We start from the raw sequence: 62,619 nt of genomic DNA, 5'->3' as shown, positions 1-62,619 counted from the left end.
TCTTTTGTACCTGTTTCATTTCACATAATATCTTTCTTTACCCCTGTAGGATACCATGTGGTTCAACTATAAGCCTGTTGAGACTAAAATTGCATGCAAGTTTTTCACTAAAAAGTGAAAAATCTTTGTATCAGACCATACTGTCTGCTCAAAAAGTTGAATGTAAGAGGCTTTTTGTGCTCAGATTTATTGTATCATGTCACCTGAGTATAGAAATGATAGAAAAGACAATTTTTTTTATTTCTTATAGCTTCAATATGCATTTTTAAATGTAAATATGTGCTACGGCCTAAATTGACCCTAAATTATTTTTAGTCATACTTGGCCTAAGACCCTTTTAAAGTAATATGATATGTTATTTGTAAGTTTTCTTTCCATTTAAAGTACAATAAGTACATATGTAAGGATTATTTATAATCTAAAAGCTTCACAAATTTAAAATTACTGGAAAATATTACATCTTCATGTAAGGCTCCCCTTCATTGGAAAACCTCCATTTTTAGGCACAGGCTCATATAAATTTGACTTTTGAAAAATTATGCTAAGTCTGATATATCAAATGAGTACTCTTTTGCTTTAAATACATGATGTATTATATATGAAGGCATTTTAAAAGTATTTTTTTGCAATATTTTAATTTTAAAAGCCCCAAATGTTGATAGTTGAAATTTCTCAATTTTAACGTCCAAATTTAACACGTAAAGTTGAATATAGAATTAATCATAGTGTCTATAATATATATCCTATTGTTATGAAACTTTGTAAGCAGTCTTATAATATATAAAGCTTATGTCATACCAAGTTTTATAAAGATTGGTCAACTTTTTCTATCCTATTAGGTCCGAGTACACAGTTATCGTCCTTTGATTTTGGTTGTCCACAAATATAGTCCTTAATGTGGACAGTGTGTTACTTGCCAATTTTTGTTATACCCCTTCCAAATTTAATTCTCCATGTTTTATGCCTCATATAGCAAGTTGGGGGGTGAAATGACACTGTAAAAAAATTTGGGTCATAAATATTTAGGTAAAGTAGTGATTAGGTCCAGCTGAAAAAGGTCAAAAATTAGCACTTCGGAAGCTGTCAAAAGATTTCAAGACCCCCTTAACACAAAATTGTCCATATTATGAGTTAGAGCTGATGAAGTTTTCTATAAATTTGATATAATTTGTCCCAAAAGTAGTACAACATACTGTAAAAATGTTATTGAGAAAGCGCAGGTGGGATTTTTTTTATTTACATTTATTGTCTAAAAGAAATGCACTACGAAATAACTGTGTACTCGGACCACGTGTAATATGTTACAGATGCAAAGTAACATTCAGATTAATCCCCCTTGTTTGTAAAACATAGTAAATCGATCATATTTGGTATAAATCATAAATGATTCATTGAGATTAAATTGTGACTTCATGATGCTTCATTCATGTTAAATAGATTGTATTTTTTTCTTCTGGACTTAGTATAAGACTTAACGGTAAGAAATACATGTATATATATACATATATTATTAGACATCCTGTTTATGATTGAAATAGTGCTTTATGTTTTTTTTCCATTCCTGTGCCGGTATACAAAGCTCTAAGATGGAGTAATGAGAATAATTCATATATTAAGACAAGTATATATACTTAGTAATCCAGTCATAAATGTAAGAATGGCCTTACTAGATCAATAGGAAGACTAAATACAAATTTTGTGAAAAGGCTCTGAAACAGAACTAAAGATTCAGTAACGACGACCCTATTTTCGGCCCATGAAAAAGAGAGAAATCTAATATTCTTAATTGTTAAAATATCTTTGAATGATATAAAATCAAATCAAATTCTTTCCGATCCCTATTACCATGTGGAGTTTCTTGTTTCTATCCTTTATTCACAGATATAATATGTATCGCTTAAATGTCGGACAATATGGATTTATTAAATTTATACAGTTTGACTTGCACATTTTTTTTTTCGCGCCAGATTAAATTTCGATAGGGTTGTTTTAATTTATGGATTGGAAGCATGTTGTAAGTTAGAGATACTAGAAATCCTTACCCTACAGTGGTAGGTTAATATATACTCGACGATACACGGAGAAAGTTACACATTCTCATGAAACCTTTAACATTCAAAGAACGAAACTTTTTTTTAATTTTAATTAAATTTTATTCTCATGTCTGTGAGAGATGCCAATACTTTCATTTGAACCCCCTAACCTGTGTATTGTTCTCATTTTGTGAACTAGGGGGTTCAAATTTAAGACTTTCCCTCCGAGAGTCTTATGCATATTTTGCATACCTTTAATAAGGGGAGATAATAAATAACTGACTAAATACTTTCTTCACATACACTTGTGTGACAATACAATATAAAGCTAATTTAACCTTTTATATTGACTATTTGATTTGCATCGATTTGGTATGTTTGTTTTGACTCTATGAACTAGGCGTGGTTTGATTGTCAATTGAAACATATCGTCGTAAATAAACATTCAATTGATATTTATTGCGAATTTTTTATCCATTAGACAGATATGTATACGTAGGTAAGATAATAAATTTTCTTTAAGATTCGATGTTGCTCTGAGTGTTGTTGACAAGCAGTTGTCAAGTTTTAAGTCTCGATTCCAGTGCCTATGTCACATATATTGCATGTCTAATTTGTGGCCATAGGAAAGAAAAACTGCAGTTATCTTTTTTCCAGATATTACAATGGAAAATCGTGTAGAAGTCATTTTTAGATAATTTTTTTATTGAAAGAGACGAAACATGAATAAATCGAAGGCATTTACCATTTTTCTATTTTATTTTCTGCTATTACAGTAAACTTACTTCCTGTTAAGAAAAAGTTTAACAAGAACAAATTGGTTTTACAAGGGCGGTTAGCTTGCTTGTTTAACCACAACGTTCGACTTTTTTTCTCTCTATAAAATGCAATGTGACTAATGTGTCATCGTCTTTCAAATATGCCATTCTGTTAGAATAATAATTAAACCTTAATGTTTTGATAAACTAGAAAGAAGATTTGATGTCAGACTATTCATAGAATTTGTATTTCACCGACTGAAACTCATCATCAAAATTTTACTAACCATTTGAAATGTAACGGATGCCACTTGTGGAGCAGATTTGCTTATTTTTTCAAGGGCATCTCCATTCGCTAATGTATTTTTTCAAGGGTTCGTGCTTTTCATTAGTATTTGTGAACTAGCTTGTCTCTGGTCTTCCGCCTTCTTTTAAATAAATATTTTCTTGTGTGTTGTTTTTAATAGAGGAAAAAAAATCAAATTACATATATGACCTTGTGCAAATGACAAAATTGATATGAACTGCAAACAACCTGCTTCCTCGTTTCAGTTTAATTTAAGAATCGTAACAAAAACGTTTTTTTAGTAATACTCAGAAAATATAAAGTTAGAAATGTAAACAGATAGAAACTAAGGTTTCTTTTGTAGTGTTTTGTGAACTTCTTTGTTAGTTTCGTCCTCAAGATTTTTACCATAGCGCTGTCAGATTCTTTCTAATTTCTTTTTAAATAAACATTTTTTTTACGTCTTTATCTAAGGTGTTGATTGATAGAGGAAACAGGTTTCATTGCATTTCTGACCTTGTGCAAAATGACAAAAAATAATATGAAACGCAATAACCTGCTTCCTCGTTTCAGTTATATTAAGAATCATAATTCAAATATTTTTTGCAATACTCAGAAAATATAAAGTTTAAAATATAAACAGACAGGAAACTATAAAAATATAAATACAAATGATTACAAGTCATTCAAAAAATATAATAAATCAGAAACCGAAATCCGCAATAAAAACCACATAATTTTTCATAAAATGCATTCTTGTAAAGTTAACACTTTGGTCACAGGTAAAACTACAAAGACAACGTATTATAAATCTATATAAATTTGTCATTTTCCACTAAAATACCGACAATTGTACACACACCTATAGTTTTGATGGATATAAGTTTAACAGTCACTTGTCTTTTCTTGTTTAACATGTTAAAGTGACACCTATAGAGAGAAGGATTTGTATTGTTTACCTAGTAACATATTTGTAATCTTCGTGATGAAATATGGTTATATGCATCATAAAAATTAGTCATTTTCAAACTTGGGAAGTTCTTATTCTATCCTAGCGAGCGAAGGTAAATTCTTATTTCACATTTATGCATGCAGCCTTATATATCCGATCTTTAACAGGATATATTATGGGATTGATACTATTGTAGTTTTATCTACTTAAACTTGATACCACAAATATTTGTAATTTTCAAATTATTAGATCTGTCACAAAACTTTTGAACACGGAGGGGCGTAATTCTTCAAAGGGATCAAATATTGGCAAGCGTAGCGAAACGATTTTTTTTTTTGACGATTTTACAAAAAAAATCGTATTTTTCAATATAAAAAGGGGGGTCTCTGAACCCCACCCCTTGAATCCGCCACTGAGGAACGTAGTTTTATTATTTTCTATCGCTCAAGAGACATGGCTTCTTAAAGGTGTCAGAAAAATCATGGTCATAACTTTTACTTTCATACATTAGGAAATTTCCTTCGGTGATCTGTACATGTAAAAATGTCTTGGAACACGTGCCCGCACCTATTTTATCTGACATCTATAAACATTTTGGTGTGCCTGGTCTACTTAAGGTGCATAATAAAATTTCATAAAACAAAGTCCTTTCATTTTCACGTCGAAGATTTTATCTTGTAATTTTTATTGATAGTCCGGCCATATTTCATTAACATGTACATGTACTTGTTAAAAAGCCCATATTTCATATACATGTACTTGTTAAAAAAAGGCCATATTTCATATACATGTACTTGTTAATAATATGTAACTATGATCATTGCCTTGACCGGTAGTTTGAGTATTCATAATTCATTTGGACACACTATGTGTGAAAAGGACAGTTAAAATGTGATTGATCAGCGAAATAAAATAGTTCATAAGATTGAAATGACATTTGTAGTACAAAGCAAACGATATATAATAAAAGTTTTTTTCTATATATTATATAGTCAGTTCATTCATGATAATAAAAGAGTGACTCACTTTATTCATTCAATTGTTTTATGAATGTGTATCTAACCTATTTCCATAAATTATAGTATTGTCATGTTTGTATTTGTTTTGCCCCGCCCTACTCCATTCTGACTTTTTATAACACATTTTAATGACAATTGCAATGTCTGTCTTACTTAAATTAATGGCTAAACATTCATAAGAAATATTCGATTACAATGAAATATTTTATTTTTTGAAATACTAAGGCTTTTCTACCTCAGGCATTGATCACTTAAGCTGTATTTGGCAAAACTTTTAGGAATTTTGGTACTCAATGCTCTTCAACTTCGTACTGTATTTTAACTTTTTTGGATTCGAGAGTCACTGATGGGTCTTTTGTGGACGAAACGCGCGTCTGGCGTATATACTAATTTAGTCCTGGTAGATCTATGATGAGTTTATTCACATACACATTCCTTTCTATATAATAAAAACGTTAAATATTCCAATTGGCTCATCGGTTTATAACTATCAATGTTCTGAACAAATTTAGAAAAAGGTATTCTTTCAATTTTGTATTGGAGAATTGATAAGAAGTAGTGGCTTCGTAACCGATAATCAACGAGCGACTTTAGTCGCGAGTTGATTATCGTTTTCGAATCCACTACTTCTTATCAATTCTCTAACTTAACCCATTTCTTGTAAAACGACTATCTGTTTCATGATCTGACAATGAATCAACGAAATTTCATGAAAATAATTTCGTATTTTGTCTTTTTTATTCTCTAATATCTGGAAATGGTTAGATCCACACGGTTCACATTTATATTTAACTTAATATAAGTTTAATTTAACTTAAATCGGTTGTTATCTACCCTTATTAATTCCAGATTGTATACTTGTAAATAATTATTTCATTCAATGTTTAATCACAGACATTTCGCAAAAAGACGAGATCTGGGGCTTGACTTTATATAGTGACCTTGCAATCTCTTGATGTTTTTTTTTAAATTTTTCTCGTTGGTTTGCTGTCTCATCCTCGTATATACATACTTTATATTTACTCTTAAGTACACTAACATCAGTTTAGAAAGGGACGTAACTCAAAAATATATATACTGCTATACATAACAAACAACAAAACGCAAACATGCACAAGCTGAACATTATAGTAAATGATTAATTCTACCATGAAATCATGTCGTCCTGCTCTTTAATGTTTATTTATATTTCAATCAAAACAAGTAATCATTTTCCCGTTTGAATGTAATTATTTTTAGTTTCGTGATGTTGTTTAACATGTTTAACGCTAATGACAATGAAAAAGTCGTCAATAAAACGTACGCCGAATAAGGATATTTATTAGGAGTTAAATTATATTCGACTTCATCAAAAGGTAAGAATCAACGAATATTCGTCGAATCTCTTTAAATTGCTATAGAAGATTTAGAAAAGAGAATGGTAATGGAGAATGTGTCAAAGAGACTAAGATCAGAACACACGGGATAAGGCCACCCATGAGTATTCAACGCAACAGCGCGAGAAAAAGCCTGCACCCGGAAGCGTGCATCAGCTGGCACCTTAGCATACATGTATACAAGTTCAGAGAAACGCCACACTAAACTATAAAAACATACAAATGAAACAAAATTTAGAAAAAAATACAGACTAACAAAGTTCCTGACTTTGGAGTCGCAAACATGCAGCGTGGTCCGCACATGATTATTTGACATGTTTTATAGCATGTTTTTAATTTATTTTGGCCCTTGCTTGCATAGGGGTTCTTTTGGGGCTATTCATATAGTATAGCCAGTTACCAAAGACTTTTGAAATATGTGTATTTGTTTATAGTTTTTGCACTTTCCGACTATTGCCCAAAAGTTTTTTTGTCTGATTGTCTGAATTCGTTATAATAAATCATGATAAAATTGAGAAAGAAAATGGGGAATGTGTCAATGTACACAATATTTTGTACTATAATACACAAATATGTCAACCCAGATTGTACAAGTTGTTTATTTCTAAAATGATGTCTTTGTTTAATATATTTACATTATGTTTTGATATTCAAATGTAAACACCTTGCCGCAGGTTGATTTAATGGAAAATGAAGTTGATATTATGTATAGACTTATCTTCTATCGATATCAGTAACAGTTGGTCATATGCAGTGTTATGAAATTTATATTGTGCTGTTTTCATTTTTTTCATCACTGGGTCGATGCCGCTGCTAGTTGAATATCAGTCCCCGATGGTATCATAAGCTACAATGGTCGGTTCTTCGGTACTGACATGATTTATAACAAACCTTTCTAAAATTGTCAGTTAATAATAATACTAATTTTGAAATTGTTAGAAACTAAGGTATCAACTCCTTCAGGAAAAGTTGACCGTAGATGCATATTGCATTTGTTAAGGAACTTTTTTGATATACTTGAAACTCCTTATCTGTTTAGGCTTTTCCTTGGTTTTCAAACATTCGGCGTTGAACGTTCCCGATGAAGGTACTGACGCATGCAATATGACGTGTTTTGTTTCTCATTTCTCAACACGCGAGTTCAGATCCACGCTCTCTTTTCTTTCTATATATATTATAGGCTACACAAATTTGACCGGTTTTTAAAAGACTAAACAAATAGGGTTAATTAAAAAAAATATAAACACCAACAAATATAATGTTTGTAACCCCCAATATCTTCCAAAATATAGCTTGATCGTCTTTCATGCTTGTAGGAAGTTACTGCATTATGAGGAGTTTTGACGATTCATATAAAAAATTAAATATTTTCTGTTTATAAATAATTTCTATAAAATGCATGTAACATGTATATATTGCATGTTCATAATCCGATTAGAGTTGTAAAACTTGTTTTAATCAAATTTTGCATGCACCGATTTATATAACTGGTTTATTCAACTATAATTATTAGATAAATAATCAATTATTAATCAACAGTTGATAAAATTAGAAATTCCAAGAAACGAAGGTGCCAATTTCTTCAGGCAGCATTGACCTTTGAAGAATTTTCCTATTCCTATTTTGTCCTTTTTTGTCAAATATGTGCCCAAAAATGATGCTACATTTTAAAAATCTCGGACAGTTCGAATGTTAAAGTTTGAGCGTTTCCGACGCTACGAAGATTTAACAAGAAAATCACTTCGGACACAATCTATTTATAAAGCGTTGTTATCATTCATTCTTTTGAATCACTAGCATCGTTATCATAAAGTTTGACGTTCCATTTCTTTAACGGATAAGAAGCAAATTAAAACATCGGAGTCCTTTCATTGAATTAATCATTAAATCATCATGCCAAGTTAAAACATGCATTTTTTTTCATTACTAACTTTTTATGGGCTTCGTTCATATTCTCTAGAAGAATAAAATATGCATAATGCATTTCATTCAATTTTATGGATACACATAAAAGAAGCATCATAACAAAGCTATAAGAGAACTTGTTTATTGATCCAGCATCATCATATTCTACCCCTGCGATCAATGCTATGTCTGTTTTAAATGCTACAGTCCACGTCAATATTAACCTTTCGCCTATCTCGACACACCACACCTAGGTGCGATCAAGTTCATATGTGTTCTAGCATACTAAATTAAGTTATTCTTAGCAACAGTGGTAATAAATCTTTTATATCTTCATCTACTTCTCCTTTCAGATTTAAATCATGGCGAGACTGGACGTACCTTTAGTTTTTTGTGGCTATACATTTTATACAGGTAAGTTTTTTACAGGTGAACATTCAATTATTGTACAAGTGCATTTTATGTTTTCTACGCATCTGAATGAGAAAGCAATTGACTTGATAAATAGATCGATAACGTTTATCACCTTATAACAAGATTGTATTAATCTTCATTGATTTGTATTTAATTTTTCCTTACTGTTACAGTTTAACGTGTATTACATTTTTGATGTGAGAAAAAAGGGAGATGCATATGACATAGAGGTGTTTCATTTCCCAAATTTTTTTTTTCATGTTACGTCTTTCCTTTATCCCACTTTTTCGTTATTATCCCCAAATTCCATCTTATTACCCACTATATCCTTCATTTCCACTGTTTTGAACTCAAAATCGACCCCCCCCCCCCATTTCCATTTCTCAACTTCCTATATCCCACATTCACAGGTGTATCTCATTAGAATATTGCTATCATTATCAGCCCCAAAATAATGAATTCTCATTTGATTTAATCATCAAGGAATTCATAAAAACATAAAGGTTGATTCAACCTCGGTGAACGTGTCTTTTTTATATATATATATCTCCCTCTTTTCTGGCTATGAGTTCAGTAAAACTAGATAGAGAAAATAGGCCATTTCTTAGAGGAAACACTTACTTTTCTTATCGAACGAATGCACATAACACTTCTGAATCGCTTTTTGTGGATTAACTGTCACCAGGAAAGCTCAACGACCCCACCCCCGAAAACCATGATAGTAATTCGAATTAGAGAAGAATTAATGAATATATAAATGGTCTATTCGATCGAAACTTGGTTTCGTAAAGTCCAGTGACAAATATTTCATGCATATTAAAGACAAGAATAAATTAACAATACATATATAGGTAAGTCCAGTCAATTGAAGTCCGGTGGACGTGGCTGCGTACTTGTTCATCCGGCACAGCCAAACACACTGGCAAGTGTTTTACTGGCGGTCGGGGAAAACAACCTGTAGTGACCGGGATACTTTTGAGATTAAACATTAGCAAAAGAATGTAACTAATGAACGGAGCATATTGCTTTTTAAAGTTACATTACTTTGTAACAAACCTTTGTGTTAGTTGTATAAGGATCAGTGGCGGATCCAGGATTTTTCATAAGTGGGGGCCCACTGACTGACCTAAGAGGGGACCCGCTTCAGTCACGCTTCAGTGATTCCCTATATAAGCAACCAAATTTTTCCCCAAAAAGGGAAGGCCTGGGCCCCCGCCCCCCTAGATCCGCCTCTGAGGATGTTATGATATCGATCGCCTTCAAATATGATACTGTCATAATAAAACTGTCAATCGATAAGAATAAGTTGTGCATTACAATAGTATTTAACATTTATTTAGAAATTATATTATATTATAAATTCATAATTGATTAATCATGTTTGGTATATAAAAAAGATATATTCAAAACAGCATAAGTGAATATTAAAACGATGCATAGACACGAAAATACATGGACTATACACAGTCTGTAACAAAATAAATGTCTATAAAATGTTTTATGATAGGCATGTATAACGATAGGCAACATTGGAATTACCATTTCTCGAAACATATATCATTTCAATGTACAGCTTACAAAGTAAATGTATACTATGTGAATTTTGATTTTTGGAAAATAAAAACTATGTCAATCTTACTTTGGAAACCAGTAGCCAAGAAAATGTTATAGTTGTTTTGATCTTCAATACAAGTAAAACATTTTATGATATTGATGAAGCTATTTTTTCTTTTTATTCAGTGTTGCTTTTACTCCATCTCACTTCATTGACAGTATCTCAGTCTACCACAGACAGCAGTACCAACACTGCCATTGCGCCAACTACTGTGAACAATAATTTGTCTGTCACTGACACTGAAGCAACAGAACTATTTTCATCAAATTATCCATCATCTTCTATTTCATCTAACAACTCAGATGAATCGATTTCGCCATCTTCATCATCCATGTTCATCGATTCAACATCAAATTCAAGTATCGCTATATCGGTAAATTCAAGTATCGCTATATCGGTTAATTCAAGTATCGATATGTCGCCATACAAATCCTCTTCTAGTCCGGTGAATATGATGTCCTCCTCAAACTTAAGCAATCTACTTGAGACATCGGAAAATCCTATGACAGAAAGTATGCCTAACATGCAATCATCGAGTGACACTGTTACAGTAACAAGCACAAGTGTTTACAATTCGAATTCAAATAATCAAAATAGTTTAAGTCAAACTACTTCAGGTTTTCAACCTGAAATAACACAGACAACAGACATTTTAGAAACAAATAGCCCGATGATAACTACGGGACTTAATACAATGACAAGTATAGATCCATCACCATCGTCAATAGAAACTATCGAATCGTCTGAACCAATCGATTTAGAATCGTCAGTATCGGAATACCTCACATCATCCGACATTGAAGCAACATCGTCAATATTAGCCACAGAAAATCCTTCTTTGACATCAGTCGGTACTGAAATGACATCAACACCCATTGTAGATGCGTCATCGTCAGTATCAACTGATTCATTGAAATCGGACATGCCAAGCAGCTCGGAAACACCAATATCGTCAGAAATTCAAAGTGCTTCCAGTAGTGTTTCCTCTCTTGGTATCGTACCATCGTCGACCGTAATCGCAGCTGCCAGTAGTTCTAATATTCAAGTATCGAGTTCAGTTTTACCGATGACAACGACGACGTCAACAACAACACCTACACCGTCGACCACAACTATACCTCCTTCATCAACGTTAGCAGACGACATTCAATCATCAATAGGTATGTTCTTTTTGGCAATACGTAAGTAGCCTTTAATTTAGGTATTCAATGTATTATTTCAAAGTTAGTTTTACGTCTATTGTTTGACGAGCTATATGTTCAAACGACAAATTTCAGAAACAACTTTGTTTTATTATGACTGTTGTTATTGATCTCTTGCATGCATGCATGATGAATAGAAGACAGCCTTATTATAGTGTAAAAAATGCCCTTTTTTAATTGCTTTGTTTTACGAAAATGAATGTAACGATTATGACCTTAAACAGTATTGGCTGTTTTAATTTGCTTTATTCTGGTTTTCAATCTTTACCAAACTTAGCATTATTGTTGCAGCTAAAGTCAGAAAAGTCCGCTAAATGTGCGTTATTTTTTTTTATTACAAATACCATAAGAAAACACGGTGGTTGCCACTAGTAAAGCTGAATATGTTTTCCATTCCTGAACAAATCGTACATGAATAAATCCTTCCTGTTTTATGGATTTTTCATTGCTCAGTCTATAGTTTCTATATGGTGTTATCTGAACTTCTCTGTCTGTTCGACGTCATATATTGTTCGCTATGACAATGTGATTTTCTCTAGACTAATGAGTTTTAAATGTCCCCCTGATATGTCTGGCTCTTATTGTTAAAATTTTTGACTTTGTTTAATCGTCTATGGACTCTTTGACGCAGTTGATATTGGTAAATAAAGGCAACAGTAGGGTACCGCTTTTAAATAGTTATAAATCGATTACGCGAAAACAAATCCGGGTAACAAACTAAAACCGAGGTAAGCATATCAACTATATGATTAAAAACGGTACAACAGAATCAAACTCTAATATAGAAACCGACTTTCTGATAGGAACTGCTATATTCCTGACTTGGTAAAGGACATTAAGGATGCTGTAGCGATCAAAATCCTTTTCAAAATAAGTAAGTCAAATAGATAAAATTGATGATGGAAATGGAGAATGTGTCAATCAGACACAAACCGACCAAATAAAAAAAACAACAGCAGAAGGTCACCAACAGGTCTTCAATGTAGCGAGAAATTCACCGCACCCGGAGGTGTCCTTCAGCTGGCCCCTAAACAAATATATACTAGATCAGTGATAATGAACGCCATACCAATTTTCAAACTGTACACAAGAAACTAAAATTAAAATAATACAAGACTAAAATTAAAATAATACAAGACTAAAATTAAAATAATACAAGACAAGATGCCAAGAACAATAAGAATGAAACCTTAATAAGAATGTATGGAAAACTTTTCTGTTTCAGATGGAAATAGTTTATTTGAAGTTAATGCAGCATTAGATATCATATGTGGCAACATGACCAGCGATGAGGAACTAAGAGGATTTGTGAGTACCATTTCAATCACTAGCTTGATTTTGATTTGACCCGATACCATTTATTTACGCTACTTTTAGTGTGAACATATATTTATTCCGCATAATATTTGTTTCCCCTGGAAAAAAAACTATGGATATAAAAGTTTTAGAGTACAAACATTACATTATATTATTTCCACCTTCATAATATATTATAATGCTAGCTGTTAATTTTAAAATTGAATTCAATATGAACTACTGTGGATTCCTTATTTTCGTGGGTATCAATTTTCGTGGGTTGTCTTGAGGAAAACTTGCATTTTCGAGGACATTTGAGTTCGCCGATCTTTGTGTACAGAGTGGAAAATTCGTATTTTGTTGAACATTTGAATTCGTTGTTCGCCTGTTTCCACTAAACCCACGAAAATTGGTATCTAACGAATAATAAATGAATCCACAGTATACAAGCGTCAATTAAAAAAGAACACGAACACCTGATCGAAGCTATATTTAATGATGTGGAATTGGTTTGTAGGGGTACATTTCGTGTAAGGAGTAAGGACGTGAGCGATGGAATTGCACTATTGCACAAAGACTACTTTTTAAAAATGTAGATTTTGCGAACAATTTGCATGAGTAAAGTCAAATAAAAATTTGTATTCATAAATTATAAAAGGCCATGTTGGGTTACCACTATGGCATTCAAACATATGATATTTTCTTAAAAATGCAGTATGTTGCACGTTGTCTTTGGAATAAATAATTATTAATTTTTTAAAATAATAATATTTCACCTTAGTTTGTTGAAATAATTTTTCTTTATTTATCTCTGCCTTTTCGGGGCATTTGGTGTTTTATCTATCAATAGTTTGTTTATTGTTTTAGATGATTAAAACGTTAATGTATCGACCACCATTTAGGAAACATTAACCAAGAAAAATCATTTTTACGTGTTTAACTGGGAAAAAAATGTTACACCGAAATTGGTTGATTTCAAAAACAAATCTGTTGCTATATACTTTTCTTAGGAATGGAGGTTGACTGGTTTACCGTTATCCTAATTCTCTTTCGACCCGTCTATTTTTTAAATCGTTTTTAGCAACTATAAGTGATTCTTTCTTCATACAGTTTATATTACACATTGATTCTTAACATATGCCATACCGTGTTAACGTGTCAATTTCTTGAGAATTTTTTTTATACTCCGTGTAAGCAAGAAACTTCCATTTCAAGATAATGTCATTCATTTGTGTGTTCATTTTCATCGAAGTTCAGTATTTTTGTGATTTTACTTTTTTCTAAAACTTGTATCTCAAAAATGTCTTGCACATATATGTACATTGGCCGCTACATACTATTATATACATTAATCAACAGCATGTATTAATACAATTTAATATTATCGTTGTCGCTCTTTAGAATTTCATCATTATGCATTACCATAATTCATTTTGTCACCATTTTAGATACAAGGGGTATTGAAAACCGTGGAGGCAGTTAAAAAAGTTGTTGTTGTAAAGAATGGGTATGTGAAATTGATGATAATGCTTAGTTAAAACACATTAAAAAAATAATTTTAATGGTAGAGACAGTGTTACATATTTCCAGTTAAGCAATCTTTCAATCATATTTATTTTCAGTTTTATTGCAATTAAAAATTAATTTTTACAATGTTTGTGGTAATAAAAGTTTAAACAAACAATAAACAACAAAATAAAACAAACCAGTATATAAAAACCAAAAATAAAACAAAACAGTATATAAAAACCAAAAAATAAAACAAAACAGTATATAAAAACCAAAAATAAAACAAAACATTATATAAAAAACAACCTAAAAATCATAAGTGATAAATTTACAATGTTATAGTAAAATACGTGCTGCCACTCTCACTTTTATTTATCATGTCTGTTAAGTTCACGCATCATTGTTAATACTAAGTATAACGGAATTTGATGAGACTGTCATCAAAGTGAGAGGGTTAGCGCTATAAAACCAGTTTTAATCCACTTTTGAAAATGCCTGTACCAAGTCAGGAATATGACAGTTCTTGTCCATTCGTTTTTGATGTGTTTTGTTATTTGATTTTGCTATGTGATTATGAACTTTCCGACTAAATTTTCTTCGGAGTTCAGTATTTTTGTGATTTTACCTTCTTGAATACACAAAAAAGAAGGAAAAAAATATCAATACCCTAACCTGTTCATATCATACTAGTTTAGTGCTTCGTGTCTGTTATATATAAATGCTTGATTGTTTCTGGCAAACCAGACAATGAACACGACTTATGTTATTTTATAAATTTACATGTATCATTAATTTATTTGATGATTATGACGTTTGACGATTTTATGCTTTCAGGTGTCCAAACAAAACGAGGAGAAAACGGTATGTTTACATATTTTTGTATTGTTCTTACTGAAAACGTCCTTCAGTTAATGAATCAATTGATTTCAAAGACAAGAAATCTGACTTAATGTGATACACAACACAGTCATCATAAATAAGAAAACAGTTTTTACTGGATTCATATAATTTCAATGATGATACGAAGTTCACGACGAGTATAACTGGTTTAACGGGTAAAAGGCAAATTTAGAAATTTCTTGTTAATAAACTGATTGTTTCAAAAAATAAATATGATGGAGTTGAGTGGGTATAAATCTTTTTTCATGACAAACAAAATTAATTTTTATAAAATGTGTATCTTTGTCAGAGTTGTCATTTACAAAGTGTTTTTTCCTAATTTACAGTGCAGCCAGTGCATTAACATCAGAAGTTAAAATGTCTGTCGATGCCAATACGGCGGCAGAAAATCCAAAAGCAGTCGCAAATCAGATTACGGAGGCATTTAAAAACAATACCAAATTTAATTTAACTGACGCCGACAACTTTAGAGCCTCGGGTGAGTTTATCATTACAATACTCAAATTTGCTGATGGGCAAATTTTACATTAAAACTTACCTTATTCACTCATTATAAGAAATGCACCTGAAATGTCCAGTTTTTTCTGTGCCGAGTCTTGACGTTCTATATCGTCCAATCTAGATAAAAAATCACATAATTGAGGTCAAAGTTTTGAATAAGTTTGCTAAAATTTCTAATTCAAAACAAATGTATGTAAAATGCCGAATTGAAAATAATAAGTATAATTTTAATTGCATAACTTTGATTCATTAAAATATGCCATACCGTCTTAAAATGCTTTCAATGTTCTATATATTTCGTGAAAACTTGCATTTTAAGAAAAAAAATCATCCCCATATATGACATTTTTGTTACATGTTTTTCAATAACTGTGTGTTAGATAAGCTGATTTATAATCAGCAATTTGATAATTATTTTCAACAAGGTAGACCTTAAATTGGCTTTGAATAACAGTTGAACGATATCATTGCAATGTTCTAAAAAAAATCTGTACGTTTTCACTGTATCGTATTTACATGTGTGTGTAATGAAGTTCTTGCTTATTTTTAACATGTAACAATATACTCATCATATATCCCAGGATTAAAACAGTTTTGTATTCCGACAAACGCACGTTCCGTCTACAAAGGAGCATGAGGACCAATAATTTCTAAACGTTTTGCCAAAAAAACAGATCGTATTCTCAGCATCAATTATTCACTAACTATGTTTAAGACTCAGTATGGCTACATTACCATGACGTTGTCATTTTGCTCTGAACTTGTGATTTTGAATGTAGCTTTGGTATCTTTCCTATCTCTTTTGCTATAATAACATAAATAATGTTTATATGCAAACTTCACAAATCTTCCAAAAAATATTTTATTTTGCCTGTTTGAGATGAACGTACATCAAAATTTGCCGTGTTTCACATTTCTAGTAGTTTGTGAAAACCAAATAGCAATAAAAGGATATGATGTTGTGGTGTATTCATCCTGCACAAAATTCATACAACAAATGAATCAATCGAATTGCTTTTATCTTAATTTTTCTATAAAACTAATAATATAATTGTATCTTTTCAGCTCAAAAAACGTTTAATGATTCATGTAAAGCTGGTGTGTGTAATAATCTTTATGGATATATGTGTACTAGAATAAATTCAACACATGGTACGTGCACGAGTAGATGTAAAGGTGAAACTTGTTCTGACCATGGAACCTGCAGTACCATAGTAACAGATAGTAACGTTTTTGGACATCATTGTTCGTAAGTGTGTATATGCTAATCATGTACGCTGCTCATGTTTTCTTCAGAAAATGCCTGTTCAATCAAAATTATAGTTGTTTTCTATTCGCTATATTGGTTGATATAGTCTACCATTTGATTTTGTTAAGTTTTATAGACTTCCCTTCTTGAAATTGCCTTGCAATTCGGTATTTATTTAATACTGTTTTTAACGTTCCTTTATATTTTTCTGCTTTAACATTGTTCAAATTTACCACAAAAAATCTTCAGAACTGTTATTGTCCATATGTCACTTTGTATACATTTCATTGAATGTTTATCATATACCTCATCCATAATATTATTTCTTTTTGGTCGTCAGCTTATATATTTTATAATTTGTCTTTTCAATCAAAATGTTAGGGGACGAAAACCGATCTAACAAATTTGTGAAAAACCCAAAAATTGGTACCCACGAAATTAAATGAATTCACAGTACTGAAATTAATTAAATCCAGTAAACAAACATTTCCCCTTTAAAGATGGTAAGGCAGTATACATTAAAAAGGATAGAGTTTGTCCATACTCTGCCAAAATGTAGTATACATTGATATATTCTCAAAAATATAATAAAACTGACAGGTCATTACGCATATATGTATATGTGTTTTCAATTTTAGCTTTCAACATTCGATTACAGCTTTGAACATCTTTAAAAGAGAGAAAAGAGAGGCGAAAGATACAAGAGAGACATTCAAGTTCATAATTCGAAAATAAACAAGCAGTACCATGGCTAAAAAAGATAAAAAAAAAACCAACAACCAACCTATAGTTAACAAAATACAAGATAAACAACTAAAAACTTAGCAACATAAACCCCACAAAACGCATAGGGTGATCGCAAGTGGTCCATTATTCGTGTTGCTCATATTAATACAATGCCAAGTCTAATTTGGTATGTAAAATTCGTGAAAAGAGGACGGGATTGTGGTAACTACATTGAAAAATATCCGCTATCAATTGTGAAAATAATATTCCATAACGGTCAACCAACTCAGAATTTTAAACATTTCATTTGCTAGTTTTTATCTATATACAGATTGTGCTACAAACGAATGTCACGATAGCCTAAAATACTAAAGCCTTCATCAAGTAAACAAAAGACTAATATATAAAAATATTTAGAGCATCGAATCCGAATTACATAACAATCAGAAGAGAAGAGAGGAAACATCTTTAAAATTTTGTTATGTAAACTGCATTAAATTCGAATATCGTGTTTTGCTTTAAATTGCTATTTTTATCAATAATTTTTGTTCCTTTTTTATATAGGTGCCACAGTGAAGAATATTATAAATATGAAGGAGACAACTGCGAAGACAAAAGAATGAAATGGGAATTAGCTGTTGCCATAGCAGCCGGATCAGGGGGAGCAGTTATTTTAATCTTAGTTTTTGTTCTAATAATATGCTGTTGCTGTAAAAATAAAGGAGACAAGTATGGGTATGTTTAAATTTAGTTTTTTTAATTTATAGATCATTGATTTTTAGACTTTATATGAAAAAGAAGATGTGGTATGATTGCCAATGAGACAACTATCCACAAAATACCAAAATGACACAAACATTAACAAATATAGGTCACTGTACGGCCTTCAACAATGAGCAAAGCCCATACCGCATAGTCAGCTATAAAAGGCCCCGATAATACAATGTAAAATAATTCAAATGAGAAAACTAACGGCCTTATTTATGTAAAAAAATGAACGAAAAACAAATGTGTAACACATAAACAAACGACAACCACTGAATTACAGGCTCCTTACTTGGGACAGGCACATACATAAATAATGTAGCGGGTTTTATGTACATTTTTAAGATATTAGAGTATTTTACATAACCACATGAGAAATGCGACAGTAAAATATTGAATGTCTTTCAAAAAACCTTCATGCAAAATACGGCGTTATAGTTATTAGAGAATTTGAATAAGTGAAGCAAGGTTTATTATTTTCATGCTTGCAGTCTTTGAGGCAGAAACGTATAAAATGTCTTTAACAAATTGATACAAACTCATTGTCCATCAAATTATGTTTTTTTTTTCATTTGTCAGTCCGAGAGTGTGACATTTTCAAAAATTAATTATCTTGCTGAGCCATTGGAAAGAGTCTTCCTCATATTAACCAATCAAAATCAGACATTTAACGTGAAGTATAGATATAAATATTTGTATAAACATAGGTTTTGTTATATTTAGATATGATAGAAGACACAGTTATGAACCAATGTCAGATGTTATAGGAAGATCTGGACCTGCGTATTATAGAAATGACACTAAAAATCAACAACCGGTGAGTGTATGTGTCGTTATTAAGTAGACATTATAAATAAGTTGAAAACGCAAAGCTTTACCTCAAAATTGAATCTAACAATTAACCACTGAAACGCATTTCGAACAGTTGCAAATACAATGATTGTTAGCTTGGTTTATTGTTTGTTTGAATTACAGACTATATCGAATGGCTCTTTATTTTGATCATAGGTACTACTGATAAACATAAATACAAAATATCACTAAGCTTAATGTCCCTCAAGACTTGTTGCCGAAAAGAAATCAATGACTTTATAACTATTGATATCAACCTTTAAAAGCTTTTTATTTTTATCTAACTATTTGTTGAAGGTTTCCATTGGAGTTGATCTGATGTACATGATATATTGTCATGCATTTTGTTTTTTTATTTTTTAGGGGTTTACAAATTTAGGTTATGATGATGATAAATATAGTGACTATAGTGATCCAAGTCAAACAAGGCCCCCAAACGGACAATCATGGAATCCAGAGGATAGCAAAGACACATATGCAAAAATAACTGAACAGTTAGACCAAGAAAAACGTTTTGAGGTAGATTTTATTCTATTGAATTATATAAGTTTTTCGATTATGCCTAGATATAACATTGCATGAAAAACGAAAGCAGGCTTATTATTATAGATTTATGTGTCCATTTGATTAATCTGTCTGTTATTTTGGTCCAAGTATACATTACTGGTACAAAAGTGAAAAGAATCAATTAAAACTTTGTCGTATGAATTTGAGTGTTGTAATAACTAAAAATGAGTCTTTTTTCACCAAAAGTTACAAGTGTATCTATATTTTATATTTGTAACACAGAAGTGATGGCTTAATGTAATTTTAGAAAAAAAACCAAATTGCACTGTTTAATCTTAAATTAAGAGGAAGTTAGGGAGCTACCATTTGATTTTTTGGAGGGGGGGCTAGGATGACAAATTTTGTCCTGCCTTTTTATTTTTCAGTCTATTCGGTCCTGCCTTTTTTTTCTTAGCTTATCCTGACTTTTTTACAACAATTGTCATCCTGACTTTTACTCATTACTCATCCTGCCTTTTTTTCAAATTTCATCCTAGCCCCCCCCCCCCTCCCCCCATAAAAATCAAATGGTAGCTCCCTTAGTCTAATGAAGTACAAATCTCGCAAACCGATCAATAGACACAAACCAATGTAACCAACACAGTTTTATGGAATAGCATAAACTAAACAAGGATCAGGATCGGGTGCGTCGAAAGGTTATGAGCTTACGGCTATACATGCATCACAAATCAATTCACACCTATCAAAATGTCACAATCGGGAATTGAGAACAATCGTATAGATAACATATTAGACCCTATATTATCAATTTAAGATCGACGACCACGCAAGTATGTCGTTTGTGAGTTAAGACGTCGACGTATCTAGACGATGACCGTATAACATATCTTATATCGGGGTGAGAAAAAAAATCGCAAATAAGTTGTCTAAGAAATACTCAAATTTAAAATCTATTTGAATAAATAATTCTTCGGTACTATAGATAAGTCTTTGTGTTATAGATAAAAAGACCACAGGTATCTGGAAGTATACGACAGAATTCAAGCGCGGAGGTAAATATACATTTGATTAAATTAGGGTTGTATATTATAGATATAGATTTTAAACACAGACATATCAATATCATTAAAACAATACGTTTATTTATAGATAATTTTACTGATATTGCTGCAAAATTGAGCAAGTACCCCCAGATATTCTTTATTACTTATTAAAACATATATCTACAACGATAAATTGTTTATCAATCAATGAAATGCAAATGAGAAGAGCTTTCGTACCTAGTACAAACAAATATACATGTACTATATGAAATAAATTTTCAAAACCCATTGAAAAATTCTCTGCAAGCTGAAATTTTGCTTACTGTTATTTTTCAATTTAGTCATATCCAAAAGGACGGGTAATAATTGTTTAGTAAAATGCAGTGGTAGTATTTTTCTTGATTTGTTTTATCTAGTTTTCTTTTTGCCCATTTATGAGGATATAGATTTGGGGAGGGTTGGTCAATTCATTTTTTGTTTGATTATTGTTTTAAGACATTTTCAGTCTTTATTTCTAAAAAAAGTTCACTGGAAGATACCCGTCCAGAACTTGTTGATAAATATTCCGTATCAACTTCACAAATAATACAAGATGGTCTTGAAGTATAGATTTTGCGTACTGACGTTGGTTATCATCTTAATAACGTGTTATAGTATCTTTTTATTTGTCTTTATAAATATTACGTTAAGTCAGTTTTTTGAGATATTCTTTTGAAGTGACACTGTGGTTATGTAAAACATCATACTTTGAACGACAAAATTATTTCATTTATTAATATTGCTTTTACTTATGGATCTTGACATACTATGAATGACAAAACTATTTTATTCAATCATTCTACTTTTTCTGTTAAGTCTGCTTTTTATGATGTACATTTGTCGTGATACTTTACTTATGCATCCCGTCATACTTTGAACACATAATTATTTTATTTATTATTATTACTTTTGCTGTTAAGTCTGTTTTTTTTTGTTATATCAACTTTACGTGACTCTGCATTTATGTATGTACTTTGAACGACAAAATTATTTTTATGTCTTCCTGTGCGAATTTAAAACGCGCAATTTTACACCAGTACTGAAAACCTTCTATCCTTTACGGGTAGACTTTACATGGATAAATTAAGTCGTATAAGAAAAGCAATATGAGTATGTTAAATTTGATGTATGCCTTCTTGACAGTGTGCTTCTTCGTTACATTTGTTGTTTTTACAGTGATATTGAGATGATAACACAATATTGACTGCTGTACCCCTATTTTTGACATTTTTACTCTTTGAGTATGTTTGTTTTGTTCATGCATCGTTGACAATGTAATGTAATTTGATGCAACTGTCATACAAGTGAGAGATTTAGCTAGCTATAAAACCAGGTTCAATCCACCATTTTCTACATTAGAAAATGCCTGTACCAAGTCAGGAATATGACAGTTGTTATCCATTCGTTTAATGTGTTTGGACTTTTGATTTTCCTTTTTGAATTTTTCTCAGAGTTCAGTATTTTTGTGTTTTTTTGCTTTTTTCTATGGCCTATTTTTTATATTAGTTGTTATCCATTCGTTTGATGTGTTTTATAATTTGATTTTGCCCTTTGATTAGGAACTTTCTGTTTTGAATTTTCCTCAATATTTCTGTGATTTTACTTTTTGCTTACAATTCTCTGTAGTATTGGCCTATTGTTCTCTGTAATCTCAATTCTTCTGTAAACCCATCGAGGACATAAATGTTTGAATTTGAATTTGACCAAGTGCAGAAAGGTTAATATAAATACAGACAAGTTATAAGCAGTTAGCTTTAAGCGAGTCCACCTTAGATTTACTCAATATTTCCAGTGGAAACTATGGTTTAATTACAACTTCTGCCCTTTATAGCTAGTGTTCAAAGATATTTGGTTTTAAATTGTGATGTTGTGATATTGACAGATAGATGTAGTATAGCTATTCGCCGTATCAGAATCTAATGCATTCTGGGTAATGTTTTTCAAAAGTGTACACCAAAACGCCGTGATTGGTCGAAATCGTCCAGAACAATGTAAATTCAACCAATGAAGTGACGTTGTTTTCATTTTAGGATACGAACAATGATTCATTAGATTCTGAAAAGGCGAATTGTAGTTTTAGATTGTAGCTATAGAATTACTAGCAATACGATGCTTTAAATGTTTAGAATCATGAACTCTCTGAAATTCATTTGATTTCTTTTAATTACTCACCTTATTTTATCAGATACATTTTGTACCACAATCAGTGTGATTTAGAATTAATTCATGTCTTCAGATTAAAAGAGAATGTAGAAAATTAAGAAAGTATTTAACGCATTTTGTTTTTCGACCATGGTAACATTTTTCAAAGATTAAGATTGTTTTTGTAATTACATCACGAATAATGACTGACCATCTGATGTCTGATGTTGTTGTCTTCATTGCAATATGAATGATATAAAGTCTGAAATAAGTATACTCATGGATAGTTTACATTCATACGATATCTTATTCATTTTTTATAAATTAAAGAAGTAATATTTATTTATTTCTGATTTACAGGCAACAACAGGATTTTAAAATACAACAGCAGCCATACCATGGAGAGAACAATATTCTTAATTATAGTATTGGTTATTAGATGTGTTTAAACTATTTGCTCTTCCGTCATAATGATCATACTTTGTAGTTTGATAGATTGAAGTGCCCCACCTACGATAGTAGAGGGGCATTATGTTTTCTAATCTGTGCGTCCGTTTGTCCGTTCGTCCTTTTATCCGTCTGTCCCACTTCAGGTTAAAGTTTTTGGTCAAGGTAGTTTTTGATGAAGTTGAAATCCAATCAACTTGAAACTCAATACACATGTTCTCTATGATATTATATTTCTAATTTTAATGCCAAAATTAGAGTTTTTACCCTAATTTGACGGTCCACTGAACATAGAAAATGGCACTGCGAGTGGGGCATCCGTGTACTGTGGACACATACTTGTTTTTATATATTCAAAATGCAATAACGAGACAAACGTTTGTTATATATCTCTAAATGATCTGATATTATATATGCTTAATTTGTCCATTCATGTTGTTAAAATTTTCATCGTTTGTTTAGTTGGTCTTGTTTTTGATATTGTTTGTTTTATTTTTACATCCTTATATATGTGTCTAATAGCAGTTTACAAACACAATGGCAATAGACATCTTTAGAGCTCGATGCATTTCTGTCAACAATTCTAGTTTTAATGAACATCATTCGTCCATTGAGGGGCATCGTCACTACCGTTTCCATGTTGAGCTTTTGGCTGGAAAACAATGATGCTATATTACACAAATTAATCGACGAATTAAATTCTCATAATTGACAATTAGCCCTGCTGAAATAAGGAAATTGTGATAAAGTACCTACCGAACCAACATTGTTTCTAGTTTATCCTGCACAATGACGATCACTAAGATGCTTGATGAACGTTTATAGTATAGGGATACAGGCGCTCCCCTCTATCTGGTAAATGACGTCATAAAGGCGCGCATAGTTGACGAGGGTTTTTTTTTTCTGGTAAAAAACAAACTCGAAAGTGGTCTATTGTAGGAACACATATTCTTAAAAGGCTTTGGGATATATTTTGGATACTGATGATTTTTTATGGATGAAGAACTCTTGCAACCTAATTTAAATATCGAAAAAAGTATACATTAAACATTTAAGTGTCAAGATATACAGCCAATTAAACAATTCTGAAGTAGGACTTGACATGTATAATATAAACAATAGAACTTATCATGGTTGAAGAAAACTTAAAGTCATCGAATCCATTGTGGGTATTTGGAAACATATCAACAGTTAAAGATACTGGAAGGTTATGAAAACACAACTTTAAGCTTAAGGCTACTCTGCACCTAATCGGATTCCTTTGTGTAGTCAATATTCATGTCTACCTGGATAGTATAGAGCTAAGCTAATGACTGTCATTGAATCTTTACATACTGTTGAGAGTTCATTCATCATCACTATATATGATATTTCAATATTGAAACTATATTCACTCATGGAAATCTCTTATTTTCATTTTTATCATTTGTCTGTTGTGTTATAATAATTTGTTTTGCTTTGTATATTGTTATATTTATTATTGCGAACAAAGTCCTTCTAATCATATTCCCCCAAGTGTAATTTATTTTTGATTATCATATTCGGATGGACTTTGAATACTTCTTTATATTTTTAGATGTAAACTTATCTTGTATTACATACCATTTGCACATATCAAACATTTGATAACGGAATAAATGTCTGGCTCACTGTAATCTTGATATTTATGATGAGTTACGTAATTTATCATTATGAGTTTTTCTATTGTTGTATACCCTTGTAAAGAAATTTTTCTTCTATTTTAAATAAAGATTTATAGAATGTGGAATGGGGAAAAGGAACTCGTCGGGATCAACTTATTCATTTACTGTTTGATTTTTGTAGCTTACCTTTTAACTAGAAGATGGACAAATTGTTTCTTCAAATCAAGCTAACAAAAAAACCGTTGTTATAATAATTAAACCAACAGAGTTATAAAATATAGAAAAATGATCCTTGAATTGTCTTAACATGCTTAATGAAATCCTTTGATATTCTTATAACAACAAGCCCCCCCCCCCCTGGCAAATGTTATTATGCCATGTACGAAAGTACATGTATATCAAGAAAGGCACTTCTGACGCAAGTAATGTTAAAGTTTTAATTTCATTTAAACCTCAAATCATGTTTTATCCAATGTTTTATTTTAAGTGGTACACACTGCACTCACAACACTGTGAGTATGTCACAAGTAGTACTTTCTCTCGGTCAATATCTGCAACGGACAGTAACCAATCTAGTACCAAACAATTTTGTGTTGACATGAAATGTCATTGACATGTTCATTTTCTAAAAATAAGCTGTTAATAAAAGGGTGATTTATTCGAAACACTAATGTTTTTCAACCCTCAGGCATAGAAACCCTTAACTAAAATTTGCAATTTTTTTCGGAAAATCTGGGGTATTAATGCTTTTCAGCTTTGTATAAAACTGACTTGCGAAGTATTTTAATCCGAGTGTCACTAAAGAGACGAAACGTGCTTCTGTCGTTTCAAATTGTAAACCTTGTAAATTTGATTACATTTTCTATGAACTATTTAGTAGAACCCTGTAGTTGTTAAATATGTAAACTTTTATTTCATTGACATCACTTTCATTTTATATTCATGTTTTTACGAAAACGTTCAACTTTATTTCAATAGGTTTTAAAATAAATGCTGAATTAAAACATCTTGACATTACTGATATCAAGGTGTTGTTGCTCATGAAGATCTACGCATTTACTTTCCTTTTCTATAGATTTATATTTATACATATAGCATTCACAGAGATACGCTGAATCTAATTCATGTTCATGTAGTTATATTTCTGTTACATCAATGTGCATATTTATTCCGCAGAATCCCTTTTTTTTCGTGTGTCCATCATGAAGCTAGTTACCAAAGTCATGTGTATGAAAAATTGTGCATTTGTTGTTGATTTATCTAATGCATTGATTTATGTTTTAAATTAAAAAAAGTATTTTAAATGAAAAAATCAAGAATTTTACTGTACAATAAATTATGTTTCGTACAAGTGTTTTGAATTTTGTTTTAAATCTAGGTTGCTTATCATACCAACAATACAAATAGCGATTTTGCGCTGAAATAATGTGTTGTCAGGTCATAATTAACAGTCTTATATGAATACAGGTTCGCAGTTCATTATACTCTTTGAAGTGTTATATCTTTATTGCTACCAGATTTGAATGAATAAGTCAAACTTTATCGTTTCTAAACGTAAAAACCACAGTGAACAGATATCGTTAATGCATAATCAAATTATTCCAAATTCCAACAACATACATTGAAGCAAAAAGACATGTTAAATTTGTTTACAGAACTTCAACAACCTTAATCTACATTAATATATCTACATAATTGATTTGTTGATTGTTGGTACTTTAACGCCACTTTTTAGCACCGCATTTTGGCAATTTCGTGGCGGTCAGTTTTATCGGTGGAGGAAGATGGAGTGTCCGGAGAAACCCACCGACCTTAGATAGAAAATTTGAAGTCCTAGTCAATTAAGATTGAAGTCAATTGCACCCGCAAAAGCGGGGTTCGAACTCACACACTCAGTGTTGACTGGGTAGTGATTACAGTAGTAGAATTATTTAGACCTCTTGGCCACCGAGGAATTGAGTATGATACGTTGAAATAACTGTCTTCATTGTATGAGGTCTCTCAAGTAGACCAACCTTTATCCATGTTTACATCTCAAAGCTTTGCATTGCAGTTAACGAATACCGGGTAAATTAAACATGTTAAAAAGGGTTTCCTAATAAATATAATTTCTTTTATCAATAGAACAGTTCATCTTTATCCATGTATTGTAAATATATAAAAAATATTGCAATAAAAAAACCACGATATTCTAGATGTTTCTAATTTGAACAAGTTGAAAAATGCTATAGATTGTCTAAATTGTCCAACGTGTATTTAAAGCTAGAAAACTGCCCATATATCCATATATCCATTTATATGAAGTCCTCTTCCGAATGATTCTGAGAACTATTACAGGCCGTACACCATTTTGTAGAAGGCAACGTTTGAAATGCTATACAAAGGGCTTAATTAACACATAAGCGAAAGTTTGAGACCTACTGTTAATTCCTACAAATAAAATATGAGTTTCTTCTGTTTATGAAAGGTATATTTTCCACCTTAATATTGAAAAAGAAAAAAAGAGAAAATACGACAAACAAATACCAATAAAAAATCCCGCAAAAACAAACACAAAAACTAGACAGACAACGCAAAACATAGCGCGAACTTAATAGAAAACTTTAACAAATACGAATCATTTGAATATTCCTCATACATTCGAATAAAGGTAATTAAATATTAAAACTAAAGAGCAGAAATAAATGTAAGGCAATTCAAATTTGATCACCTGAAAACAATTCGTCAACAAAGGACTCAGTTTAAAAATTAATATTAAAGTGTACAACTTTAAAGGTATTGAAGATTTCCGGAAAGTTTCAGTAAAATACATTCACCTCTCTACAAAGATCTTGTAATTGGATTACTTCTGAACTTTTCAAACGGACACTTCTATCATTGTTTCTCTGTTTTGTGTGGGGATTCATTAAAGTTAGTTGAAAGTAAACATCATTTTTTAACATTAATAAGGCCGTTAGTTTTCTCGTTTGAATTGTTTTACATTGTCTTATCGGGGCCTTTTATAGCTGACTATGCGGTATGGGCTTTGCTCATGGTTGAAGGCCGTACAGTGACCTATAGTTGATAATTTTTGTGTCATTTTGGTATTTTGTGGATAGTTGTCTCATTGGCAATCATACCACATCTTCTTTTTTATATCATCATACATTTCAAAAGTTAAACTTTTACACCAGACGCGCGTTTATTCTACAAAAAGTCACATCAGTGGAGGTTGAATAAAACAAAGTTAAACATGCCAAATGAATATATATATATTTTTCTCTAAATATCCTTCTCACACGTCGAAAAAAACTTTATTATTGTCGATATGCCCAATTCATTATATTTGTGTTCAGCTGTTTCAAAATATGATCCCTTGAATGATATTTTTCAATTCAAAGAATTGATTGGACTTGTTAAAGTGACACCTGCGGGTTATCTATAAAACATGATTTGCAGTTTTCAAAATTACTGAGAGCAACGAAGTAAAATGTCGATTAATAATGTTAATTCATAGAACTGCATTTCTTTTTGGCATCTGGTTGTAGAAAAATTCCGAAAATCGAAACAAAATATATAACAGTTATCATTTTATTAAAACTAATAATTATCAATCAAATATATACACAAGATATATCAAAAGTTGAAATACATGTACAGGTATTACACTGGTTGTCGATTTATGGGATAATTTTAGGTTGCAACAATTCGGTACTCTCTGTTGTGTCAACTTTACGGTTAACTTTGCCAAAGATGTTGGAACCTTATTTTTGCATAAATACGCGAAAGGAAGTTCTAAAATTCAACATGTAACAATGTTAGATTCACCCACGATTGAAATTTTATTTTAGTCTTAATTATTCTTCAGTCCAATGTCCTACAGCTTCAACAAAATATGCTCAGATGTTAGCGTTACTGAAATTAGTTTTAATTATCCAGAAGAACAGTTTTTCTATACCACTACGAAATGTTACCAAAAAAACTCATAAAAATTTAATACTTATAATTACATTTTTTAGCTATGATCATGAAAACACGAATTTTATATTTTTTTTATTTTATTCACCTGTGTACTTTATTGTGGGACCACGTGTTATCATGAATGAAAAGTTTTATTGAGTGATGCAATTGCATACGGAATAACACGTGATGTGCAGATAGCAAATCAGAATAAAGTATTATAATGAAACATACATCTAATGTAATTATTCTACAAAACGTCACATCAGTGGAGGTTGAATAAAAAAAAGTTAAACACGCCAAATGAATATATATGATTTTTCCCTAATGCCCTCCTCACACGTGAAAACAAATACCTATTGTCGGTATGCCCAATTCATTATATTTGTGTTCAGCTGTTTCAAAATATGATCCCTTGAATGATATTTTTCAATTCAAAGAACTCATTGGACATGTTAGTGTGACACCTGTGGTTTATCTATAAAACATGATTTCCAGTTTTCAAAATTACTTGGACCAACGAAGTAAAATGTCGATTAATAATGTTAGTTCATAGAACTGCATTTCTTTTGGGCATCTGGTTGTAGAAAACTTCCGAAAATCGAAACAAAATATATAACAGTTATTATTTTATTAAAACTAATAATTATCAATCAAATATATACACAAGATATATCAACAGTTGGAATACATGTACAGGTATAACACTAGTTGTCGATTTATGGGGTAATTATAGGCTGCAACAAATCGGTACTCTCTGTGGTGTCAACCTTACGGTTAACTTTGCCAAAGATGTTGGAACCTTATTTTTTCATAAATACGCGAAAAGAAGTTCTAAATCTCAACAGGTAACCCACGATTGAAATTTTATTTTAGTCTTAATTATTCCTCAGTCTAATGTCCTACAGCTTCAACAAAATATGCTCAGATGTTAGCATTACTGAAATTAGTTTTAATTATCCAGAAGAACAGTTTTTCTATAACACTACGAAATGTTACCAAAAAAACTCATAATTTTGAACTTCATTTGAGACCTTTATATAAAACATGCAATACTGTTCATAAATTATCCGAAAACGCATTGAATGGTCAACTTGATATTATTATACTCTCCACGGATAAGTTGAATATGAAAGCAAACCAAATACAGAAATATAAATTATAGACATCAAAATGTGTATGTGTATGTAGTATAAGGTAAAAACTGTTACAAAATCTGTTCGCCTGAAAATCTACATTATGTACTTGGGGGAATCGATAATAGCGACATTAGTGCTATATTCATTTCATATTATTTTAAGTTGCCAACAATTCTTTAAACTAGGAATTAAAAAAAATCGATTTCATGAAGACCTTCATTCTTAATTTATCAAAAAATATATATACAATAATCAAGTCTAATAACAACAAATAGAACATTTCTATATGGATATTGACATATAACATTCAAATTCTAAATAACATATTTGATATCATAATTCTGTTTGTCAAATATATCCCAAGTCGCATAAAAATAGTTTTTTCCTACAGTATACTGTATAATCATACGTCGGATATCTACTCTAGTTACTGTCATTAATATATTTTAAACTCTTATTTGTTTTATTCAGGTGATATAAATAATGTAGATGTGACTACTTAAATATACTCTTAAGTGTCATTTTTGTTTTTTTCAGATTTCGAATACTAAGTAACGAGCATCATTAAATTTCCTCGAAAAGTGCAACAAATCATATCGTTTAATTTTGTTTCATAAAAAAGATATGCCTGATGAACAGAACACCGAGTAAATCACGTTTTAAATTACTTTATACATTTTTCACAAGTTTGCATGTTTAAGAACTAAACTCGATAGTCTAAATATCAACATGCTAATGTCTGTAACTTACTTCAAACAAACAAAGAAATGTACCGACAAATCAAGTTAAATACTGGTCAAAACGGAAGTCCAAATTTTATAAGTTTTTGCATTGGAAACGTATGTTAAGGACCAATTTATCAAAAGAGTACTCAATTATTCCCTGTTTGTTTTTTTTGCCATTATACATTGTCAGCTTTTTTGTTATAGGGCAATGTTAATTAATTGAGTGTTGTACACATGTAATTGATTGACTCCGAAATAACATGAATTCGATAAGACACTTCTTGGAATAGGCAATAACCTATATTCATTCCAAATACCGAACGTGGTTTTCTCTACCAAGAACATCCATTCGCATCCCTATATTAACGTATGTACGCAGCATATCAGTAAACGTGTTCATTTGGTATCGTTCAACTGTAAGACGCTGTAAGTATGAACATAAACTATAATTTAAAGTAGATATTTTTTTGTAAATACTTAATGCTTACAACTATTTCGTAATTCAAGGGGTTACATTGTCGTCAGAGTGTTAAATTCAATTTCTCCTGAATTTATTTCAAATATATCTGAATTCGGCAAGTAGTTGAAACACAGTAAAATTAGAATATCAAATAGACTAAATATTATTATACCACTGTTATGCTGTACTGTTATACCACTGTTTTAGGTTAGGGGTTTGGTTGGGTTCCCGCTAACATGTTTAACCCCGCCACATTATTTATGTATGTGCCTGTCCAAAGTCAGGAGCATGTAATTCAGTGGTTGTCGTTTGTTTATGTGTTACATATTTGTTTTTTGGTTCATTTTTTGTTATATAAATAAGGCCGTTAGTTTTCTCGTTTGATTTGTTTTACATTGTCTTATCGGGGCCTTTTATAGCTGACTATTTTTCGTATGGGCTTTGTTCATTGATGAAGGCCGTACGGTGACCTATAGTTGTTAATGTCTGTGTCGTTTTGGTCTCTTGTGGACAGTTGTCTCTATGGCAATCGTACTTCATCTTCTTTTTTATAATTAATATTCATACTACAGTACATGCATATGTTTCAGTTATCTAGGATACTATTGGTCATGTATGTTGTCTACACATTTCTTAACTTATATGCATCTCATCCATAAATGAATATTATAGCTTTAACATCTCATAAAAAAGCATCATTTCTCACGAAATAAATACAAGCAAAAAGTCTAATTACAAATTATAAATTCAAATACATTTTATGCCTTTTATTGTTTTAGGACACCATGTCGATTATTCCATTGCTGTGTCTTGTACTGGTTGCATGTGTTTGCGCGCAGAATCGTAACAAATTCAACTTCAAAGGAGGAAGATGTAAGTTTTTTTTAACTGTAAAGTTATATCAGATCGCTTTTGAAATATTGGAACACAGGCGCTTGCACAGTTTATCTTTTTTTTTAAACTTTTATACTTTAATTTTTTTTTATTGGTATTATTTATCGTATATACCTGCAGAGATTATAATGTTGATTGTATTATAACTATTTAATGACAGGATTTTACTAGTTTTGATTATGGTTTCCTCAATGGAATCTTCAATAGTATCTTCAATGTTACTTAAATGTTTTGAACACATAGATACTAATTTAGACTGTCTGACAACTTTTGGTAAATTGAAACATTTTAGTCAAAAGATATGTTTTTTTTTTTTATATTTCATGTATGCATTATATTGATTTCATATATAATGCTGTTTTTTTTTTTATTATAATATTTATTCAAATTGAAACTAATTTAAACTGTCTAACAACCTTTGATAAATTGAAATTTTTTAGTCAAAAGATATGTTTTTTTTTCATATTTCAGGGAATACAATTTTTGAGCACACCGGTGGACTTTCTGCAAACTTTGGTGCAAATTACAGAAAGAACGGTCATAATATTGGCGGTTATCTTCATGGAAACTTACGAAACCCAGGCCGGAAAATAGACGGTATGTACGAGTAGTATGAAATACATTTAGGGAACGACCATATGACTTCAAAAGGAAAAGGGGAAATATTCTGTTTTCCAATTTAATGAACAAATATTGTGGTCTGTAGAGGACAAAAATATGCTGAATTTAGATTTTCCTAAATCCTTATAGTGTTAAATTTTGAAAAAAATAATTGTATTGATAGCGTCGAAAAACTAAAAACTACGTGCGAAAATAAATTCTGACTCAGACAGAAACCTTTAAGCTTAATTAAATTACTGGCGTGAAAATATAAAGCCTTCTCGGATCATTCAATATACAATCTGTCTGTAAAAGCATAAAAAGTTGAAACATTTGTAAGAATCGAATTGTTATGAGTTTTTTTTTATATTTGATCAGGTCGTTCTGTTCTTCTGTTTGTACATGAGCTTCGTCGGATATAAATCGACCATATGCGATTGAATATCAATAAATCCCCAGTCACACTGTCACGTTTCAAGGGCTACGTTTTACTACGTTTTGAAAGCGTAGCGAAACGGGAATATACGTAACGAAGCGTATCGAAACGTAGTGATCCTTTGTTCAAAACGGGACCTGCCCGTATGTTTTGAAAATTCAAAAATAAACGTAGCGAAAATTGGAACAATACAGAAACCTAGCAAATACGTATCAAAGCCTACCGGAACGTAACAAAACGTGCTTACTACGTATCGAAACGTATCAATGCGTGGTGGAAACGTGGGTCTACACGTACTTATACGTAGCAAAACGTGATAAGAACGTAGCACAAACCTAGTAAACCCTAGCTTTCAAAATAACAGGACATGTTTATTCAAAACGTAGTTGAAACGTAGCACTTTAAAACGGAATAAAACGTGACAGTGTGACTGGGGCTTTTTAAAATCTGTTTACTTATTTCGGTTTGGACAAATCTGCATGTTTAGTATGTAACTGTTTGAAAATTAAGTTGATATACGAACCCTACAAACCCTAACCAAACTTTATATTTATCGTAAATGAATATTCCAAAACCAATCAAAGTCTTCTACATGTACACGTATACATGCTCGTGTAAAAGGACGATTTATATCTGACACAGCTAACTGGTATACACTTGATTTATAATGAACCACGAATTTAATGTTCTAGAGAGTATAGATTTTCTGTAAGCTTGTATGCATCTTTGGAAAATTCACTGAATCAAATATCTATGAAAATAAAATTGTTCTCCTATCATGAAAATTGGTACCGACGAAGATAATGAATCACAAGTAGATGAAAAAATCATATAAAACACTAAATGAAAATATCTTTGTCTCATTTTGTATATAATTGAGTTTATTTTTTAGGCTTAGGTTTTCGTGGTAGTTATGATCTTGGAAAAGGAATGCGTATAGGCGGCAATATTCATCATAATTTTGGGGGAGGAACAGGAGGTAAGATTGTCCGAAATAACACCTAAAACATAATATGAGAAGTATTAATGTATTGGTTAGATATTGATACTTTATATCCAGAAATCATGGATTATTATCAGAAATAACACCTAAATATATATGAGAAGTATTTAAGTAAGCATCTTGATGAGATATAGATACTTTATATCCATAAATCACAGAATTTTATACAAGAACGAATTGCATTTACTTTCGTCATCATTCAAACTATGCAAACTTTTGCTCAATTCTTCAAAAAAAAAGTTTGACACTGAAAACGGTTTACATAACTCCTGCTTTAAATTTTAATGCATACTGTCTCTTGTGCAATATGTTACGTTTGTTGGATTTTTTTTTTTTTAGTTTATTTTGTAAATATGCAATATTGCCACAAATTAAAGTGCGCGTTTTTATTAATTTATTATAATTGTAAAGAATGTCCTGTTTTATTTAGGCTGTTTTATGTGTATTATCCCATATCCTTTCAATTCATAAAATAAGCACTTTTAAAAGGAGCAAAAAGTTATCAAAAGGTTACAAGATTTCATATAGAAAGCTAATGTTTTACGTCAACCGCGCGTTTCGTCTACAAAAAGCTCATCAATAACGCTCAAATCCAAAAAGTAAACAAACCCAAATAAAGTTCGGAGACGAGGAGTATAAAGGACCCAACATTTCGAAAGGTTTTGTTAAATGAAGCTATGGTAAGCTGTTCCTATAAAACAAACCACGGAAATTGTCGTATTATCAACATATTAAGATGGCCAAAAGACAAACACACTGAAACAGATTTATAATAAACACCGAAATAACAACCAGCTTAACGTAATGAAGTGTAGTGAGATACATGTTTTAATCTAAACTTACATTTACACTATGTTCAAAGGTGGAATCTTCTTCTCGAAGTCTTTTGGTAAAAGGAGATCAACTGTCTGCATGTCAAGATGTGCATATGCCTGCAGAACTTCTACGGTTAAATGTATGAAGAATTGTCTAGTGAACATGTGCTGATAATTATGATCTCTCATGTTTTGTTATAAAATAAAGAGTAATTATATATATTTAAGTATGTCTTTCTTTATCTGTATGATAGAAAAGCTAAAAACTTGAAAAGATTTTTCAACAATAAAGCAGCAACTTAATACTTTGACCGTTATTTAAGTTATTTCCTAGTAATTTCTTCGGTTGTTTAGATTTAACGCAATTCTTTTCAGATAAATCGCTGCATAACAATATTTTACACTTGAAATAAATGTCTGGAATTCAGAAACAGGCAAAGTTGATTTTACAAGCATGTTTCCTTTGAATGTTCTGACAAATTACGTGCTTTTGATGGTCTTTTTAAGTCGGTTGACTATTTTTGCTTTTCTACTTTGTATTATACACTGCCACACAATCTTTTTAAATCAGAAGTTCCCTTGTTTAATTAAATTTTCGTTTGCAAAATATGATGGCAATGTTTTTTGCAACTCATATAAAAGGTAACCGTTCATCTGCACAGGTGCTTGAGAAAAGAAAATGTGCTAGATATGCTTCGTGCAAGTGTACTGAGATGACAAAAGCTGTAGATTATCTCAGGGGCCACATCCTTATAAAATTAGATGTGGTTTGATTGCCAATCAATCAACTCTCCACAAGAGCCTGAATGAAGTAGACACCACATGCAGGTAACCGGACGACTTTCAACAAGGAGCAAAACCATAACCACAGTCATCTATAAAAGACAATGACATGACAAATGTAAAACGATTGAATAGAGAAAACTAATGAGCTTGATTTGTGTACAAAATCATAAACGAACAAGAATGTGTCCATATCACACGGATGCCTTACTCGCACTATAATTTTCCATGTTCAGTGGACCATGAAATTAGGGGTCCAAACTTTAATTTGGAATTAAAATAAGAAAGATCACATCATAGGGAACATGTGTACTAAGTTTCAAGTTGTTGTGACTTAACTTCATCAAAAACTACCTTGACCAAAAACTTTAACCTGAACTTTAACCTGAACTTCGCACTATCATTTTCTATGTTCAGTGGATCATAAAATTTGGATCAAAACTATAATTTGGCATTAAAATAAGAATGATCATATCATGGGGAACAAGTGTACTACGTTTCATAAAAAAAACTACCTTGACCAAAAACTTTAAGCTGAAGCAGGACGAACGGGCGCACGGACGAACGAACGGACGAACGGAGGCACAGACCAGAAAACAAAATACACTTCTACTATCGTAGGTGGGGCATAAAAACAAATATCATAAACAGCAACAAACGACAACCACTGAAGTATAGACTCTTGGCTTGGAACAGGCACATACAGAATGTTACCGGGTTAAACAAGTATCCCCTAACCTGTGACATTCATTGGTGTAACGGGACAACATAAGAATAATATTGCAAAACAACACACGATAAACAAATATGACAATCAGGGGAAAAAACCGACAACTACTTAACTTTTGGACCGTCACGTAAACATAAGGACGTGCTATCCTTTTTGAAATAAGTATTCTATAGGTAAAATCAGATTTACTGATTCCTGATTCTTGATTCAAAAATTTACCATTGATTTATAAATTGTGTTCATTGAAATAAAAAAAGGTCACAACAGACATGGACATTGTGGATTAGCTGTTTTATATAAACACCATACTACCGTACTAAATGAAAATCACCGTCCAAAACAGGAAAGTAAACAATAGGGAACGAAAAATCTCTTTTATCGTATATTTTAGTGTAAAGTTCCTTGTGTAAAATTAAAATCTTCGAAATTTAGAATGAACAGATACATTTTAGTTCTGTTTATATTTTATTTATGGTATGCGAGTGCATTTGAGTTCATTTCAGCCGTATATTTAGAACATTCCTGATTATTTAACGAAATTCAGATTCACCATTCGGGCATTGAACTAAATAGAACAACTTTTGTTTGAGGATGTAGTATAAAGAGTGAAATAGTCAAAACTGTTAACAGAATCAACAGGACCACTAAAAGCACGTTATTTATCTAAACATCAAAAGTTTTGTTTACACTCCAACAATTGATAAGTTCACCATTTGCATAATACCTTATTACAAAAGTAACTAAAAAGTAAAATCACAAAAATACTGAACTCAAAGGAAAATCAATTTGGAAAGTCCATAATCACATGGCAAAATCAAAAAACAAAACGCATCAAAAACGAATGGACAAGAACTGTCATATTCCGGACTTGGTACAGGCATTTTCAAATGTAGAAAATGGTGGATTATACCTGGTTCTATAGCGCTAACCCTCTCACTTTAATAACAGTCTCATAAAATTCCGCTACATTTACATGATGCGTTAACGTCACAATTAATAAAATAGTCAAAATATGGGTACGTTCTTTGATCGTGCTTAAGGAACTAGTACAAAGCAATGTAAGATTAGCTGTAGAACATTAACTAGAGGCAGAGATGAAACGATATTTTACAGTTTTTGGCGAAGTTTAGGTACCCAATATATATTAGGGATCTTCAAATGTTAAAAAGATGTCTTGAGCTGAGATGTGGTTTTGACGTAATTGTTAAATATACCAATCTCTGTAGGACGCACCACGTTGAGGCATATTTTGTCGACAAGTACAATTACAAACCCATTGTCGAAAACTTGAAGTCTGTTTCTTATTTTAAAATTAGGCGCATCATGTACTCTTTTATTGATTTCAAAATTGTTTTCAAAATGTGATATACTCTGCTGGGTTCCATTTAACTGTCAACTTTAACAACTCTAACCATTAACATTATGATTTTTCCTCGTTGAAATATAAATCTCTAAAATCTACGGAGATTTTATACCCAAATGAACTTATTTTAAATATATCGATTAAAAATATTATAACTGTTACAGGTGTCCTTTCCTAGATTGATATATTTCAGTTTCAGACGGGAAAGTTTTTTTATACTTCAAAAAGGGACACTTGTTCGTTTCTCATTGTTAATTCTGGGTTTTAATCGGACGGATATGATATTCAATCATATGTTATGGTGATTCGAACTGGTTTTCTTTATCTATGTCGGAAGCGACGCTTTATATTTCACTGTATGTATTTTATGTATCACTTTTATTAATCTCTTTTATACTCTCTTTAACTTCGTACTTTATTTGACTTTTAAACATTTTTTTATTCGAGTGTCACTGATAAGTCTTTTGTAGACGAAACACGCATCTAGCGTATATATAAAATTGTAATCCTGGTATCTAGGATCAGTTTATTATAGACACAACGTTTTGATTTTCAAATTTGTTTGTACATGTACAAAGCATATTACAAACGGGATACACCCAGACCAGTACTTCGTTTCTTATATGTATGTTGTTGTGTGCTTTGAATCGATCTGATGAATCAATGACATTTTAGACATAACGTTACAAGCTACATGACAGTTCGAGAACTATAATAATAGTTATCAAAGGTACCAGGTTTATAATTTAATACACCAGACGCGCGTTTCGTCTACATAAGACTCATCAGTGAAACTCATGTCAAAATATTTATAAAGCCAAACAAGTACAAAGTTAAAGAGAATTGAGGAGCCAAAATTCCAAAACGTTGTGCCAAATACGACTACGGTAATCTATGCCTGGGATAAGAAAATCCTTAGTTTTTCGAAAAATTCAAAATTTTGTAAACAGGCAATTCATAAAAATGACCACATTATTGATATCCATGTCAACACTTAAACGCTTAAGTGTTGACTACTGGGTTGGTGATACCCTTGGAGACGAAACGTCCACCAGCAGTGGCGTCACCCCAGTGGTGTAAATAGTTATCAAAGGTACCAGGATTATAATTTAATACGCCCGACGCGCGTTTCATCTACATAAGACTCATCAGTGACACTCATGTCAAAATATTTATTAATCCAAACAAGTACAAAGTTAACATGGTTAAAGAGCATTGAGGATCCAAAATTCCAAAAAGTTGTGCCAAATTCGGCTAAGGTAATCTATGCCTGGGATAAGAAAATCCTTAGTTTTTCGAAAAATTTAAAATTTTGTAAACAGGAAATTCATAAAAATGATCACATTATTGATATGCATGTCAACACTTAAACGCTTAAGTGTTGACTACTTGGCTGATGATACCCTCGGGGACGAAATGTCCATTAGCAGTGGCATCGACCCAGTGGTGTAAATAGTTATCAAAGGTACCAGGATTATAATTTAATAATAAAATAGAAACTACTTTCCAATTTAACATTATAAACTTTCCATGTCTATGAAGCTTCTGTCTATAGAGTACATATCTCCCTGTTGAAGCTACATCGATTGTTCCAGGACTGGCCTTTCACATCTTTATGGTAAAAATAGTGAAAGGAAACGGGGAATGTCAAAGCGACAACATCCCGCCCATACAGCAGACAACAGCCGAAGGCCACCGATGGGTCTTCAATGCAGCGAGAAACTCCCGGACCCGTAGGCGTCCCCCAGCTGGCCCCTTAAAAAATATGTATTATAGTACAGTAATAATGGACGTTATACTAAACTCTGAATCATACACAAGTAACTAGAATTAAAAATCATCCAAGACTAATAAAGGCCAGAGGCTCCTGTCTTGGGACAGGCGCAAAAATGGGTCGGAGTGAAACATGTTAATGAGATCTCAACCCATCCGGGATCCCCCTATACCTCTAGCCAATGTAGAAAAGTAAACGCACATTAAAATTCAGTTCAAGAGAAGTCCGAGTGAGATGTCAGAAGATGTGACAAAATAAAATAAATAAAATTACAATAATACATAAATAACAACAGCATACTAACAGTTTACTGACATTGCCAGCTCCAGACTTCAATTAAACTGATTGAAAGATTATGTCTCCATCATATGAATATCAGGCAAAATCCCTCCCGTTAGGGGTTTAGTATCATATTATCATAAAATATATGAGACAAACATAACCCGTGTCATGCCAACAACTGTTTTATAAATAAATGTGTTTAGTTCCGATGCCTTGACCCTATAAGTAAATCAATATTAAAGCCAACATATGCCACCTTTAATGACCTGACAACAGTATTGTAACTATATTCCTTCTTAGTAAGACTGTTTAAAGATTTTGTAAGCTTTTGAGGTGAAAACTGACATGTTTGTGTTTTGTAAAGAATATAACAATAAAAGATTGGATGTGAAATACCTGAATGTATAAGATGTCTGCATGTTGAGTTATATTTACGAATTATTTCATTATGCCGATGGTCAAATTTAGTTAATGTTTTGACTAGTTTGTGATATCGAAACCCCTCATCCCTGGTGTAATCATTTTTTAGTAATACATATGATAGTTACTTGTTTTAAACGGAAAATATCCATTTTGGATCAAAGTTCCATATAGTTACTGGTAAGTTAAAAACCATATTTCAGGGTAGTGTAATTGACGTTATCACAGCTAAATTCCGCATGCAGGTCCGCATACTACTCTACACTAATTGATGGAGTAAAGGACAATAGTTCCGGAACTGAAACAATCACTGTACGGAGTTTGGTTGTGGCATACAGAAGATTTCAAGTTCAAACTGACCAGACATACTATAAACATACGGACGATAAACGTGCGGTAAATGAACAATCTGCGATCGACGAACGATGAGCGTTGAGCTTAAAATGAGGACAAACGAAAAAGAATAAATCTGCGTCATAAACCTATCGAAAATGTCCCTACTATGTCATATAAAAGCATATTTCTGATTAAAAAAAATATTTTGTTAAATACAGAAATGTATATGCAAAAAGTTATGAAATTTATTTCTGATTTATATTTCAAGGTAAATCACTTCTAAACACGAAAAATAGTCATCTGGCTATATGGGAATACGTGTCCATTTATTTCTTCAGTTTGATACAGACACTGATTTCTCAGTTACATCAAGGAATTTTATAAATCATTGATTTCATGTATGCACGTCTTGAAAATATTTCTTAAAACTGTACACATTTGTGAGTTTAAAATAAAAAAGATATCATCTAAAACTAGTTGTTGACAGTGTCTAAAAAAATGTGTATTTTTTTGAAATAATAGTAACATTTGGGATAAACACTTTTGACTGTAAATATGCTTCATTCGTTGTATTCACAATTTTGTTCCTGGCATACGATCAATAATTGGCATGGTATAACGGATTTTTGACTTTTTTTCGTTGACTTCATGGAATTTTTATAATAAATCAGTCAAGGTCATTTTCTCTAAACAGCAAGTTTGTATTACTACAAAGAATTCAAATACGTTAATTGCTATAAATATATAAATTTCTCACAACACATATTCAGTTTGGATACAACACAACCGTCTGTAAGTATGTATAACATTGAGATATTTAAGGAATAAGGATTTAAATGGCTTTGAGGTAATAAAAAAAATAAGAAAAAAAAATATATAACTTATCCTTATCTAAAATTAGTATTCAAACCTACATGCATTAAAGATATTTATTATTATCATTTTCAGGAATCGTGATATCCAAAACTCCGTTGCTTTGCATAGCTTTACTTGCATGTGTACAAGCACAGTCTAAATCATCGTTCGGCAATTACTTTAGAGGTCCACGTAAGTTATTTATTTTACTAAATCCGATTGCTATTAGTATCAGCAAGCAACCAACTGGACTGATAGTTTCCGAATGTACAGCTCAGTAGTTGGTGTTTCAATACTAATACAAGTTTGCAAATAAATTGAAAAATAAAATGATATAAGTCACTGTTCCACCTTAGGATTTTGATATTATTATTCTGAACTGTTCCAAAACTCTTTCTCTAGATTTGATTTATTGGAACTTCATTATTTCGATAATACTTATGTAATTCTAAAAATATATTTGTAAGCAAGACACGATTCCCGGGCTCCCTCTCTAGACCTATAAATTTCAACGCTCATAATCAAGTAGCGGAATTATTAAACAATCTATCTATAATAATTTCCAATAAGCATTTCACATTTGAGTTATAACTTATCCCCCCTTTTTCCCATTCTTTTTTTTTAACTAAAATTTGAAATAAAGTACTCCATTGTCCATTCCAAATACATTATGCAGATGTCTAGTTACTGCAATATTTCAAATGAGTATACATTGTATCAACTTCAGACGCCGTTGTGGCAACTTTGCTTTGAGTACAAAAGTCATTTATGGAATACTGAAAACTATTACAAAATGTTATCACGCTTCTAGACTGAATAGAACATGCTATATCTAACAATTGACATCTACAAATGTTCAATATGATAAAACATGTAACTGTTTGACTTTTTTATAAAGAGATGACCAGTTCTTATTTCTTGAAATTTTTATTTTATTTTTTTTATTTTAGTGAAGCCAACGTTTAAATACACTGGAGGATATTCAGGAAATATTGGAGCTAAATATGATTTTAAGAATGGCAACGGGTTAAGTGGACATTTGCATGCCGACCTTAAAAATCCAAAACTTATTAACGGTAAACCTACATCTTCTCTCTCTCTCTCTCTGTTTCTCTATCTATCTGTGTTTGTCTGTTCTTGTGTGTAACTAAAAAGATATATAAGGTATTTGCAAATTATAGGTATCTTATTAGAAACATATCAATAAAAAAGACAAGATCTAATATAACGTATTAAATTTCGGTGCTCATTTGTTTATACCATAGTTCAGGGTCTAAATCGGCAAAAAATTAGAAAAATACCTAATTCTTGCCGATTCAGACGCCCACAAAAAAATGACAATTAAGCGTAATGAAGGTGGAATAACAACCTATTTTCTTTAGAATTAATGTCCTCTAACTCCTTATTCTCTGGGGCGAACCCCTCCCCACATCAAATTCTGCATACGTGCCTGAACAGTGAATACATTCAAAGACGAGTCATATTCGTCTATACCTGTAACGGGTATTCAAAATGCCAATCGACGATGTTCCTTGATACAGGCAAACGAAATCATTATTTTTATCTGATTATTTTCAGCTGAAACGTGTGAGATCTTCCGTCCGCGAGTCTATTTCAATATAACGTGTGTATAATTATATTTTCTTAAGTTTACGCTCTCGAAAAGCCAGCGAAAACTACAGTATTGATAGGTGCATTCTCATGTGCGGATCCAGACATTTTTCAAAAGGTGAGTTCCCAATTGCCAGGATAAGAAAGGGGGCACAATCATATGTCCCCATTCAAATGTATTGATAGTCCCCCTGGAACCACCACTGATTCCGTAGTGTAGCATATATTGAAATTCGAAATTGTCGAATAGTAATAAAATATTTCTATTGTTGTTTAACGCTATTTATCAAGAATACATTAGTTGTGCCATTTCAGGTGTTGGCCTCAAGGGAACCGCACAACTTGGAAAAGGATGGTATGGTGGTGCACATTTTAACCATGGTTGGGGTTCTAACCGTGGAACCGGAAGTAAGAAATAATCACATTTTAGCTAATTTTAACAAGCTTTTTTTAACTCATTTTCTTCAAAATATTGATTAGAACAGATAACGGAAACGAGGAATGTGTCAAAGAGACACATACTAAACAAAAGGACAGAAAATTCCGTAGACAACCAATGAGTCCCTGGAGCCGGCTTCAGCTGTCCCCTAACTACGTTAAACTCCGAAACATACACTGTCAAGTGAACCAAAATTATAAACGTATACAAGACAAAAAAAATCGTTAGAGGTTTACAACTGACTCAAACAAAACAACGCTAATGGTTCATGACTGACTCAAAAATTAGTCTTTAAGTCGACTGTGCATTAAGGATATTAAGGACATTGGGTTCGAATCTTAACAATAATTATAGAGGCGATATGTTCAGCTAAGGGTTTCAATTTGTTATAGCAAAGTTATTTATTGGGAGATTTAAAACCTTGGCCTAATGTAAAATTAAAGTATTATGGAAGATCGAAAAGATGCGGATTAGAGTTTATCAGTTCTTTATTCTTTAACTTTTTATATAAAATTTCTCTTTTCTTTATTTATTTTACCCTTATTTTGAAATCTTTAAATTTCATCATTATACTATTCTCTAATTTTTTGTTTGCCTACTTTCCTCTATATATTTGTTTGACTATTATCCATTATTCTCTACTATACAAACCTCATCAAAATCCCTCACATATTAAACAAACGTGTCTTAGGGAGCTACCATTTGATTTTTATGGGGGGGGGGGGGGGGGGGGGGGGCTAGGATGAAATTTGAAAAAAAAATATGCAGGACAGGAGTTTTCTGGTAAAAAAAAAAGGCAGGATATGAGAAACTTGCAAAAAAAAAAGTCAGGACGACAATTTGTGTAAAAAAAGTCAGGATAAACTAAAAAAAAAAGCAGGACCGGATAGAGTGAAAAATAAAAAGGCAGGACAGAGATTACAACTAAAAAAAATGCAGGACAAAATTTTTCATCCTAGCCCCCCCCCTAAAAATCAAATGGTAGCTCCCTTACAAGAAGAGTAGTGGAGAAAATGGTCCGAGAACAAATCATTATTGATTGCAGGATATCAAAGATAACCTTTCTTTTTTTGTAATATACAATACATTTAATTTCAGTTGGTATCACACTCGGGAAGAAATTTGACTTTGGCAGAAAGAGAGCTATAAAATGCATGTCGAGTTGTGACTCTGCTTGTAGACGCTCTTCAGAAATGTGCATGAAGAACTGTGTCATGAATATGTGCTGATGTCATCTTTAATTCTGTATCAAGAAATAAAAATATGATAATCGACGGTTCTGTTATTTTTTTATTCTAGGAAAATGCTTCTGTGTTCACATCACAAAGTTTCCTTTACAATTTTTTCAATCTTAATCCATATATTTTTGATCATTGAATTTCACTTTCTGTTTATGAACAACATATCTGCAAGGTGTTTTCAATATACCTTTATTGGCTATTTTAAATTCTAGTTACGATTTTGCATTTACATGGTTTAGTACATTCTTGACTCCTTTAATTCCACGTTGATAAATTCAGAAATTACTCAGAAGATTATTTATGGTAAGATTCCAATTCCTTCGGGCAATGTTTACCTTAGATGAGTTTGACTATTCCATTCAGATCCCTAGACATTGGTAAAAGCTGCTTCATATCTCATAATGATGATACGTATCTATTTATTCCTAGCGTTTAAGAGTTCCTGATGCAGGTTGTTTTAGATAAGCGCTTCATGCGCTTGAAACTTTAGAGTATTATTGTCACGCAACTTCGAATTCCAGTCAATCTTATAAATTCCGTGACTCATGTAAAGAGAATACCACACTCTTTGCATGTTAGGAACCCTTGTAATTGTTTAGTGGTCCGTAGGTGGTCTATAGCTGTTGCAGGTCAAACTTTATGTCCTAATCCAATACTCCCTCATTTTACAGTGGCAGTCTGAATTAATTTGTTTTCTGACCCTCATCCTGGAAGGCCTCTAGATCTGTTACAGGACATGCCTTTCATTTTTAATGTTATTGTTTTACGCATCCCTAACACTCATGAGATATTTGCCACTGGACATTAATTAAGCAACCGGCAAATTCAATAAACCTCCATCAAGGTGAAATACAATACATGTGTTTACAAAAGCAAACAAACAATACTTTGTTTGCCAATAACAGCATCCCAAATGAGCAGAACAATTTTTCTCATAATTTTCAAGCATAATGTAAAAATTAAATAAAGATAGATTCGCCGCAAAGTTGTTTTTAATTATTAAATTGATCAACATCTAATATCAAAGTAAATGAAATAAGTAGTGTATATGCTTCTGTGTTTTAGTATAATTAATCAGTTGTTATTTATAATGGGTATGCAGATATGATCGATTCATATATGTATTTTATGCGGAATTAGGCAAAACCGCGGGAAGCCTCATGTATGATACATGCTTAGACTTTATAGATTCATGATCAATCATACTACAAACAATCAACAAATAAAAAAAAAAAGATAAATTAGTAGAAAACTGATAAAAAGCCAATTCATAAAGGCTGAGTTTCCTCAATATTTTTTTTCTAAATATGGGTAGGCCGAGTTTGTTATAGTCCGATTTCGTTAAAGCCCGAGATTGATATATGCCGAAATGACTTTAGGCCGAGTTAACGAACTCTTTTCGAAGCGGACCTCGTTGAAAGCACCAAGCATGTGCGTGTCCGGTCTGTTTTTATGTTTTAGTTTGCATTGTTTACTTCCGTTACCAGTGACAATACCCGGGTCTTTCTTATGATTATCATCTGGTTTGTTGACAAACTAAACTTATTTATCTTTGTGTTAACAAGAGTCTCTTTACTTTTTATTGTATTGCAATACTATTTCATTTTCATATAAATATTGTTTTACAGATCCACTAAATGCACATAGTTTATGCGTCAGAGTATATTTGACACAAGGTCGATCATACTTTATACATGTAGGTAGACAAGTCTTGGACATTCTAATTAAGTTTTCGAAATTCTAAAAAGGAAAATTGAGTTAGAGAATACCTATCTGCATCATTAAATTAATAGGTAAAAGTGCTGTTCAAATTGTATTATTCTACTGGATTTCGACTACCTGAATTTTTATCTACTGTGATACTAGTCAGAGATTACTTTGTAGTCCAACCTCTGTTTGCCAGATAAGCTGGGTCCGTGGGAGATCAGAGCTTGTTCCATATAAAAAAGTGGATATCTGCCCATCAAAAATTTATGCGCTGCTTCATTGCTTCTTGGGCCTACTGGCGGCATTCGATCCATATACAATGTAAATGGGGCAATATATTTTTGATTAATCTATTTGTTTTTGTAAGTTTCATCTACTGGAAATCATTAATTTCTTATATTTGGACAATTTTCACAACGATTCATCTACATGTATTCCAGCATTTTAACTTTCACTTTGATTAATATGGATCCAATGCAGTCAGAAGGCTCCAGATTGACCAAAAGCAACAAAGGACCCCACATCTCTGACATCCAATGGCCCCAGCTTGTCTGGCAAAGCAGCCATTGGATGGCAGAGTAATCTTGGACTACTGTTATACAACACTTCTCTTTTTTGCATTTGGGTACCAAACATCTCACAGCTGACAGAACCTCTACTAAACAGCCAGTATCATCCATAGATTATATCTGTGACTACTGGTCATGCGGTACCTGATGGCTTAATCAAATCAAATTAACCACTAGAAAATATTGGCGTTGTGGGTGGATCTGATTCTGGATCCTGCTTATTGTATAGTGATAATCCCCTATCCCTCTTCTGGTTACCTTAATACAATGTGTATACTGTGCATGTGATTTTGAGTCCTCGAGTTTCCTGCCAGACTTTATTACCTGTTTTCATGCCTAATTATTTGACTTTCATGTTGCACTTAAAAATAATCAGCCAATCCCATGTCATGTTAATTATAAGACCTCAATGAGACCTACTTTTGAGCAACTACTACTGGTACATATACATGTATATATATTTATATATACTACTCATGCATGTACATACATTTGTATTAGACAACCTTTATATCTTCAGTTAAACAACAATTCTCTTCTTGTACTATGATTTCAAATATCCTAAAGACATCCTTTTTAAAAAAAAATTGTCATTTGTTTACCAGTTACAAATTGTAGTAATATTCATACAGTTTATATATGTTCTTGCCAGTGATCTTGCCAGCACTTTTCAATTTTCTTAACAATTTTCAGGATGACCCAATACTTATTCTCATCATTTTGTCACTAAATTTATAAAATAAAAAATTCCACAACAGACTTTGATTACTTGGAAAACAAAAACAATAATGAAAAAATATTGTTACATTTAACACAAATTTCAAAAACCAAGGTCGTTTACATCTATCAAATATTCTTTCTTTCCCAGTCGTTCTATATTAGGATATTGAGTGCAAAATTGCATTGTCTCCCCTTAATGCAGTTTGGTCACCAAATTGAGTCAAAAATGAAATAAATGTTTGGAAAATTTTGATAATACAAAATCAGTTTGAAGAAAAAAAACTCAATGTTTTATAACTCCAAAGATGTACATGTATGTATATTCCAATGTCTGATAGATGAGTTATTGGTTTTGGTCAATGTTGAAGGCCATACAGTACTCTATAAGGGCTTTAGTTGCTGACTTTTATTTCATTTGGTCTCTGGCTGACTGTTTTCTCATCTGCAATCATACATCTTCTTCGTTTTACTTTACAGATTTCCATTATTAGATTCATTTCATACTAAATCAAGATGCCTAAGAAAAAAGGAGGAAAGAAGTCTGGTGGAAAGCTGTCTAAAATGACAGAAGAGGAAAGATTGGCGTATGAAGAACAGAAAAGACTTCAAGAAGAGGAAATGAAAAAGAAGAAAGAAGACATGTTAACACAGTTCTTAAAGGTATTTGCTAGAGATTAAAGATAAGATTAGATAACGTTTTTAGCACTAAATTATGAACAATAAATGATTATGGCAACACAAAACAGACAAATCTACAATAAGACAATTATGTACAATGACTGATTAAAATACAGATCTCATGTCTATGCTACCCTTACATGCACAGCTTTTTATGAGAGAGCTGTGGTTTAGTGGTTAGTGCATCGGACTACTAACACAAAGGTCCCTGGTTCGATTCCCGTTTGGGATGAAAATTTCAGGAACTCAATTTTCGGCTCTCCCTTGACACCATCTGCGAGTATGGTCTTGAGGAAACGATGATAGTCCGTCGAAAAGGGACGATAAATGGCTGAGCCATGTTAAGAGAGAGCCACATCTCTTGCACGTTAAAGACACCCTTGTAGATTTCGAAAAAGAGTAGGCTAATGCCGCTACAAGGCAGCACTCGCACCCGCAAAGTGGAAAGGGATTAATATAAGTTGCAAAACTTGTTTCCCAATCCACTATAAATAAATATGTTTAAAACTAAACAGCACTGACACAGGAAAAAAGTTAAATATAATAGACAACTTTCAAATTTCCATCAAAAACTCTGGTTTTAGTGAACATCATTTTTGCGTTATGGGGGCATCATCACTTCCATACCAATGTTGCGTGAGTGGTTGGAAATTTATAATGTTATATTGCACGAATTATTCTGCAAATAAAATTCTCATAATTGACAATCAGCACTGCAGTCATTAGGGAATGTAATTAAGTACTTACAAAACAAACCGAATATTTCTGGTTTATCCTGCACAATGATGATCACTAAGACGTTTGATGAACGTTGATAGTGCAGGGATACAGGCGGTTCCCTCTATCTGGTAAATGCCGTCATAAAGGCGCGCATAATTGACAAGTTTTTCTGGTGACAGATGAACTAGAAAGTGGTCTATTCAGTGGTTGCTGTTTGTCATATATTTTGTCATATATTTTGTTTCACATTCAGCCATACCAAAGTCTCTTATAAACAATGCAGATTTCTAAACAGTATATATGGGTAAGGTTTTGCTTATTGTTGGAATTCTTTACACAGTTTTCATATAATCTCTAACTTAATATATGAATGATGGAAATACAGGTCCAATCAACCAATGTTCATGTTACACTTACATACAAGGAATGGACACAGGAACTATTTTAATAAGATTGACAGTAACTGACATTTTTTGATATTGACGATGAAATTTCTTTTTGTAACTTTTATAGCAGACACTTTAACATGCTTAAACTTTAATCTCACTTGAAATACTGAAAACATTTATTAAATACACATTTAGATCACTGTAAACTAGCTTTTATGAAAATCTTCCTTTATTACAGGACAAACTATCAAAAGAAGAACGAGCAACCAAATACAATTTAAACAAACTGAATCATCAATGGAGAAACATAATGAGGGAGGCTAAATCTAAAGAACTACGCAAAGAAATTGAAATTCTCAGTCAGACATTTGAAAGAATCGTAGACAGGAAAGATGCCACGATTAAATCTCTCGCCAAAGATTTACAGGAAGCAGAGGAACAATATGCTATGGCTCTCCGTAGTCATTTACAGGCTGTTGATAGTTTATTTGGTAACTACTGTTAGTTCAGAAATTAATGCATGCGTTATATATAATTGCAAATCCTTGACAAGTGGCAAAACATGTGAAATCTTATTAATGCAATATAAAACTTTTAAGAATGAAATTCAGTACTGAGTTTTTAGCTCACCTGGCCCAAAGGCGTCTGTTGTCGTCGTCCGTTGTCGTTAACTTTTACAAAAATCTTCTCTGAAACTGCTGGGCCAAATTGAACCAAACTTGGCCACAATCATCATTGAGGTATCTAGTTTAAAAAATAAGTGGCGTGACCCGCCAAACCAACCAAGATGGCCGCCATGGCTAAAAATAAAACATAGGGGTAAAATGCTTATAACTCAAAAACCAAAGCATTTAGAGCAAATCTGACGGAGTAAAATTGTTAATCAGGTCAAGATCTATCTGCCCTGATATTTTCAGATGAATTGGACAACCCATTGTTGGGTTGCTGCCCCTGAATTGGTAATTTTAGGGAAATTTTGCTGTTTTTGGTTATTATCTTGAATATTATTATAGATAGAGATAAACTGTAAACAGCAATAATGTTCAACAAAGTAAGATTTACAAATAAGTCAACATGACCAAAATGGTCAGTTGACCCCTTTAGGAGTTATTGCCCTTTAAAGTCAATTTTTAACCATTTTTCGTAAATTTTATATATCTTTTTCAAAAATCTTCTTCTCTGAAACTACTGGGCCAAATTAAACCAAACTTGGCCACAATCATCATTGGGGTATCTAGTTTAAAAAATGAGTGTTGTGACCCGCCAAACCAACCAAGATGACCACCATAGCTAAAAATAGAACATAGGGGCAAAAGGCAGTTTTTGGCTTATAGCTCAAAAACAAAAGCATTTAGAGCAAATCTGACATGGGGTAAATTTGTTTATCAGATCAAAATCTATCTGCCCTGAAATTTTCAGATGAATCGGACAACCCGTTGTAGGGTTGCTGTTCCTGAATTGGTAATTTTATTGAAATTTTGCTGTTTTTGGTTATTATTTTGAATATTATTATAGATAGAGATAAACTGTAAACAGCAATAATGTTCAGCAAAGTAAGATTTACAAATACCCCTTTAGGAGTTATTGCACTTTAAAGTCAATTTTAAACCATTTTTCGTAAATTTTATATATCTTTTACAAAAATCTTCTCCTCTGAAACTGCCTGGCCAAATTAATCATAACTTGGCCACAATCAGCTTTGGGGTATCTTGTTTAAAAAATGTGTGGCGTGACCCGCTAAACTAACCAAGATGGCCGCCATGGCTAAAAATAGAACATAGAGGGTAAAACGCAGTTTTTGGCTTATAACTCAAAAACCAAAGCATTTAAAGCAAATATGACATGGGGATAAAATTGTTTATCAGGTCAAGATCTATCTGGCCTGAAATTTTCAGATGAATCGGAAAACCCATTGTTGGGTTGCTGCCCCTGAATTGGTAATTTTAAGGAAATTTTGCTGTTTTTGGTTATTATCTTGAATATTATTATAGATAGAGATAAACTGTAAACAGCAATAATGTTCAGCAAAGTAAGATCTACAAATGAATCAACATGACCGAAATGGTCAATTGACCCGACCCCTAAGGAGTTATTGTCCTTTATAGTCAATTTTTAACAATTTTCATAAAATTTTAAATTTTTACTAACATTGTCCACTGAAACTACTGGGCCAAGTTCATTATAGATAGAGATAATTGTAAGCAGCAAGAATGTTCAGTAAAGTAAGATGTACAAACACATCACCATCACCAAAACACAATTTTGTCATGAATCCATCTGCTTCCTTTGTTTAATATTCACATAGACCAAGGTGAGCGACACAGGCTCTTTAGAGCCTCTAGTTATTATTGCTAAACCTGAAAAATCTGAAAATTGAAATGTACAATGTATATATTTATAGGTTCCTAAAGGGAATAAACCTACATGTATGTAAAAAATAACTTACACTGTGGGATGATAGAGCAAAAAAGAAAGGCTTTGATTTCTGTTGTTTACATGATGACATGATATAAAGTAAAGTTAAAAAGTAATGTTGACTTTATATAATTATTTTCAAATTTAATTCTAGTATACTTTCTATGATCAAGATTACAACACACTTTTAAATTTCATTTTAAAAAAGTACACAAGTTTGAAGTTTCTCTTTGCACAAGTTATGGCAAAAACATATTACTGCCTAAAATCCATAAACCATAGATTCTGCAATTAAATATTTATCTGAAATGATCTCAGTTTTTTTAAATTTTTATATTTTATTTTATAGACATACAAGAAGAAAGGTTAAACAAATTACAGATATATTATGAAGATGAGTTAGCCCTTATCCGGGAAGAATTTGATACAGAAAGAGCACTTATGATAGAACAGCATGGGGTTGAAATGAATGATATAGCTGACATTTTGTTTGCTATGGATCAAAACTTCCAAGATCGTGAAAATGAGGCTCGAGCTGAATTTGAAAGTTTTTGTGATGAAATTAAAAACAAGGTACCTGTCTGTATTATATTTAAATGACTATATTAATGTTCAACAGGACCAAATACATTTTCTAATTTATACGTTATAATTCATCATTATTCATGGGATACTTAATTTAGTGGATTTCAGGGGTAAAAATCACTCACAAATTTAAATGTTCAAGGAACTGTTTATTTTTTTATTGGCTTGTATTCAGACTTTAACAAAATTATGTATAAAATCAAATATCCACAAAAAATATAATTTTCTCTCAATCCATGAAAATTTATACCCACCAAAAACAGTAGTATTATTGAATAAGTTGATTGTTACTAAGGTAACAAATAGAGCTCTATGCTTTAATGAATTTATCCTGTTTAAACTGTTTTCATCCACTAAGTCTTGTTCATTTGAGTATTGTAAGGGTATAAGGTCTTTAATTACAAGGAATAAAAGGAGCTGTAGAAAACTTTCCAGTTCAATGCGTTTCTGTCAAAAACTTTGGTTTAAGTGAACATCTTTCATGTGTTTAGGGGCGTCACCACTTCCTTTCCCATGTTGAGTGATTGGTTTGAGAACTATGATGCTGAATTGCACGTAAACTAAGGCAAATTGAATTCTCATAATTGACAATTAGCACTGCTGTCATTACAGAATTTTGATTAAGAGCCTACAGAACAAACATTATTCTAGTTTATCCTGCACAATGACGATCATTAAGATACTTGAGGAAGGTTAATAGTACAGGCCTAGGTATACAGGTGGTCGCCTGTTATGGTAAATGAGGAGTTTTTTTCTGGTGAAGTACAAACTTGAAAGTGGTCTATAAATTTATAACTATCCAACAAATTAAAGTCTAAACCTATATAGATGGAACCATTAATCTAAGAAGAATTTTGATAGGTATAAGCCAACATTTGGTGTGATACTTGTTAAGAGTCTGCATTTTAATATATGTACATTGTAGTAACGAGAGGGGGTCTAAATCTGTGCATTGAATAACAATTTATCCCTTAATTTTCAGGATACTGAGGAGAAACATGGGTTAAAGGTCCTCCTGTTTGAAAAACAAAAAGAATTAATGAGACAGTTTGAGCAGGCTTTGGATGCCTATCTAAATTCTACAAAAAGTAGGAAGAATGAATTTGAGGAATATAAACGCAAAGATGATCATGCTGCACAGGAAATAGATTCACAAATGAGAAGAATCAATAAGTTATCGGTAAGATGTCATAATTGCGCAACAATATCTATTAAGTTTGACAGCTATAGCTATTTTAATGAATAAAAAAACTTCATTGATTTTCTTTTATTTATGAATAGATAATGTAAAAAAGCAGCAAATTTTGTATGGGAAATTTGTAGATTTTGAATGGCAGGAATACAACGTGCCCTATCTTGGTGCTGTTTTCCTGTCCCAAATAAATCTACAAAATTGGAAGAGTTAGTTATTGTAAAGTGGGCTGTTGCAAACATGAAATTGAGAAAGAGAATACATTTAAAAATTATTTGTGTTTAACATTTTATAGACATTTTCCAATGATTAAAGGTCTTAAAAAAGGTGAAAGAGAGACCAATGGGATATTGAACTCATTCATAAAAAAAACTCAAATAATAATGACATGTATCTGGGCAAAAAATGAAAGAGACAAACAAAAAAGTATACAAAACTCAACCTTGAAAACTAAAGACAGTGCAACAAGAGCCCCATCAAAAATCCTGGAGTGATTGTGTGTGCTCCGGAAGACTTCGTGCATTCTATCAAAATGATTTTTGAAAAGTGACTTATCTACCATTTAGTTAAGACAAAACAATAAAAAATCTGTAGAAATTTTCTGAGAAAAAAATTGTTTAGTCATTACAATAATTATTACAGAATAAGTTAACATGTATTTCTAGGACAATATTTCACAATTGAAAAATAAGATGATGGCCAATGCCAAAGAATGTGAAGAAAGAAATAAACAACTAAAAGAGGTAAGTACAATGTAATGGTGTGTTCAAGGGGGAATAACTCATTCCATACTCAATAACTCTTTTTGTAAATATATCTTTTTCTAGCTTCATATAGAGTGTCCAGGTCTTTTATATATGTACCTTTAAAAGAAGTTTGATGGTTTCTAATGAAATTGTAATTTTTACCTTGGAACATTTTTTGGGGGTCTCATTGCGGGTTCCAATCCCAGATTCCGCTTACTGTTTTGTCAGATTCCCGTATCCCTCTTACACTATGTACGTGACCAATTCTCATTTTTTTGTCATTTCCCGGGTCCCCCTAAACCTCATTTCCTGTTTTCACGACACAATAATTTGACTTTCATGTGTCACGCTTACAAAAAATCGGCAATCCCGCATCATGCTTAGACCCCAATGAGACCCACTTTTTTGGCTATGTTAAAAGAATTCAGTTATAATTGAATGGAAATTTGGTGAACAAGGTGTCTCAATGAAGTATAGGTCATCCCTTATGATTACACCAGACTAAAATCTTTATGAATAGATATTATGTTCATCCAATCAAGTTTTTGTAAAATTGGCAAGGTATATTTGAACCCTTAATATGTAATAGAGTTCCTCAAAACTTTTAACAAAATTACTTTAGAATAATAGTTTTCCCCATCAATAAAAATGATAAATAAGTTCATAGAAAAAAATGTTGATATAGTTTAATTAAAATAATTTATTTTACAGGAAAGAGAAAAGATGTTAGCCCACTTTCAAGACTTGAAAGCACAGATGAATAAGTTACGAGAGCGAGAGAGGGACAAGCTAACAAAAATGACATTGGAAAGCAATTCTGCTACGAAAGAATTAAAAAGACAAAATGAAAAGGTATGGTACCAAAATAAGAATGACATTAGAATCCTTTTAGAAAAAAGTCTAAAGTAATAAACTAAGAATGAAAATGGGGGAATATGTCAAATAGAAAATAACATCACCAAAGAGCAGACAGACAAAGGCCGCCAATGTGTCTTCAACACAGCAATAAAATATCGTGCACCCAGAGGTGGTCCTCAGCTGATCCCTAAGGCTTAAATTAAAATATTGTTTGTTTGCCCTTTACCAACCGACCCTATCAATTCGTTCCGCCTGAAAAAATCTTTTATTTGTATTAACCAGCAAGATTTTATTTTATTTTATTTTTTTGTTCCTACCTAAAATCTTATATTTGTATTTCCTGCTCGAAAATATTTTACCGGAATCCTCAGGTTTTATCTTTAACGTATAAGGTCCAGTCCGTTTGGTATCACCTGAGCGTATGACATGAACACTTGCATTTTAAGTTTCAAAGCATTTGTTTGAAATCGATGTTGAATGCTTCCTGAAATCATGATATGACGTACATTACTCTGTACCTTTATACTTAAAGAGCAGGAGTTCGTTTGATACAAAATTATCAATGTTTGTTCAAACTAATTTGTAAACGGACGTTGTGTTCTATGTAGGGATTGCCTCAGTTTGTGATCCGCAGATCAGGATGATTATGTTAACTATGTCGCTATATTATTTATATCTGACATGAACCAAAAGTGACAAAACCCTGTAAAGTGGAGAATATCTGGCAGCAAAATCGCCAAGTTTTCCATACAGATAATTTATAAATGCAAGTAAAATACGTGACAAATGAGTTTTAAGTCTTGTAGCATTTTTATTGGAAACAAAGGCACACACGAAATTTTTAACACTTTAGTGACTTTTTCTACTAGTAATGTATGTCTTCCTGGACATTTCTTACCAGTACAAAGTTATCTCTTACAGAAAACTTTTAGGTAAGGGTACAAGGTACGTAGTACAGAACATGAGTGCAAGTTCAAACTCTTCGAAGTTCCAGGCATATAAACGTTGAAGATATGTGGGACAGGTCTATATTTTGATATCTGAAAACAAAATAGTAGTGCATATGAATTAGCTTCACATTCTACGTGATTTTTCAAAACTTACAGTCCCAGAAAACTTATTTGCAAAAACAAAACTGACAAAAATGACATTATGCAGATTTTGTATCTATAAAATAAAATATTATACCTACCTGCCTACCCATGACAAATAATATACCGAGCCAAGTTATTTTATTGGAGAAAAAAATAAAATAATTTACCTACCTACCTACCCTGTTTCAAAACATAGGGTCGGAAAAGAGAAACAAACAATATTTTAATTTAGGCCTAAATAAAATTGTGTACTAGTTCAGTGAAAAAGGAAGTCATGCTAAACTCAAAAACATATAAATGAACTAAAATTAAGATTAATGTTAAATAATAAAAACACCAGCAATATCTTTCAAATTGCATAAGTGAAATAAAAATAAAATCTTGTTCCAATCTATATATGCACTCTAGGTTTTTCAATTAAAAATATAAATTTTACCAGATATTTGCCACCAACAGATTTTCAATTTATCTTTTGTAACTTTAACCTTTGAATACAACAACTGTAAAATTAATGTCTAGTGTGTGGTGTTTATTGTTTACACTATGCAAAGAATATCATATCTCAGACTCTTATTGTAATGTTATAATAGGCTGAACTTCAAGAATCCAAAAGTATATTTTATAATTAGTATTTGAGTAGTAGCTGTTTGTTATTGTTGTTTCATATCTTTGTTATATTTTAACAAGGGATACATATATTGTGGTCTGCCAACAAGTGGAATACAAGCAACCTTCCCAAAAAAATCATAAACAAAAACAAATAAAACACATTAGAATAGGATATAAGTGAGGCAGTTTAAGTGAATAAGTTAGTGATTAGAATGGAAGAATGAATACAAAACAAATACAAATTTAATGAATGAATGAGAAATTGGTTCTTTTTAATTTAAGGTGGTACCTAACACTTTCACTAAAATTACTTTGGCTTGTTTTATTTTTATAAAATTTTGACAAAGTATTTACTTTGACCTTTTAACAAAAATATAAAGATTTCAAAAATTTGTAACCAACCGTTTTGTCAGAAAAATTACACTGGTTATATAGCAGTTTGACAAACACTGATTTTGATCATTGAGAAGCTTAATATTCCCTTTACAACACATCGTAATTAAAATGTTTAGCTGACTTTACAGAGTTATCTCCCTGTAGTGTTAGGTTCCACCTTAACTCAGCCAGTCATACAGTCACCTTTTGTATTTTTAGGTCACTGTGATATTGAAACTAGCAGAGATGTGCCGTAAGCTGGAGACAGAAGAGGAGAAGGTGCTTCCATTCTATGCCTCCTCCCTAACTCAGGAGGAACAGGATGATGTCCAAACAGCCATGTTAGAACGAGGTTATGAACCCCTGGCTCAGGTAAAAAACTTTAAATTCTTTGACTTTCTATATAGTGTCTTGTGTACTATTATTTGTCAGTTTTTCTTTTTTTAGCAATGGCATGAATTTTGCTGCTCTTTGGTATCTTTTGCCCCTCTTTTAAGATTTTGATAAATGTTGATTTTTTCTTAAATTGAATGAATGCTTTCCTCTTAAATACATGCAAAAATCTCTGTAATGTTAAAACTTAACAACCACTGCATACTATATAAGAGGTTCTGGATTAGAGGAGTCTTCATTTTTGAAGTCTCTAATGTTTTGGGACATTTGTCTTTTTGTTTCTATCTTTTATTGTTTTGTTCATTACTGTCTATTCTTTATTTGTTACTTTTGTTTCTCTGTTCTATTTTAGTCCTGTATTTTCTATTTTTCATGATTACCCATTATTATCTATATCCAGTAATCGTAATAATATAATTTTCTCATGATAAAGGTTCTTACATTTTTTTCCAGATCATGCATGAATATTCTTCAATGGAAAATTTCTGGAAAAGATTCAACAAAGTATTCTTAGACAAGTTAGCTCTAGATAAAGAAAAGATGGGTCTAGTTCAAGAAAACCAACAGCTGCGAACCCTACTGAAGCAGTACCTGGATGGAATCTCTGTCAATGATGAAATTATCAGCCAAGTCAATCCATTGTTTATTGTCAACAATAAAACAAATGTCAAGTAAGTAAAAAAAAAAGATAATTTATTGCACATTGTACGTTTATGGAACAATTTTTGTCTGGTACCGATGAGATAAAAAGTTTAGAAAACCAAAAGTGAGGACCTAAAATAAGTTTGAAAAAAAGTAAGCACAAAAAAATCTACAACAAAATCATGCTCAATCAAAAAAGAAAAAAGAAAAAGCAGATATTATTAATATCTTAGCAGACAACAAAAAGTACAGTGTGTAAAAATTACCATACTAAATTAGGGTTATTCCATTATGATATATGTGGAAGGGTAGGAATGGAAATTTATTTTTGTACATAGGTCTTAAGTCATTTTAATTTTTTTTTTATGCTCATTTGATATATTCCAATTTTTTTTATATGTGTCCTTTTGAAATTGGTTAAATTTTTGTCATACAGGATCCTTTTACAGCTGGCTATACAATACTGTTGAGTTTTCTCATTGTTGAATGCTAGTCAGAGACCAGCTTTAGTTGAAAATCCATGCCATTTATAAATTAATGAATTGGTGGATTTTCAAATATACCACATCGCCTTACTTTTAAATTTATAGGAATAGCCTTACTTTTAGATTTATAGGAGCAGCCTTACTTTTAAATTTATAGGAATTTAAATGCCAGTGTATCCAAATTTTCTATTTTAATTTTTTTCAGACTAAATGTTCCAGTGACAGATCCTCGTGTACAGAGACCTGTAGCACAAACAGTTGTAGAGGCAGCCCATGTGGTTAGACATGTTTTACCATCATAGTCAACCAAGGCCAGTGGCACAAACAGTTGTAGAGGCAGCCCATGTGGTTAGACATGTTTTACCATCATAGACATCTAAGGCACTTCTATGTCTCCTTTGTGTTTATACATTTTGAAATGAGAGCTTTGATAGGCATCATAACATATCTTGAACATTAATTAACCCATGAAATGAACCATAGAGTGTGTATGTTGAGTGGCTATGTAATTATGAAAAAATGATAATTTGTTTTCAAAATAACATGAAATTAAGTGAGTTATTTCCCCTGATTTCGTTGTTATGCTGTACATACTATACAAATTTAATTTTTTAAATGTCTAAGTAAACAAGGGAAACCTCTTGTTGATTCTGTTGTATGCTAGTAAGAAGAAATATTTTTTCTACAATGTTTTTTAGTAGTTATAACCAAAATAAATGCATTTCCTTATGTGCAAAATCCATACTTATTCATCTGACAATTTATACATTCATTATTTATTTACAATAATTTATTTTTATAATTCAGGTGAACAAACTTACAGCATTTTTGCATTTTTTTTACTGTGTTGTTCCTTTTTCTAATGCATGTATCTGTCACATTAATTTTGATAAAATACATTATATTTTGCAATAACACCACTTAAACCATTGATGAAAACTGCATTTAAAATCCGGTGAAATAATTTTCATTTTAATTGTTTCTTATTTTCACAAACACATTCAAGTTTGGGAAAACCATGTTATATTTTCAAATTTGCTGCCATATTGTTACTTTAAATGAATGTCATAGAATTTAACTACGGTTTAATTTTTCATTTTTGCATCAAATAAAAGTATACTGGTATATAAAAATCCTATGCTTGAATAGCAGCATTTTTAACAATGGATGTCCATGCAGTGACATAAAAAAATGTATTTGGTGAAGAAACATTATCTATTATTTTGTAATCCTGTTAAAAATTTGTATTCTGAAATTATGAAGAATTGATATAATCTTATAACTTCAAGCTACAGCTGTGATATTTCAAAGACAAGTTTTATGCATTTTTTGTAAATATTGTGTTGTTATATATATTATATGTTGGTATTTTCTATGGTAAACATAGCTTTACAATTTATTTTTGAATTAGGTCAATGCATGCATTTTCAGATACAGTAAATGTATCTTATATTTTTAATTGTCCTTACAATGGAATGAAAGTTATATAAAATTTAGCAAATCGTGCGGTTGACAGTTAAATACACCTTTTTTACAGATTAGCAAAAATCACCAACCCACCCTTGAAGTAAAAGTTCTACTTTTATTTTTCTTGTCCAATTTATTCATGCATCGGCCACTAATAAGCTCTGTGGTATAAGTTTATATGGACTTTAATCATTTTTATGCACTGATTAAATGGACAATCATTATTGCAAATAATTTAAGTTTTTTACTAATGAAATGTTTTTTTTAATGTTATTTAGATTTAAATGTTGTTTTGATATATTTTTGCATTTAGTTTAATCAATAAAGTATGCTTTTATTTTTCTAATCTCCACTTTTTCATAGGTGTAATTGATATAAGATTAAACCACCATTCTCTTGATTTTTCCCTTTTGTAAAGGCATAAAAAGGAGACAATATTTTAGTGACATTGCACAGATATATAAGATGTTTGTTGTTTCTAGGGGACACCTAAATATTGTTTTACATTCATAATAAAAATAGGTTATCATGGTATAAACTTGCAATCATATTATATTTCCCACCTTAAATAATGAAGTTCAGGGATTAAGGATTCTAGAATTTATTTTCTGCATTTATATTTTCACTTGCTCCTTCGAGGCCTATGTTGCAGAGTGGTCTAAGCAGATTTACAACTGCATCACTAGCCTGTCAAATCTGAGGAATTGACTCAATTTAAATTCCTTATTATTGTTAGTTTTCCTGGATACTTAGGCTTCCTCCACCAATAAAAACTTCCTGCCATAAAACTACATAATAGTTTGGAAAGCAGCATTAAACAGCAACTAATTCTTGTAAATTTCGACCATAGTTTCTGAAGAAAATATAAACTTCTGAGTGTTTAAAATTCAATATTAACTACTGCAAAAAGTGATTTACAAACATAAATCCCTTAAACCCAGCAAACATATATTAATTTAGTCAATTATTTCATTAATTCTTATTTTAAGACATGATATTGGTGTCCCTTTTCTGACTAAAACTTGGGCTAATCTGCTATCTCATTTTAAAGCTGTAAGCCCCCTGCTATAAATTCTATATAGAAAACTGATTTATTCCTCTGCATATACATTCATCCTAGTTGCATTTATAAGGATCTTGGTCGAGTTTTTAGTATAGAGAAAGATATGACAATAAATAAAGAATAAAGAGAAAAGTAAGGTGCTACATCATGTACATATTGCATAAAGAATATGTATAAAGAATTGAGAAATAAATGGCATATACTAAAATGAAGACCCCCCATCCAGACCCTCTTATTTGTTGTTCTTAATTTTTCAAAAGTTGATATGACATTTAGAGCAAGATATGTTCTATATACTTGGATTTTAATGAAGTGTAGATGTGATTTTGATATCTGTTTTTGTAGGCTTTTATATTTTGTTAAGCATTTGTTGTTTAAAGCAAGTTTAATAATTGATTTTTTTTTTCTATGATCTTATTACTTTTATTATTTTCCCCAGTGAATTATGTAAACTAATAAATTACAAGGAATTTGCATTGTGTTTTATTGTTAGCCTTTCTAAACAGAACCATAGATAATCAGTAATGATCTGACTGAAACCTTTTTAGTCTGAATAATAGTCTCTAGAGAGAACCATGGGTAGTCAATACTAATATGGGTAGTCCTTTTTCATCTGATTAAGAGTCTCTAAACAGAACCTTGGGCAATCTGTGTTGAAGACTACCTTGACCTATAATGGTTTACTTTTATAAATTGTGACTTTTATGGAGAGTTGTCTCATTGGCACTCATACCACATATTCCTAGTATATCTAATTTAGTGGATACTCATATTTTGTCGAGCCTGCATTGAACAGCTCTTTTTAGGAAAAGTGATCCAGCAGCTTTGGTGATGTTAACAAACTTCCTAGTAGCTTGATATTTCAGAATATAGAAGACCTGGAACCTT

The 62,619-nt window shown here is 31.6% G+C and overlaps 3 protein-coding genes across 5 annotated transcripts; all 3 read left to right on the top strand.

The window, feature by feature from the left end:
• Positions 1-2,489: 2,489 nt before the first annotated feature.
• On the top strand, positions 2,490-26,504 carry LOC134701274 (uncharacterized). 3 transcript variants are annotated; one of them, XM_063562399.1, is made up of 13 exons: positions 2,490-2,532; positions 8,683-8,743; positions 10,484-11,518; positions 12,786-12,868; positions 14,305-14,363; positions 15,200-15,226; positions 15,592-15,743; positions 16,832-17,015; positions 18,306-18,476; positions 19,230-19,329; positions 19,722-19,877; positions 20,867-20,917; positions 23,450-26,504. In XM_063562399.1, the coding sequence occupies exons 2-13, from the start codon at positions 8,692-8,694 to the stop codon at positions 23,465-23,467; spliced, it is 2,088 nt and encodes a 695-aa protein (XP_063418469.1). In that variant the 5' UTR covers positions 2,490-2,532; positions 8,683-8,691; the 3' UTR covers positions 23,468-26,504. The 3 variants fall into 3 exon arrangements, with proteins under 3 accessions (XP_063418469.1, XP_063418468.1, XP_063418470.1); XM_063562398.1 differs by lacking the exon at positions 2,490-2,532 and adding an exon at positions 3,932-4,141; XM_063562400.1 differs by lacking the exon at positions 2,490-2,532 and adding an exon at positions 3,933-4,141 and having other exon boundaries at positions 19,230-19,323.
• A 5,700-nt stretch (positions 26,505-32,204) lies between these two features.
• On the top strand, positions 32,205-35,411 carry LOC134701218 (uncharacterized). The gene is made up of 4 exons (XM_063562350.1): positions 32,205-32,315; positions 32,808-32,933; positions 34,265-34,351; positions 35,238-35,411. The coding sequence occupies exons 1-4, from the start codon at positions 32,228-32,230 to the stop codon at positions 35,360-35,362; spliced, it is 426 nt and encodes a 141-aa protein (XP_063418420.1). The 5' UTR covers positions 32,205-32,227; the 3' UTR covers positions 35,363-35,411.
• An 11,029-nt stretch (positions 35,412-46,440) lies between these two features.
• Positions 46,441-61,007, top strand: LOC134701219 (dynein regulatory complex subunit 2-like). Its single transcript, XM_063562351.1, has 10 exons — positions 46,441-46,547; positions 48,498-48,680; positions 50,046-50,298; positions 52,572-52,795; positions 53,790-53,987; positions 54,665-54,742; positions 55,457-55,597; positions 57,901-58,053; positions 58,528-58,745; positions 59,407-61,007. The coding sequence occupies exons 2-10, from the start codon at positions 48,534-48,536 to the stop codon at positions 59,501-59,503; spliced, it is 1,509 nt and encodes a 502-aa protein (XP_063418421.1). The 5' UTR covers positions 46,441-46,547; positions 48,498-48,533; the 3' UTR covers positions 59,504-61,007.
• The last annotated feature ends 1,612 nt before the right edge of the window (positions 61,008-62,619 follow it).

The sequence above is a fragment of the Mytilus trossulus genome, unplaced genomic scaffold, assembly GCF_036588685.1.
Source record: "Mytilus trossulus isolate FHL-02 unplaced genomic scaffold, PNRI_Mtr1.1.1.hap1 h1tg000234l__unscaffolded, whole genome shotgun sequence".
NCBI lineage: Eukaryota > Metazoa > Mollusca > Bivalvia > Mytilida > Mytilidae > Mytilus > Mytilus trossulus.
This window is presented reverse-complemented; position numbering and strand designations above follow the sequence as displayed.

What these genes read in the sequence shown, in the direction of transcription:
- LOC134701274 (XM_063562399.1), top strand. Translation starts at nt 8,692, where the DNA reads ATGGCGAGACTGGACGTACCTTTAGTTTTTTGTGGCTATACATTTTAT. An exon ending in ATGAGGAACTAAGAGGATTT is followed by an intron (nt 12,869 to 14,304) that starts GTGAGTACCATT and finishes TCACCATTTTAG; the next exon opens with ATACAAGGGGTATTGAAAAC. An exon ending in ACCAAGAAAAACGTTTTGAG is followed by an intron (nt 19,878 to 20,866) that starts GTAGATTTTATT and finishes TTTGTGTTATAG; the next exon opens with ATAAAAAGACCACAGGTATC.
- LOC134701218 (XM_063562350.1), top strand. Translation starts at nt 32,228, where the DNA reads ATGTCGATTATTCCATTGCTGTGTCTTGTACTGGTTGCATGTGTTTGC. An exon ending in CCCAGGCCGGAAAATAGACG is followed by an intron (nt 32,934 to 34,264) that starts GTATGTACGAGT and finishes TTTATTTTTTAG; the next exon opens with GCTTAGGTTTTCGTGGTAGT. An exon ending in TTTTGGGGGAGGAACAGGAG is followed by an intron (nt 34,352 to 35,237) that starts GTAAGATTGTCC and finishes CTATGTTCAAAG; the next exon opens with GTGGAATCTTCTTCTCGAAG.
- LOC134701219 (XM_063562351.1), top strand. Translation starts at nt 48,534, where the DNA reads ATGCCTAAGAAAAAAGGAGGAAAGAAGTCTGGTGGAAAGCTGTCTAAA. An exon ending in TGTTAACACAGTTCTTAAAG is followed by an intron (nt 48,681 to 50,045) that starts GTATTTGCTAGA and finishes CCTTTATTACAG; the next exon opens with GACAAACTATCAAAAGAAGA. An exon ending in GGCTGTTGATAGTTTATTTG is followed by an intron (nt 50,299 to 52,571) that starts GTAACTACTGTT and finishes TTTATTTTATAG; the next exon opens with ACATACAAGAAGAAAGGTTA.